The sequence below is a fragment of the Lycium ferocissimum genome, chromosome 6 (assembly GCF_029784015.1).
Source record: "Lycium ferocissimum isolate CSIRO_LF1 chromosome 6, AGI_CSIRO_Lferr_CH_V1, whole genome shotgun sequence".
NCBI lineage: Eukaryota > Viridiplantae > Streptophyta > Magnoliopsida > Solanales > Solanaceae > Lycium > Lycium ferocissimum.
This window is the reverse complement of record NC_081347.1, coordinates 37999467-38071555: the sequence shown is the minus strand read 5'-3', so window position 1 is coordinate 38071555 and position 72089 is coordinate 37999467. Positions and strand designations below refer to the sequence as shown.

Below are 72089 nucleotides of genomic sequence, written 5' to 3'. Positions count from 1 at the left end.
TCGAGTCATAGCCTAATAGTTCTACGACATGCCAAAGAAGAAAAAGTAACGCCTTACATACCTTGTCCGCTCGCAAGCTAATTCAAGCCTCAACTCTCGGATACGCCAAGATCTACATAACGCCAAATATATTAACATTAGCCATAAGCCTTTTGGAATTCAATTCCAAACGAACATTAAATTCTACCGAAATTTCGGCAGCATTTCCCCTGTAAATACACCAACCCCGAGATTTCAACTCGGCCAAATTCAACAACAACCAACCCAACAACCAAGCTACAACATCAAGAATCAATTCCAATACAATTCGGAAGCATTTCATATCATTCTATAAAATATTTACAAATTATACAAAGATTCCACCAAAATCATAATTCATCCGAAACTTCTAATTTTTGGCATAAATATTCATAACACATTTTCATCTTCCAATTTCATTATCAATAATCGTAATTCGCACCTTAACACTTTCATTTTTCATCATTTCATAAATCCACCATAAAATCACAAAACTTCCTATAACAACTTACCAACCAATCTTTCATGCTAATATGGATTAGCATCCTTCCAAATTCACCCACTAACATAACAATTCACATTTAGAACTCCATTTCCATAATTACATAAAAACTACATTAAAATCACATGATTCCCTATAATCATTTCCAACAATTTTTCCATGCCAACTTGAACCATTTCCTTCCATTTCCATCACAAGGCTTCAACAACACAATTAATCATACAAATAAGATTTTTAATCATCCCTATCCATGCATACCATTTTCGGCCATGCACATACATGTCTATAACACAAAATTTTCATACTCTATATTCCTTTCCACATTCTACAACACATATATATATATATATCTTCCAAGACAAAAGGAATGAAATCTTACCTTTTTCTCCTTAGCTTCTTCACTTGTCAAATATGCTAAATCAACGAAACAAGCGTCCTATCTTCCGAAACAATTACACCACGTTGTAGAGGACCCTTGAATTAGTAGGAATACCACAAGAAAATAATTTTGGGACAAGATTTCAAAGGGTCAAATTTTGAGGAGCATGGCCGAATGGCCCTTAATGTTTTTGCTCTTCTTCTTTTGTTTTCCTCCTTCTCTTATTTCTTGAATCTTCTAGGATCATAATCCCTTCTTATACAATTTATCACATGGAAAAATAAATAATTCCCATGGGTTGGGTCATGGCTTGGCCGGCCACTTCCCAAAATTTGGGCCCTTGCTTTCATTTTTTTTTTTGAGCCCAATTTGCTTTGGTTCATATTTCGCAATTTACGAAGCTAATTCCCTAAATTCCAATTTTTACCCTTAGCCTCCCTCAACACTTCCGCATCAACATTTTCATGAACAACATATTTATTGGCTAAAATCAAAATATTGTTCTACCTCATACAAGTCGCACTTATTTCAATTTATTCGAATGTTCAAAATTACGGAATATAACAGATATATAAATATGTGGGCAAAAGACGACCAAGTCAAGGAATTAGTCATCCTTTCCATTTAAAGAAAATTCAAGAAAAATTGGGAAAATTGGAGGAAAAAAAAAGGGGTGGCCGGTCATGAGCATGGCCATGTGCCCCATTATTATCATATATATGTGTGTGTGATGACCAAGAAGACCACACCTCATTAATTTAAGTCCTAGAAAATTCAAGAAAAAAAAAAAAAAAGGAACGGCTAGGAGGGGTTGGCGAACCAGCCCCATAAGGTGGATCATGAAGGTTGTTTTCTTCAAGCTCTCATACCAATTGGAAGGTTCTCTACGACATGGAGTGGTTGTTGGAGGGAGAAAACCATTCGTTGTTACAATTCATCAAGCCTAGCCGAGAGAGAAGTTGAATGGAAAAAGGTTAGGTTCAATCTTCTTTACATGTTTTATAGGAGTTTATGCATGTTGTAAGGTGTAGAAATGAATGAAATTCATGAAAGGTTGCATGTTGAGGCTTGGCCGTGTGTATTGCATTGTGGCCGTGTGTGTGTTGTTGTGTAGGAGTGAAGAATTAATGGTACTTAGCATGTTTGTGTGTTGTTGTAACGTGTAGAGATGAATGAAACTCATAAAGTATTGGAGTTGAGGTTGGGGCCGAATATGGGCTGAATTGGTATAGGCATGTTGAACTAATTTAATGTAGTATTTTGGTTGTTGTTTGTTGTGGATTATGTGATGAAAATGGAGGTTTGATCACTCAGATGGAAGTCGTAATTGTTGTGGGCTGATTTAGAACATAATGTGATTTCAATATAGTTTCTTGTATTAATGGGAATGATGTTGCTAACATATGGAATTGTTGATATAGTTTATGAATTTGAAAGAGAGAAGTGTGTTGTTATGGTTCTAGTTGAGTTGGAAGGTTTCGGGTAAGATTGGATGTTGGTTTGGACATCTTGAATTACCTATCGATTTTGTTATTATGATTGTTGGTTTGGTTGTTGTGATTTGGCCGAGTTAAATTCTCGGGGTTGTTGGATTTACAGGGGAGATCTTTGCGAAATTTACGTAGATAAAGTGACGGCTTGGAATTGGGTTCTTTAATGCTTATGGCTAATGTTGGGTGTCCGATGATATTATTGTAGATCGTGAGAAGCCGAGACGTAAGTTTGGATTAGTTCAAAGGGCGGCCAAGGTATGTAAAGCTCACCTTTCTTTCTATGGCATGTCTTAGTTAATGTAGCCTATGAGGTAATCTCCGAGGTAACTCTATTCCTACGGTCCGAGCATGTCCATAATACTTGTTTGCTTCTTAATATCCGTATTCGTAATGTAGTTAAATTGTGGTCCTTATGCCTTTGTATGATTAAAAATGAATATGCATGGAAAGATTTGTTCATAAAAGAGTTTGAAACTACGAACGTCCGTAACTTTCACATATGGGCTCGGATCGCTCCGAAACGCTCGTAGGAGGTTCCCTAATGTATAACATCCCCGACAATCATAGGCGGGCTCGGACCGGTTTGGTACTTGTCCGTGGGCCCGCAAGACGTTCCATTGTATAGTTCTAACAACTTGTTAATATAACTTAATATGGTTAATAATCTGACTTCCGAATATGATTACTCACTTATACGTTAAGTACGAAATGAGAAATCGTATGTATATGATTCCGATACGTAGCCATGATGGCTAAAGTTTTATTTGACAAGTCCCGAGCTACCTCCGAAAGAAATTGGATTTAACTATGACTATTGGCTTGATTTTTAAATGATAGTCCGGTTTGATCGTTCTATGGAACCTATGTATATGTATGAAACGAGAATCCGTATGTATATGATTTTGGTATGTAACTATGATTAGTAAAGTTTTAGTTGATATGTTTCCGAATAATATCCGGAAGAGATTTGATATGCCTAATGCTACGGCTTGTAAATGATAATTTGTTTGATTATTTTGTTAAGTCTGTACAAATGTTGTGAATGCATATAGATCCCACGATTCTGCTCGTGCATATTATTGCTACTTCCTTCGCCGAGTCCCGGGCCGGTTACTATCGTGCGCACAATCCGAAGTATGATGAGCTTCCGAAGTATGATGAGCGCCTAATATGATATGATACGAAGTATGATGAGTTCTGAAATATGATGTGATTCTGATTTATGATGTGTGACGGAGATACGGAGATCTGAAAACTTCTGAAGTATGATGAGTTGTGGCGCCCAAGGCGGGAGGGCGACCACGTTCCGTCCGCCGGGTCCATTATGGACCGCATAGGGTATGATATGATGATCTGATGACATGTTGACTTGATAATATGATGATCTGATAATATAATAAGTCCGTTCTGATGACATGATAATCTGATGATACGATAATACGACGATTCTGCTTAATGTGATAATCTGATAATCTGATGATTCTGTTTAATGTGATGATTTGACAATGTAAGGCTTCTGTTTACCGAGTCCCTCACTGGAGGGCCGGGACACGTTATAAGTTATGTATATATATATATATATATATATATTCTGGAATATGATCTGTTGGTTTCGGAGCCGGTGGTGGGGCAAACCCAATGGTGGGGCAAACCCAATGGTGGGGCAAACCCAGTGGCGAGGCACATTCCACACTGGTTTAGGCGAATCCCACATTGCTTTAGGCGAATCCCACATTGGTTTAGGCGAATCCCACATCGGTTAATGTCAGCTACTAAGATATGTTCTATTTTGTACACATATGAGACAGAAATATTTCTCAAGAGAAAGCTAAGTACTTTGAGCATTCTGATTAGTATATCTGTCCTTCCGTACCCTTATGCACTATTTGTATTACAGGTACATGTACTTCGGTATTCTGACTATTATGTACATTTTCTGTACTCCTCATTTCGGTTATGATCTCGTTCTCTGTATTCCATGCTTTACTTACTCAGTACATATTCCGTACTGACCCCCTTTCTTCGGGGGCTGCGTTTCATGCCGCGCAGGTACACCCAGGTGAGCTGATGATATTAGCAGAAGATGTTCCAGCGGAATTGGCGAGCTCCACCTTCTCCGGAGTGTAGCCGAGTCAAAGTAATATGTTATGGGTCTATGTTCTGTGTTAGAGACTTTGCAGACAGTGTCGTGGGTATAAGATGTCGATTATGTAAGCGGCTATGTAAGCCGATGTATTATTATGTGTTGTATTATAAGTTTCATACGTTACAAGTTTTATTTGATTTGAAAAAAAAAAGGTGAAAAGCATGTTTGATTTTTCCGAAAATTTTCATTACGTATTTGTGTTATGGCTAAAAGCCCAGTACGATTACGAGTACTACGAGAGTCAGCGGGTTCGCTCGGCCCTAGGTAAGGGTCGGGTGCCCATCACACCCTATCGGATTAAGGGTGTAACAAATTGGTATCAGAGCAGTTCGTCCTAGGGGTTGTCTGCAAAGTCGTGTCCGGTAGAGTCCTGTTTATGGTGTGAAGCCGGCCACACTTATAAACAGGAGGCTACGGGGCATCTAGGGTGGTTGCTCTTCTTTGACATCTTAGATCGTGCCATAGAGCCAAGTCATAGGAAATGAGATTTCTTTACGCTAACCTGTGATTGCAGTAAAGGAATGGCATTGACAGAAGAAGGTGACCGACGATATTGGAAGCTATAAAGCATGCAGGTAAGCCAAGATATGAAAGATATATGTCAAGTAAGGTATTGGCATACGATTGAAATGCAAAGTTGAAAAAAAAGCGAAAAGGAAGGTAAGCAAGGAAGTGTGACACGTGTAGCCGTGTTGAGCATATGAGGTAAATCTAATATTTTCGGACTTTTATGAATATTGAGAGCCCTGTGTGGCTATGATACGATACAATACGATATGATATGTATATATGATGATGGCCCTGTGAGGCACTGTTGGTATTTCCTGCGTACAGGTTTTGGGATAGCAAGAAATACAGAGGAAACTCTGCCGAAATTTTTCCAGAAATAATACGAAAATGAGATGTAAGTTTGGAATATGTTTGAAAAAAAAAAGGGGGTCGTGTCAGTAGTAATGATGAGATTTGGCTGAACTATAAGTATGGCTGCCCTCTAAGAATAAGCTAATCAAGGAGTTGGTGATAATAGTAAATAGGAGGCCGATGAGGATATGGTAATAAGGAATTTGGGACGGATTGGTGATGTTAAGAGATGACTTGTGACGTTAAGAGTTGACCTTGAAAGGACTAGTAGGTTTGGATAGAGTGACATGATTGAGATAAGGGTACGGAGGAAAAAGAATTGTGACGAATAGGAATGTATTAATAAGACAGCTACCGGGATGTGTCGTGAGGGCGTTTTGGGAATATGTTAAGATTCTGACTTACTCAATATTATGTATAGAAGGTCGTGCGGTGAGGTAGACGCAGTCAGGGAAGCGTTAAGGCGTCGTATTCCATCAAAGTTCCAAAGTTAAGCGTGCTGACGTGAGAGCAATTCCAGGATGGGTGACCCCCTGGGAAGTTTTTTTGAAAAGTCTCATAAATTCAGACGTAAGGGGCAAATGAGAAGTTAGACTAATTTAAGGAGAATAAGAATTTACGAAGCGGACAGAAACCTTAAGGAATCGCATAGGACGGGGCGGATCAGGTCTGTAAAGGAGAGGAGTTGACGGAAAGAAGGAATAAGAGAGAAACGAGACAATAGTGTAATAACAGGTTATGACGTGCGTAACGGAGGGTCCGAGTACCATAAGTGATGGGACGGTGAAAGGCTGAGTTATAGAAAGGCAAGGAACGAAGTAGAACGAATGTTAGAAAGTGATTGGGATGATACGGATGAATGTGAGTGAATAGAGTACGTTTTGAAAACGAGAGAAGGACTATGTAAAAGAAGTGTGTTCTGAGTGACACAAAGGTAGCATAAGATCCCTCGCGTGAAAAATAAGGGACAGGCATAAGTGGGAGAAATGATAAGGGAATACCAAGGAAAATACCCGAAATAAGTTGAGATAAAGATGGCATTTCAAGAGGACTTTGGGACGCTTACCGTCGGAATAAAAGTGTTGTCTAATTGAGATTGGAAATAAGGACATGAGGCGAGGTATAAACGGATAATGGTATAAGTACACCCCTAAAGGGGGGAAGCAGGTGAGAGAAATGTAAGGATGAGCTAGAAACAGTTGACATGGTAGTATGTTTGATGTGGACACCGGGGCTACAAATGAGACCCTTACTGAAGTAAGTTAGTAAGATCGGAAAAGACCGACAATAAGTGGGTAAAAGTCAAGATAATGTTTAAGGTAGTGTGAGAAATCTTGCACAGACCTTGAATGACACGACGCCAGAAAGTGGACTTGAATGAAGAAAAAGAGTATGACAAGAGGATGGTATTGGACAGATTAAGAGATAGTATGAAGGATGGCAGTAGCTATGAAAAGGGAGCTCCCCCGAGATGCTTATGAGAGCCCGTAGGACTAGTTGAACATTCGAGGACGAATGTTCTAAAGGGGGGAAGGATGTTATACCTCGCATTTTGTATGTTTGAATATTCCGAGTTAATGGCGGGAAGTTAAGGACAAGGTTATAATATTTTTTTAGAATGTATAAGTTGCGTATGCATCCTTTTTATTGGCATGGAATATTAAGGGCAAACTTGGAATTTGGAAATTTCTATTAATTCATGACTTCTTGGAGAAGCCATTGTGGCCGTGGCCCCACTTATGCCTTGGCCACTTGTTGCAAGCCATGTAATAAAACATGTGTTCATCTTATGGTGCAAGATATATAAATATGTGGGCAAAAGATGACCAAGTTAAGGAATTAGTCATCCTTTCCATTTAAAGAAAATTCTAGAAAAATTAGAAAAATTGGAGAAAAAAAAAGGGGTGGCCGGTCATGTGCATGGCCATGTGCCCCATTATTATCATATATATGTGTGTGTGATGACCAAGAAGACCACACCTCATTATTTTAAGTCCTAGAAGATTCAAGAAAAAAAAAAAGGAACGGCTAGGAGGGGCTGGCCGAACCAGCCCCATAAGGTGGATCATGAAGATTGTTTTCTTCAAGCTCTCATACCAATTGGAAGGTTCTCTACGACATGGAGTGGTTGTTGGAGGGAGAAAACCATTCGTTGTTGCAATTCATCAAGCCTAGCCGAGGGAGAAGTTGAATGGAAAAAGGTGAGGGTAAAGAAGACAATCTTCTTTACATGTTTTATAGGAGTTTATGCATGTTGTAAGGTGTAGAAATGAATGAAATTCATGAAAGGTTGCATGTTGAGGCTTGGCCGTGTGTGTGCATTGTGGCCGTGTGTGTGTGTGTTGTTGTGTAGGAGTGAAGAATTAATGGTACTTAGCATGTTTGTGTGTTGTTGTAACGTGTAGAGATGAATGAAACTCATAAAGTATTGGAGTTGAGGTTGGGGCCGAATATGGGCTGAATTGGTATATGCATGTTGAACTAATTTAATGTAGTATTTTGGTTGTTGGTTGTTGTGGATTATGTGATGAAAATGGAGGTTTGATCACTCGGATGGAAGTCGTAATTGTTGTGGGTGATTTAGAACATAATGTGATTTCAATATAGTTTCTTGTATTAATGGGAATGATGTTGCTAACATATGGAATTGTTGATATAGTTTATGAATTTGAAAGAGAGAAGTGTGTTGTTATGGTTCTAGTTGAGTTGGAAGGTTTCGGGTAAGATTGGATGTTGGTTTGGACATCTTGAATTACCTCGATATTGTTATTATGATTGTTGGTTTGGATTTACGTTGGATTTATAGGGAGATCTTTGAAATTTCTGTAGATAAAGTGACGGCTTGGAATTGGGTTCTTTAATGCTTATGGCTAATGTTGGGTGTCCGATGATATTATTGTAGATCGTGAGAAGCCGAGACGTAAGTTTGGATTAGTTCAAAGGGTGGCCAAGGTATGTAAAGCTCACCTTTCTTTCTATGGCATGCCTTAGTTAATGTAGGCTATGAGGTAATCCCCGAGGTAACTCTATTCCTACGATCCGAGCATGTCCATAATACTTGTTTGCTTCTTAATATCCGTATTCGTAATGTAGTCAAATTGTGGTCCTTATGCCTTTGTATGATTAAAAATGAATATGCATGGAAAGATTTGTTCATAAAAGAGTTTGAAACTACGAACGTCCGTAACTTTCACATATGGGCTCGGATCGCTCCGAAACGCTCGTAGGAGGTTCCCTAATGTATATCATCCCCGACAATCATAGGCGGGCTCGGACCGGTTTGGTACTTGTTCGTGGGCCCGCAAGACGTTCCATTGTATAGTTCTAACAACTTGTTAATATAACTTAATATGGTTAATAATCTGACTTCCGAATATGATTACTCACTTATCTGTTAAGTCTGAAATGAGAAATCGTATGTATATGATTCCGATACGTAGCCATGATGGCTAAAGTTTTATTTGACAAGTCCCGAGCGACCTCCGAAAGAAATTGGATTTAACTATGACTATTGGCTTGATTTTTAAATGATAGTCCGGTTTGATCGTTCTATGGAACATGTGTATATGTATGAAACGAGAATCCGTATGTATATGATTTTGGTATGTAACTATGATTAGTAAAGTTTTAGTTGATATGTTTCCGAATAATATCCGGAAGAGATTTGATATGCCTAATGCTACTGGCTTGTAAATGATAATTTGTTTGATTATTTTGTTAAGTCTGTACAAATGTTGTGAATGCATATAGATCCCACGATTCTGCTCGTGCATATTATTGCTACTTCCTTCGCCGAGTCCCGGGCCGGTTACTATCGTGCGCACAATCCGAAGTATGATGAGCTTCCGAAGTATGATGAACGTCTGATATATGTTATGATACGAAGTATGATGAGTTCTGAAATATGATGTGATTATATTATGATGTGTGACGGAGATACGGAGATCTGAAAACTTCTGAAGTATGATGAGTTGTGGCGCCCAAGGCAGGAGGGGCGACCACGTTCCGTCCGCCGGGTCCATTATGGACCGCATAGGGTATGATATGATGATCTGATGACATGTTGACTTGATAATGTGATGATTTGATAATATAATAAGTCCGTTCTGATGACATGATAATCTGATGATACGATAATACGACGATTCTGCTTAATGTGATAATCTGATAATCTGATGATTCTGTTTAATGTGATGATATGACAATGTAAGGATTCTGTTTACCGAGTCCCTCACTGGAGGGCCGGGACACGTTATAAGTTATGTATATATATATATATTCTGGAATATGATCTGTTGGTTTCGGAGTCGGTGGTGGGGCAAACCCAATGGTGGGGCAAACCCAGTGGCGAGGCACATTCCGCACTGGTTTAGGCGAATCCCACATTGCTTTAGGCGAATCCCACATCGGTTAATGTCAGCTACTAAGATATGTTCTATTTTGTACACATATGAGACAGAAATATTTCTCAAGAGAAAGCTAAGTACTTTGAGCATTCTGATTAGTATATCTGTCTTCTGTACCCCTTATGCACTATTTGTATTACAGGTACATGTACTTCGGTATTCTGACTATTATGCACATTTTCTGTACTCTTCATTTCGGTTATGATCTCGTTCTCTGTATTCCATGCTTTACTTACTCAGTACATATTCCATACTGACCCCCTTTCTTCGGGGTCTGCGTTTCATGCCGCGTGTACACCTGTGTGAGGAGCGATGATATTAGCAGAAGATGTTCCAGCGGAATTGGCGAGCTCCACCTTCTCCGGAGTGTAGCCGAGTCAAAGTAATATGTTATGGTTCTATGTTCTGTGTTAGAGACTTTGCAGACAGTGTCGTGGGTATAAGATGTCGATTATGTAAGCGGCTATGTAAGCCGATGTATTATTATGTGTTGTATTATAAGTTTCATATGTTACAAGTTTTATTTGATTTGAAAAAAAAAAGTGAAAAGCATGTTTGATTTTTCCGAAAATTTTCATTACGTATTTGTGTTATGGCTAAAAGCCCAGTACGATTACGAGTACTACGAGAGTCAGCTGGTTCGCTCGGCCCTAGGTAAGGGTTGGGTGCCCATCACACCCTATCGGATTAAGGGTGTGACATGTCTGTACCTATACTGAACCTTTTATTTGTTCGTGTGTATACAACGCTTATCCGAACCCTTGGTGCGGTTCCTAACCTCGACCAGTGGATTGGGAAAATCTGTTCCCAACTCACTTATGCCGAACGTACCTGGAGGCGTTTGTCCCGGTCCCGTTGGGAGGCCGGGACCCACGGTAAGTCTTTCCTTTGGAGCGTCGTCCTTTCTACTTTGTGCAATACGCCATGTTAGTTAGGTAATGACTATTCTTCTTTTTGCTTCACAGGTTCGTCAAAGGCTACCAGAATTCGGGGCCAGGAAACTACCGAGGCCTCAGCTGACGAGTAGGATATCGAAGCTCCCAATCAGGGAGACCTAGTTGAAAAGAGGAAAAGAAAATCCTCCGAATCATCTCGAGCTCCTTCCCAGGCTAGGAAAAGATCGAGGGTCGTTATTCAAGAGACCTTGTCGGAAGATATCTCGGCCCGTGCTTTGGACGCTGAGGTTGTTGGTCAATTATTGGACCATTCTAGCGATGATGATCAGGCGTTGGGTGGGCATCGTCTTATTGACGAGCTCCTCGAGCATGATTTGACTGGCGAAGGACAACCTGCAATTTTTCTTGATATCTCCGCATTCTATCATCTTTGATTTCGAAGGTTCCGTTCGTTTGGTTGACCACCAAGAGAGAATCGAACTTGGCCTCTATGATCTCGGCTCCCAAGCTTTTAGCCAGTTCTAAACCTACAATCATAGCCTCATACTCGTCTTCGTTGTTAGTTAAATCAGCAGATCTAATAGATTGTCTTATTATGTCACCTGAGGGAGGTTTGAGAATGATCCCTAACCCGGACCCTTTTACATTAGACGCACCATCCATGTAAAGGGTCCAAACTCCCGTGCTAGTTCCCGAGGCAAGAAGCATCTCCTTGTCGACCTCGGGGATCATGGCCGGTGCAAAATCAGCCACGAAATCTGCCAGTATTTGGGATTTGATTGCAGTTCGGGGTTTGTATTCAATATCATACCCACTAATCTCCACAGCCCACTTTGCTAGTCGGCCTGAGAGTTCGGGTTTATGCATGACTTTCCTTAGGGGGTATGATGTTACGACGCATATGGGATGACACTGAAAGTAAGGTTTTAATTTTCTAGATACACTTAATAAAGCCAAATCGAGTTTTTCCAGATATGGGTACCTGGTTTCATGTCATTGAGGGTTCTACTTACATAGTAAATCGGGTATTGCGTACCTTTCTCCTCTCGAACCAAGACACCGCTCACCGCTATCTCTACACCGCCAAGTATAGATACAACCGCTCGTTCGCTTTAGTCCGCGGGAGTAGAGGGCGGGCTTGATAAGTATCTTTTGAGTTCTGCCAAGGCCGTCTGACATTCGGGGGTCCATGCAAAGTCAATCTTTTTCTTGAGTAATGAGAAGAAACGGTGACTCTTGTCCGAGGATCTGGAGATGAATCCCGCCGTGCGCCTATCCGTCCCGTTAATCTTTTAATGTCGTTTATCACGGTGATATCTTCGATTGCCTTTATCTTATCCGGGTTGATTTCGATTCCCCGATTTGATACCACGAATCCGAGAAACTTGCCCGATCCGACTCCGAAGGCACATTTTTCAAGGTTCAGTTTCATGTTGTACTTTCTTAATATGCTGAAAGTTTCCTGCAAAAATTTCAAATGGTCCTCTACTCGCAGGGACTTAACAACCATGTCATCTATATAAACTTCCATGGATCTCCCTATTTGGTGTTCAAACATTCGGTTGACTAAACGCTGATAGGTGGCACCGGTATTTTTTTAAGCCGAAAGACATTACATTATAACAATATGTGTCAAACCTAGTTATAAAGGAGGTTTTTTCTCGATCCTCCAGGTCCATTTGTATTTGGTTGTACCCGGAATAGGCATCGAGTAAACTCGCCGTGTCGTGACCGCGGTAGCGTCGATCATGCGATCAATGTCGGTAAAGGAAATGAATCCTTCGCAAGTGTGCTTTGTTTAAATCTTTATAATCTACGCACATTCTAAACTTATTCCCCTTTTTAGGCACTACTACAACGTTAGCTAACCAATGTGAGTATTTTACCTCTCGAATGGATCCTATATTAAGGATCTTGGTTACCTTGTCCTTGACGAATGCATGTTTTACCTCGGGTTGTGGCCTTCACTTTTGTTTGACCGAGGGAAAACTCGGACCCAAGCTCAACTTGTGTGTCGTCACGTCCGGTGGAATACCTGTCATGTCTAAATGGGACCAAGAAAAGCAATCTGAGTTAATTTTAAGAAACTCAATAAATTCTTTCCCCCCCCGAGCTCGGGGGTTAACCCCGTGCCCAGGTATACCTTCTTTTTTGGTAGATGGACGAACAATGTGACTTGCTCGAGTTCTTCAACGGTGGACTTAGTAGCGTCCGAATCATCGGGCACCACAAAGGTTCTCGGTACTCCTAATTTAAACTCTTCGTTAAGTGTGTCTCCATTCCGATCTTCCGAAGATTCCGAGATTGGGATCTGTGATTGCTATTTGGCATTCTTCCCTTCGCTCCGATCTGGCGCCTTTATAGTCTTAATTGATTCTTCAACCGCGAACATTTCTTTTGCGGCCTGCTGTTCACCACGGAAGGTTTTGATACCTTCTGGAGTCGGGAATTTCAATACCTAATGCATAGTCGATGGAACTGCTCTTACGAGGTGAATCCATGGTCTGCCCAGCAATGCATTGTATCCCATGTCTCCCTCTATCACATAAAATTTTGTCTGCTGCGTAGTTCCTGCCATACTGATCGGTAAAGTGATCTCACCCTTCGTCGTTTCGCATGCTATGTTGAATCCATTGAGGACCCGTATTGCCGGCACGACCTGATCTAATAGTCCCAGCTGTTCAATGACTCTCCATCGGATGATATTAGCCGAGCTACCTGGATCAATCAGCACACGTTTAATTCTAAACTTATTGACAAGGACAGCTATTACCAGTGCGTCATTATGCGGCTGGACGATGCCTTCCATGTCCTTGTCATCAAACGTGATGGGGCCATCGGGTTCATCATTCCGGATACGCTTTTCCCTCGTTATGGAAATTTTCGTGCGCTTCATAACCGGCCCAATGGGAACGTCAGTTCCTCCCATGATCATGTGTATCACCTGCTGAGGCTCTTCCGGCCTATCCTGCTTGGTAGAATCCAGGTTTTTAAAATGGGTTTTTGCTCATTCACTTAGGAATTCTCGAAGATGGTCCAAATTGAAATCGTACGGGCGACCTCCTCTCTCGACCGTCGACAATCCTCGGCTCGATGGCCGTGAGTATGAGGATACTTACAAATAAGACTTTATCCCGCTTCTCCGGGTCAGATTGGATTGGCCTCGGATGCCTTGTTTTTTTGTTTCGGATAACGGCTGCCGCTATGGTTGCTACATCGACGCAAAAGTTGTACTCGGATAACCTTAGAGTTTCTTTGTTTCCCGGATCTCTATCGACAACATTTCTGTTCACCAAGCCACGACTATTTTGGCCTCGATTATTCCTTCGATCGTTTCTCCTATCATTCTTGCCCGATTCGTTGTTACGCCCGTTCCCCCTTCGATCAAGCGGGTAAGGCTGGTATCTGTCATATGACGATCTGGAATATCGATCTATCACTCTCCTCGAGCCATCACCTCCTTTACCGGAATGCCATGATACTGAAGCGGTCCTCAGAATCTTATCATCTTCGACTGATACCTGTTGTGTACATCAGCCCAGGCGATTGCCGGGTATTCTATCAAGTTTTGTTTTAGTACCATAGATGTGATCGAGCTCCTTGAGTTGAGCCCTTGGGTGAAAGTCTAAACGGCCCAATCGTCAGTAACTGGAGGTAAGTCCATGCGCTCCATTTGAAATCGAGCCACAAACTCGCGAAGGATCTCGTCATCTCGTTGCTTAACGTTGAATAAGTTCGAGTTTCGACCTTGATGGCCCCGGCATGGGCCTTAACGAAAGCATCAGCGAGCATGGCAAATGAATCAATCGAGTGCTCGGGCAAGTTATGATACCAAATCATAGCCCCCTTTGACAGAGTTTCTCCAAATTTCTTAAGTAGCACTGATTCCCTTTCGTCATCGGCGAGATCATTGCCCTTAATAGCGCATGTATACGCAGTCACATGCTCATTTGGGTCTGTTGTCCCATTGTACTTCGGGGATATCGGCATGCGAAATTTCGGGATTTTCACCCTGCGCGCGCGCGCCCGGCGGAAACGGCATTTGAACAAACTTTTCGAATCCGGTCCCTTCAATACCGGCGGAGCCCTCGAATCTGATCGACCCTCGAGTTGTAGTTCTTGTCGTTCGCCTCTATCTTCTTTTCACCGGACTCAACCCGTTTGGTCAATTCTTTGAGCATTCTTATCAATTCAGTACTTTGTCCGGGGTGGTTCTCGTTACCTGTGGGGTATGTCTTTCCACCGTATCCTCGGGGTCCTGTTTCGATGGGCAATATCGTGCCCGACCCCGATTTTGCAATTGTGCTATGATCTCTTGGCTCCGCAACCGAGCCATAGCCATGTCTAACTCGGTTTTGGAGTTATTGAAGATGACCCCCGTTATTCTCGGGGGGCACGTTGCCCACCGATAATCCGACTTGAATAGGATTAACACGGGGCGCGTTGTTGTTTGGTACGTCCCCGTCGTCATGCTCATGATGGCTTAGTTCCACTTGGAAGTTGACAGAATGGGAATCTGACATTTCCGGTATACCTGAAATCAAACCTTAAAAACAAGTGTAAAATATCGAGCGTGACCAGAATGTTGTATTGAACCGCCACTACTATCTAAGGCCCCACGGTGGGCACCAAACTGTTTAACCTTAAAACATAGAACAATTAAATTTATGCATGATGCCAAAGATATGTGGCTAAATTCAATTCAAGATTAAATAGCGAGATATGTCAATAAATGAACAGAGAAGTAGATCTGACCAACTGTTAAGTGCATCTGGCCTCGAGTATAGAAACCGAGGTCGATACCTTTTGTTACGAACTTACACGAGGTATAATAAAAATGAACTTAAGAATGTATTGAGAATGGATTTAATAAAAGATTCTTATGATTGTTGATGTAAACTATTTCTCTCCTTGCTATTGTCAACCCCCTTCATGAATGATAACCTCTTCTTTATATAGTAGAGGAGATTCAATCCTAATACAATTCTAAATAAAGCAAGTAAATCAAAGACAAATGTTTTGCCGAGATCGATGCCGAAATATCCAACGAGGACGGATATTTCGGTCTCCCGCTAATGACAGTCAATCGCCCTTCCTTTATCGCCTCATTCCCGGCCCGAACTCGAAGCCTTGTTCCCGGTGAGACGATCGTACCGTGACCGAGCATAACCATAACAACGGGAAACCGAGCGTGCCTGTATCTTGGTTTTACCCGTATACAAGTCTCTTTTGAATTTTTTTTAGCGTAATTTGGAGTGAAAATTGTGAAAATAGTTCTTTGAGTTCCGGAAAATTATAATAATTCTATGTCCAAATAATTTTACAGAATAAAATATTGGGAAAAAAATGAAAAGTATTCATGGCCAAACGGGCACCCGGTGGAGTCAAACTTCCCTCTCTACAGGGTCAACAATTCATCGTTTCTCCAACTTAACATGAGAATGCGCGTAGACACAGTAGTCCACACCTCTTCTGTAATGCGAAAAAAAAGAAGAAAAAAATGACTTGATTAATTTAATTAAACTTTCTTCCCTCTCTCTCTCTCTCTAGAAGTAAAAATCCACTGATCTTAGCTCGCTCTCTTTCTATCTGGAAAATCATTTACCCTGCCATTGAAACAAAAACCCTAAAAGACCAACATTCCAATGGATCATTGATCTGAGTTGATTTCTATTTTGTGTTGTTTGTCGAAATGTATAAGAACCAGCTACAAGAGCTGGCACAAAGGAGTTGTTTCAACTTGCCGTCATATGCATGTATAAGAGAAGGTCCTGATCATGCCCCGCGTTTCAAGGCTACAGTGAATTTCAATGGAGAGATATTTGAGAGTCCAAATTACTGCACAACACTACGTCAAGCTGAACATTCTGCTGCTGAGGTGGCACTTAATGCACTTGCTACCTCTAATTCCCTCGCTGCTAGAATTCTCGTGAGTCTTTTTCCCAATATCTTTAGTCTTTTTTCCTAAATGTATGGTCTCCCGTAAAACTAGATATTTCGTGTACATATTTTCTAGAATTGATATAATATTAACTGCTGGTACCTATGCTCCGAAAAGGTTGAATGGTGCACTTGCTGGAATGCTGAGTTATTTACCTAGAGAATTAGGGATTAATTCCCACTTGCTACTTTTTTCCCCTTGTTTTTTGAGTGGTGCACCTATGTTCTAGAAATTCTAGATTCGCCTCTGCTTCTGTCACGACCCAACTAGAGGGCCATGACGGGTACCCGGAGCTAGCCTACCGAGCACCACCTTTCCTTTTATTATCTGCCTCATCCTGAGTTAATACAATTCTCAAAGCAACACTTAACATGGGACAGTCCTCAATTACTCCTCGAAACATATATATAAATGTACAAGCCCATGAGGCTACGAAATGATATACAAAACATACGCTAAAGAGATCATAAGACAACTACTACCCACATATATGTATCTACGAGCTTCTAACTGGAGTACTGAAATCATAAGGACGGGACAGGACCCCGCCATGCCCCAAATATGTGTACAAAAGAATATAACAATAAGTGGCAACCCTCTAAAGAATGGGGTGTTCCCGAATATCCGCGATAAAGCTCCTAGGTGTCCGTGCGTCTCCCCGTCTACCCGCAGTGCATGAACGCAAAGATCCATAAAGAAAGGACGTCAGTACGAACAATGTACTGAGTATGTAAGGCATGTATAACAACATAATAAAGAAATAAGAGAGCATAAGATGAAAGAGTAACCTGTAACTGATTGCCTCTTAAGGTAGAGTCATGCATGCTAACTTTTATATTAAAACAACATCATATCATATATATACATACATAAACTGCCTGACCATATAGGTACGGTGTGATCATCATTAGCTCGCGTCGGGGGTAACCATCTCATGCCGCCCACTAGCGGTGTCTGGCCGGCCAACTAGGCACGGTGCTGCCCACTACGCCCATCGTAGTGGTGTCTGCCCGGCCAACTAGACACAGTGTAATCATCATCATATACATAACATAAAGCATGCATGAGAGCTCAAGTAAAAGCTATAACTCTATCGGAGTGACGTAAGGCTCGTAACCTCCGATAATATTATGGAACATTCATAATCGCCATGTCTCACCTAGAAGAACTAGTAGCAATGAAAGTAGATAGCCAACAATGAATAACATCAAGGAAATTATAAAACAAGGTCATTAAGCTCATACTAGCATCAATTCATAAGCTTTGGAATCTCTAGCAATAGAATCATCATCATCATCATAGAACATGTCGTATCTCTATCTCATAGGAAGTACTTAAGAATCTTGGACTCTCAACTTTTGGAATGTAAGAGGGTTATGAAAGTATGTAGGAAATCGTAATATAGGAGTCATGCCTTTGAAAGAAAGGGATTAGCCTTAACAAACCTTTACGTCTTCTTAACGACTAAACGTTCTCCTTCCAAGCTCACAACTCTACATTCAAAAGAATTCGTATTAAATTAGATCATTTAAAACATGCTTAAGTCTAAACTAAAGCGACTAAGAGCTAATGAAAATTGAGCAGCATTTCCTTTGTTTCAACAAGTTTCTCCATAAAATAAACATCTCCCAAACATCAATAGAAACACCAACAATACCATAATCAATAGACTTTTTCAAGTTAAACATTGTTCAATCCTCAAAACTCCTTTTCAAAGTCATTCATAACCATAACTACAACACAACACCATATTCGTTCACATATAATACTTCCTCAACGTCATTAGTATCATCCACAACAAAATTATACCCATAGCATACTAAGAATTATGACTCAAGTCAAGTTACTATTCAAGAATATCATTAAATCCATGTTTGAGCTTCATATTCCACTTTCTCCCCTCATCCAAGTCATTCAACAACCAAGTACTCTTAATAACATGAAATGAATGTAAAACTCACCTTTTATCATATAAGGATGAACTTTGGATGGATATACTTCACTTGAGAGAAACCCCAACTTCAATACCAAAGGGAATCTTGACTTCTACAAACCCTAATGAGCCTTTCTTCACTTAATTCTCTTGATTCTTGGTATTTGATCTTTAATTTTTCTTGGGTTTGTGTTGATATGGTGTGAGGAACTTTCTAGAGCTCTCAAGAGGTGTGGAGAATGTGGGAAATGAAAAATTAGGACTTGGGTCATCCATTTATAACAAGAAAATAAAGCTGCCCGACGTGATTAGACGGACACTTATACGGTCCGTATAAGTGACCGTATAATACCACCAGTGATGACCCTTCACTATAACTGTTATACGGACCCTTACACGGACAGTATAAAGTTATACGGACCGTATAAGTGGTCGTATAACTCACCTTTTCCAAAATTGTTTTCGTCGATTCGTTTGATCTCAAATCTTTATGGAGTCTTCTTGACGCTTGTATAACACTTCATTAACCATCTAAGGAGCCCTATAGCTTCTCCTCAAGACGTTACTAAATAATCATTAACCCGATAATTACTAAACCTTCCCAAACACAACTTATACTTCACTTCCTTCGACGAACTTGATTTCTCCGATTCATAATACCTCAAAAATCTTGTAGTATACACCTTTAAGCTATCAAATACCCTCCTTAAGGTCATATGGACTTCATGTTCACCTTAAGCTTGCGTTAGTCTATTCACAGCACAACAACACGAAATGTCCGAGGTGTAACAGCTTCTATATATGAAATGTTGATTATGAAGTTTGTGAATAAGTGATTTTGTCTAATAATGAGCAAGGAATATCCGTCTTTCTGTTAAATAGGATGGATTGAACTCATTTTTCATTAGATGCTTTTTATGAATGTCAACTAAGTATTGTAAGAATTTCTATGGTAAGAGGTTGGATAGAAGAGTTAATTCGTCTTTTTCAGGTGGTAAGCTAGCCGAATATCTTAAGGCATTTATGATTAAGAGTGTTTTTCTGTATAAGGAATGATGATCTTCTATGGTAAAAGGTTGGATAGAAGAGTTAATTTGTTTTTTGGCTTAATACATAGGCAGCTCCTTAAATTTGCCAGCAAATTTCATTTAGACACTCGAACTATGACTTGTTCCAGTTGAGCACCTGAACACATGATAAAGTGTTCCAATTAAACACTTTAAGTTCAAATTTTGAAAATAATTTTGTGCCTTCATATTTATGTGATTAACTTAACTATCTAATAGGCGAATGAAAACACGTGCAAGAAATTTTCCGAAATTTGAACCGAAAGTGTCTAATTGGAACACTTTATCATGTGTTCAAGTACCCAATTGGAACAAGTCGTTGTTCGAGTATCTAAATGAAATATTCTGGCAAGTTTAAAGGGCTGCCTATGTATTAGGCCTTCTCTTTTTGAGCCCAAATGTTAATAAGCTTCAAAGTCTTTGCCATTATTAGCAGCAAATTTTGTAGATGCAAACATATATGCACAATCAGGTCACTTGGCAATTCTTAAATACTCCTCCGTTTCAATTTGTTTGTATGGTTTTGAGTTGACACGGAGTTTAAGAAAGTAAAGAAGACTTTTGAATTTTGTGGCCTTAAACTAAAGATAGGTAGAATGTTTTAGTCTTGTGGTCTTAAACATGTCATTTGGAAAGTTAAAATTGAAGAGTTGCCAAATAAGGAAATAGGCATTCTTTTTTAAACGGACTAAAAAGGAAAGTAAGACAAACAAATTGAAACAGAGGGAGTAATAAGTTTCAAGGTCTTTGCCATTATTAGCCATGTATGGAGTTTTTCTAAGCAAATTTTGTAGATGCAAACATATGTGCACAATCAGGTCACTTGACAATTCTTAATAGTAATTATTAATTAGTAATCTGGAAAATAGTAAGTAACATGTGGTAACTGATTAAAGTTATATTGATGTAAAAATCTTTTATTGTCAGTGCATATAACTGAAATCCAAATTTATATCCTCTTTTTTGCTAGTTGAAGTTATAGGAGAGCTGTGTATGATAAACTTATATGTAGGTTATGTGCATTTTAGAGTTAATTGTGGATACAAGTAGAACTTCAGATGTATTATGCACATTTTAGAATTTGACACATACAATGGCTTATCAATGTGTATCATGTATGATTGTCTATTCTGTCTCCGCTTTGTCCTACCTATTTTAATTAATAGGTTTGGGATAAATCATTTATAAGCTGTAACATTTTGATAATTCTATGAATTGATGCTTCACTCGAGAGGGATTCCTAGTGAGTTCCTAATTGTTAGTTATCACATTCTTTTTGTCAAGATTAGTTTCAGTTGCTGTAAGTTTCTCTTGAATTTGTCAAACTTAAGCATATATTTTAGCTTTAGTTCTAAAAACGGTTCAAAGCATAATTAATTTTTATCTTTAAGTTGGACGTTTAAAAGATTATAATAGAACTACAATTATATCATAGTGTTATTTGATTAAGGCCTTTGAGACCGCAGTAACATGTGGACCTGGAGGGGGAATGGAGTCATATTTTGAAAATGGTGATATTTACACTCATATTAGGTGTCTTTTAATGTGGAATATGCTCAGCACATTACATATGACAGTGTAGGCCTCTGCATTATTGTATTAAATAGAAAATGGGGAGTCAGAAAAAGAGAAGTGGAACTCTTCAAGTGGAAGTGGTGCGATAATAATGATTAGAGTATAGGACCACTTTGGTTGTGTAGTTAATATCATTCATGATGTTTAATATAGTTGATTTTCTTTATAAGTGAAGGGGTCCTAACTAAGTTGGGTACTGTAGAAAAACTGGTATTTTCTTCTTCTTCTTCTTTTTTTTTCTCTCTCTTTTTTTTTTTTTTTTTTTTTTTTGTGATTTTAGATAAGAGAAACAGATAAAGATGGCGATGTTTTAGTCCTTTAGTAGGTATAGCACTTGGTAGCATAGGAAGAGTTATTGTTAAAAGAAAATACTTAATGCATTATCTTTCTCTTCTTTACAATCGGCAAAACTCTTATATTTTGTGCCCGCCGAGCTTTGGTTTAGTGGTAAGAGAGCAGCATGTGATGTGATTTATGGGTTAGGCGCATGTCACAGGTTCGAACTTTGCTATAGACAAAAGCCTGGTATTTTAGTGGAGAAAGGTGGAGCGGTGGGCCCATTATTACCTAGTGTGTTTCGAACTTCGCGTCCAAAAAGATATTGCTTTTTATTGTAAATCATCTTTGTTGAGAAATTTGTGGTTTGGTGAAAGATGTTTAGGGTTTAGTTCCTTATGTTTTTATCTCCTTATCAAAAAAGAATTTTTTTTTTTTTTTTCATCTTAGAGCTGACAGGTCTAAGTTTCCCAAACTCTTTTTTTTTGTCAGGTCTAAGTTTCCCAAACTCTTTTTTTTGTTTGTTGTAATGGTGCAACTTTTTGAGGTATAGACTTGTGATACCATAGAGGAGATTAAAAACCCATTTTATGTATGTATAATCTGTGATATCTTCGCAGCAGATACACCTATGTATTCGTGTTGGTATTCTATTTGGATATGTAAACTTTGTCTTGTTATCGGAGATGTAGCTGCCAATCTTTCTGCAGGCTCATACTTACGTTGGCTGTTTGCTTCATTAAAACAATACTACTGATTGGTTGTTTGCTTTCTTCATGCTTGTTTCCTAACTCTGTAATCTACAATTTGCAGGATGAGACGGGGGTATATAAGAATCTATTACAGGAAGTTTCACAAAGAGTAGGAGCATCATTGCCAGCATATACAACCTTTAGGTCCGGTGTAGGACACCTTCCCGTCTTTACCTGCACAGTAGAGTTGGCAGGTGTTACATTTACTGGAGAGCCAGCTAAGAATAAGAAGCAAGCTGAAAAGAATGCAGCAATGGCAGCCTGGTCGTCTCTGAAGCTACGTAAGTGATTTGTATACCTACTGAGCTAATCGATATTTGCTAGATAAATTAAAATTTTGAAACCTTATTTCTTTTTTAAGAGAGACTCTAAAGGTGCATCTCAGTGCATGTACTTTTTCCCCCTTTTAAATTTGTCTCTTTGGCCATATCATGTTTTGTGGAGGGGTAACCTTCCTTTCTCTGAAGTTCAACTCTCAGAATTAGAAAATTTGTCCATCTTTTGTCTTAACATATGGGAAGCAATGTGCCAAATTTTGCTTGCAAATGATACTAGCCAAAAAATTCACAGCCTCCACTAGTATGAAACTTGCTATCTGTGCTTTAAATGTTACTGTTGTACAGTTGGTTTTCATGAAGGGGTCTGTAATGAAATTATTTAGTTGATTGAAATTAAAAGGCTTGGTGTTTTCGACAGAGATCTTATTATATAGGTTTAGGGGCTTCCGCTCAATGATATTTGAGCGAAGAACTGCAAGGAGAAGCTGAAGAAGTAGATAGGGTGAGAATTGTTGCAAAAGTAGGAGAAAAGGAGCAAGAATAAGAGAGCACTAAAGAGTGTAGTTAGTAACTAGAGCTAGCAAACAGATAAATTCTGTTAATTTTGATGGATGTTGAAGATATTTAGGAGCCGTTTGGACATTTAATTTTTTTCCATTTTGTTCGACCAAAAAAAAAAAAAAAAATCAAAACAGTGTTTGGTTATACATTGGACTGATTTTTTTTTTTTTTTTGTGTGTTTGTTTTGGTTATACATTGGACTGATTTTTTTTTCGTTTGTTTGTTTGTTTGTTTTTTTTTTTTTTTTTTTTTTGAAACTGGTAACTTCAAACTTCAACTTTTTTTCAAGTGAAATGTAGGTCCAAACACAATTTCAACTTCCGAATACCATTTTTCAACTTCAACTTTAAAAACTTTTTTTTCATGTTTCAACCAAATCTGTATCCAAACGCCTACTTAGTAGATGATGTTGACTGCCAATTATGTCTACCCTTTGGAAACGTTAGCCATGGGACAGCATTCCTAACGCATGTATATAGATATAGTTAGCTAGAGAAATAAAAAGAAAGATGGAAAGATTGATAGAGACAGTCTGGTCAATAAGACCTGTTTGGAATCAAGCGAAGTTTTATCTGTGACTCTAACGGCTGTATCAATCTTTTTTCCCTTGAAAAGAAGAAGCTCTATCAAGCTTGGAGCACGAGGTTTTACTTGAAGCTCATCTTGACACTTAGAACTTGATCAGTTCCAAATATAACCCCTTCACGCCCCTTCCCACTAGGAAAGGATAACCCAAAGAGAAAGAAATTACCTTCGTTGACCAGCATAAAACGGAACCTGCTGATTTGTCACTTTTCTTGGCATGTACAATAACAAACTTATTTGAAGCACTTTTCCTCCGCAGAATAGTAACATCTTTCAGATGAAGACTATTGAATAGCCTTACCCTGTACTTGGATATGCTGCATTCTGTGTATAGTAGCAATTTGAAACCAGCTGGTGAGCTGATAAACCATCAAAACAGTCACAAGCACATAGCCCCTGCCATCTGTTTACTTTCATTACTTGTCACATACTCCCTCCGTCCCAATTTATATGATACTCTTTCTTTTTTAGTCAGTTCGAAGAATGACACTTTTCTATATTTAGCAACAATTTAACTCTAAAATTCCCATTATACCCTTAATGATGATTTCTAACCACAAAAATTTCTTTGGCTTGTTTTAGACCACAAGATTCAAAAGTCTTCCTTTCTTTCTTGAACTTCGTGCCCAGTCAAACACCCTCATATAAATTGGGACGGAGGGAGTAGCAGGTCCATATGTGTTCCACATGATCCTTGGAGTTGCCTTTTATGAAAATGTGATCTCAAGTGCATATGCACACATGAATCTTGGTCGATATTTGTTCCACAAGCTCTTTCGACTGGCTCTTTATGAAAATGTATGTCGAGGTGCATATGCACACGTGCCTTGGTTTTGTCAACGCCATACGTGAAGGTTAATATTGCAAGGCAAGACTGCCTGCATCCTTTTCTAAGCACTCCCTCCGTCCCATAATAAGTGTCACCTTAGCCAAAAACACGCATATTAAGAAACCAATGATGAAGTGTGAAGTTTACCAAATTACCCTTATGTAAAAAAAATTACTTTTTCCTCTTGATGATTAGAGCATGCACAAGTAGTCCATCTTTTGACATTGGGAATCCAACCATCATCATTTAGAGTACTACTACATCTTTTGTCCAAGGGCAAAATTGGAAAAAACTAGTCAATACATGCATTGGTTTCCTAAGGTGACACTGATTATGTGACAAAAAAATTTGGCTAAGGTGACACTTATTGTGGGACGGAGGGAGTAATTGATAGGGTGAAAATGGTACATGATACGAGACTTATTTTTTAGCTGATTGACTCTCTCGTATTGTCGATTCCTACAAGCAATAAGCTAGGAGTATTAACTTTTTCAACAGTATGATGATGTCAACAGTGATACCAGTTTCAGTGTGACAATCTGATGTTGCCTCAATGTGCTTACAAATGATTATTTGGTCAATTATGCATGATTTGTTAACTGTTGATCGTTTAGGGTTTACACAGAAGGTTTCACTGCTGCAACTGGATATTTGTCTGAACATTTGTGTTTTCAGAGATATTCCATGAGTTTTCAGTTCTGATTTCTTATTTTTGTTCTTTTTGGTTTTGCTCAGTAGCACAATTAATAATTATTTTGAATTGTGATAAAAGACTTCAGGTTATTAGTGCACCTCTTTTGTTTGACATAATTTTACCATTTTGTTCATCCAGTGGCACAGCAGTCTGAAAGTTCAATACCTGATAGAGGGAAAAATGATGAGCAAGAGCATGTAACGGTGGCACGTTCTCTAAAAAGGTACATTTTGAAGGCAAAGCTAGCTAAAGTACCATTTCCAATTAAATTTCCAATGCCTAAGCCCAGACCATCAAGTATACAGCAGTTTCCACCTTCAACATCAAAAATCCTTCCCCTAATATGCCCAAGAACAGCTACACGCCCTAGACCAATCAGTCCATTATGTGTCAAAACTGCTTCTCAAAGTCGACCTATTAGTGCTCAAGGGAGTAATACATCCTTGAGTCCTAGAACAGCTCAAGCAATCAGTAGTATTCTAAATGAAAGCTTCTCTGTGGAGAGCCACAGTGTTCGAGCAGATAAGTTCCCTGCTGTTGATGCAGCGCCATATATTCCTGTCAGGCATTTAGGCCCAAACCATAGAATGGCGCCTCCAGTGACAATAAGGAATGCAATTCCTGTTTTCTCGGCACCACCACTTCCTCCAGCATCTCAATCTCCTAGCACTTTAAGGCCACCGGGATTCGGAGTGGCACCACCTGTCTGCGTAAGACAGACGGTGCCAGTTTATGCTGATCCCTCTACTCGGCCAGACAAACTACCGGTATTAGATCCAGAACTTCAAGTAAGGACACCGCCATTTTCTAGAGCTCCACCTGTTCGAGTTGAGGAACCAATGACATCAAAGGAACCTGAAATTCTGGTGCAGGACTTGCCAGCTAAAGTACTAGCATTACCAAAGTACCTCCTGGAGGGCCAAATTGCGGAGAGACCAGGCTCTCAAGTCCAACCAGCCCAGCTGGTAAGGCCAATTGATTTTGAAAATTTACCAACTCAAGTCGATCCCGTGGTTTCAAAGAACTCAACAGTGCCAGCAGAAGGGACTGGGATTGCAGTTAATAAGAAGCTGCAAGAGTCTGAAGAAATAGAGAAAATGAAACAGCTAAATATCTGATGTGATCTCGGGCATGGGATGTTCTAAAATGCAGGAATCTATTGTAGGCGGTTGTACTGATATCTATCTTGTACGTCCTTATGGGCTTAAAATTTTCAGTTACTTACATTCTATTTGGAATGGGTATAGCTGCCTTACCCATGTTCTCTCGAGTTCACATTGCAGTTCAGCGCCAGCAATATGCGAAAACTGCCTCTGGTTATCTGGAAAATGGATGTGTAGTATATTATAATAGCAGTCAATATATGTAAGTTGCTTATTAGTATGAGCAAGTAGATGTGTAGTTCGATCAGATCTTTCCTAGAATATATGGGTGCACTGATTAGGTCTAGCTTGTTGCTTCTGTGAAATAGTCTGCCGTTATTAATGCAATATGCTTTTATTTATCTTATTTTTCCCCTTCTTTGGTTGACTTAGTTCTTCAGTTTTCTGTCTTTGCTCTTCCGCTCTTTATTTTCATTTTTTGGTACAAAAATAGGATGACAAGATCTGTCAAATGTGTCATATTTTAGGCCCCCGCACTAGGCCAACGCAGGCTCAACTGTGGCTTCAAAAAGGTAGATATTCCTCCCGTTCTTTTTAGTTATCCTGCATTGGAGAATTATTAGGTGAGAAGGGGTCGATATCCTAAGAATATACCGTTACGATTAGCTACCCATGGAACACACACCAAAAGGTTCAAAACAAGATTAGGTTGTTAAAGCTCGTGTTCTGACTGTAAGATTAATAATTAAATATTGTATGAACACGTTTTCTCTATTAACATGTCACCAAATTGTTTCAACTGTGTGCACTCGCCCATAGATAGATGCAACCGGGTACAGAGTATACCTTTCTGGGGGTCTGGTTAATTTTTTTTTTTTTCTGAATTTTTTTCACTTTTTGAGAAAAGCAAACATTTTTTCACACTATTCAATCCAAACGCCGTGGATACTTGTAAGACCCTTCCATGAGGTACTATTAAAGTCCTTTTCTTCTCCAACGAGGCAGTAGCCTGATTTCGATCCGATCAGCGATGAATTGTCCAACCAATTCAATACGAATGAGATTAAGTTCTTCTACTTCTACCCAAAAAATACTGATAAACAAAAAGAGATTCACCAAAAGAAAATATCCATTACTTGCTAACTATGCTTCAGTCTCAAATCATTAATGTTCAACTATGTGAATTCTCTATATTCAATTTCATTTCATTCCAACATTAAACAATCTGTGTTTTGATGCAAATTAAGTTAGACATTTATAATCACATCCACATTTCACTCCAAGTAGTCTGGTTTACGAATCAAATGACCTCGTTGTTTCTCGTAACTCCAGCAATAAACGTATTGGGCAAATAAAGGATTCGACACGTAGATTTTCTCATCTCGTAGGTTTTCAGGTTGTCCATGAGTTCCTCCATTGTCATTGTCTTCAGATCTCTTGCTTCCGTAACGCATTGACTTTGCTTTCCAGTAGTCGGGTAGAATGTCCAGGAGTTTTCCAATCCTTCTTTATTGAGAGATAGTTACTCCAAGAGAAATTAGGTCATTGGTTATGTCTGTGAACCTGTTGAAAATCTTTTGAGGTGATTCTCTTTATTCACTATGAAGAGTTCATACTGCCTATTTAGCAGGGCAATTTTGGATTTCTTGACCTGACTTGTTCCTTCATGTGTGGTTTGCAAAGTATTCCATACTTCTTTTGCAGTTTTACATGATGAGATTCTATTGTATTCTTCAAGCCCAATGCTACAAATAAGAATCCTTTTTACCTTGATATTATTTTGGATGGCCTTGATGTCTTTGTCAGTGTATTCTTCTCTCTTTTTGGGTACATCCTTCTTACCTTTTTCATTTGTGGTCATAGGAATTGTAGGACCATTCATGATGATATCTCATAATTCAAGACCTTCACTAATTATGAAGTTTTGCATCCTTGTCTTTCACCGGCCGTAATATTTGCCGTTGAAGCGTGGTGATCTTGTTGTTTATTGGCCTTCTTGGACTCCAAGAGGTGCAACCATCTTTCAAAGTGCTAGTCTCTAGTGAAAGATCTCGCTCTGATACCAATTGACAAATCAAGCTATGACCTAAGTACTCAAAGAATCAGGTTCTTTGAGTAACTACGCAAGAAGGTGTTATACCCCGTATTTTTCGCGTTCGGATAATTTGAGATAATTATGACAAATTAAGGACAAGATTATAATTCGACCTTGTTTGGTACATAAGTTGGTTATGAAAATTTTGGATGTGGAAATACGAGGAAAGGCTATGGGTAAAAAGGGAAAATTCATAAAGTGGCTCAAGGAAATATTGTGAAAGGCCAAGGGCAAAAATTGGAATTGGCAAATTATTTGTTCATGAAAAAAAAAAAAAAGAGAAAAAAATATAAGAGGCATGTGCCATGCACATGGGTGTGTGCCATGCACATGACCCTTTATTATATGGCACATGGATGAAAAGAATTCATCATATTGCCATTTGGAAAATTCAAGAACATGAGAGAAAGAACAAAGAAAATATGAAGGAGAAAAAAAAAATGGCCATTTCGGCCATAGGAGGAGAAAGAGGAACCCTTTGAAATCTTGTCCCAAAAATTATTTTCTTGTTGTATTCCCAATAATTCAAGGGTCCTCTACAACGTGGTATAATTGTTTCGGAAGATAAGTCGTTCGTTTCGTCGTTTCCGTACTTGGGTCAAGTGAAGAAGTTAGGAAGAAAAGGTAAGCTTTAATCTCTTTTTATATGTTATGGAGGGTTTATGTATGTTATAGTATGTAGAGAAGAATAAAAATCATAGAAACAATGTGTTTTGTGCATGGTAGGGCCGTGTGTGTGCATGTGTTGTGTGGACTTTATGTAGGAAATGAAAGTTTGATGAATTTAGTTGAAGTTGTGGAAGATTGAGTTCATTTGATGTAATGTGTCGCTTGTTGTGGTAATGTATAGAAAACGTGGGAAATCCATGAAAATGTGCAAGTGTGTGTGTGGCCGAATGAAATAGGGTAGGTGTGTAGAAAAATGGATTGAATTTATTTAATGGTTTGGAGAATTGAAAGTTGGGTTGTGATTGAATTTGAAAGAAGAAAATGTGTTGTTGTTGTTTCATCGAAGTTAGAAGGTTTTGGGGTAAAGTAGCATATTGATTGAGTTGTTGGAATATCATGTGAATTGAATTGATTGAATTGAATGTGAATAAAATGTCATGGAATTGTATGACAAAGGTTACTAACGATAGAATGTGTCTTGGATTAATTGTTGAAGTTATTAGTATGATTGTTGATGTTGTTGTGGATAGTTTGGCCGGGTTGAATTCCCGGATTGTTGTTGATTAAAATTGGCTAAGATAGATTCTTGGGGACGGTATATTTGCAGGGGAGATGCTGCCGAAATTTCTGTAGACAAGTACTAACTCAAGATTGAACGCCAAAAGTCTTATAATTAATATGTGGTAAACGTGACCATTTATAGGTTTTGGACGAAACTGGATTTGAGTTTTGGCGAGCGTAAAAGGCAAGAAAGGTATGTAAAGCCCCCCTTTCCTTCTCTTGGCATGTCCTAGATGTAATAGGTTTGAATTCGGACCTCGAGGAAGACTCTACTCTTTGGAATCTACGTCCAAATTTACCCTTTTCGTTCGGTAAAATTGGATTAAATATTTTGCGAATAGTCGGAAAAATTGTTTAAACATCTAGATTTTGAGCAAATTGAATCCGACTATCTTAAAACTTTTATAAATGATATTATGAAAACTAAAGTACGTATTATGTGTACGCCACCTCATTTGACCCGAGGTGGGCCCACTATTCCCGAGTTTTTTGGTATTATTCCGATTGACTTATTTTTGGGTAAAAACTCAAAGGAAATTCTTGGCTACTTTCTCTAACTACTATATGACAGTCGTTTTAATTATTTAATTGAATGTCGTAACATGTTTGAAATATGAAAACGATTTCAGAAAGATTATTTGACACAAACCGTTCCGACATCCGAAAGACATACACTATGATTGCCGCTCAATTTCTTTTATACGATTCGTCATCTGAATTATGCCATCGAATTTCTGTAAATGTCTTATATTTTCATATGCACAAATAATCCCGAAGTTTTAATTTGATACAATTCCCCGCGGCGTCCGAAAGGTACGTGCTATGATTATCGTCTGATTTCTTTCCTAAATGACCTGCCGCTCGGATTACTCTGTCGAGTCTTTGTAAATATTTTATGATGCATAAGTTTCTCACTACTCCACTCGTGGATGCCTCAATGCTTCCTTCACTGAGCCCGGGCCAGGATATGTTATCAAGCGTTTTCCACTGCATTGTTCGCCGTGCCTCGATGTGAGGGGGCAGGTATATATGTACATGGGTTGTGGAGTATGCTGTGCCATGTACACACTCTGATATGATATGGCCATCTGATATGCTATGATATGTGCACATTCTGATTTGATACGATATGCTGTGGCGCCAGTGTCGGGGGAGGCGACCACTTTCTGTTTTGCCGAGTCCTATGATGGGGACCGGCTATGGCATGTTTTCTGCTATGCATTTGCTTATGTTTTATGAGTAAGCATTTCTGATACTCCGGTTATTACATTTATGTTCCGTATCCTCTGTTGAGTTATAATTCTGTTTGTTGGTCTCTATGCTTTACATACTCAGTACATATTCCGTACTGACCCCCTGTTCTTCGGGGGCTGCGTTTCATGCCGCGCAGGTACACCCAGATGAGTACAGGCTTTGTAGGAGATGTTCCAGCGGCGTTGGCAAGCTCCATTTGCTCTGGGAGTGCCGCCGTGTCGGGACATGCATGTTATGTGTTACGATTATTTGTTAGAGACTTTGCGGACGTAGTCGTGGGTTCAAGACATCGGTTTTGTATCCGGCTCCATCGGCGATATGTCGTTCTGTATTATGTAATAAATTCCATGTATTTTAGATTCTGTTTGATTTGAAAATTACAAAAAAAAAGTATGTCCCGAAAACCATTTCCGAAGTTGTCATTTGTGTTTGATTAAGAGTCTCAGGAGTTATGTCTGTAATAAGAGTCCGCGGGTTCGCTCGGCTCCGAGCATGGGGTCGGGTGCCCATCACACCCTAGTAAAATCAGGGTGTGACAAAGTGGTATCGGAAGCGTCCGTCCTAGGGGTTGTCTGCAAAGTCGTGTCCGGTAGAGTCCATTTATGGTGTGAAACGCGCCACATCTATAAACGAGGAGGCTACGGGCATCTAGGGATTGTTGACCTTCTTTTGTCTTAGATCGTGCGATAGAGCCAAGTCATAGGAGGATGAAATTCCTATATGTGGGCCTTACATACGATGGAAGAAAGTAAGGAATGACATGAAAGTTACGAAAATGAATATTGATATATTTGTTCCGCTACCCTAATTGGAAGCTTTGAATGGCGGGAATGCGTCATATAACCGTATGTTACGAGGTATCATCGGTATTCGCTACGTACGTTTTGAATTGTAAAAATGGAAAAAGAGATTCTGCTGAAATTGTTAAATAGAATATTTAGTTAGATACGTCAAAAAGGGGGAAAGAAAATATTGTAAGTAGACAATAAATGAGATGCGAGGTTCAGAAGAGTTATGGATTTGGGTATGCCGTGAAAAATGATTATAGGAAAGACAACAACGATGCGAAAGATCGAGACGAATGGCATTCGATGCCCAGTAGAAATAAGGTCTATCGGAGGATTTAAAAAAAGTAGTTATGTGTGATAACTGCAAAAAGGGAACTCCCCCAAAATATACCTATGAGTCCCTATAAGGCTAGTTTAACATTCGAGGACGAATGTTCTAAAGGGGGGAAGGATGTTATACCCCGTATTTTTCGCGTTCGGATAATTTGAGATAATTATGACAAATTAAGGACAAGATTATAATTCGACCTTGTTTGGTACATAAGTTGGTTATGAAAATTTTGGATGTGGAAATATGAGGAAAGGCTAGGGTAAAAAGGGGAAATTCACAAAGTGGCTCAAGGAAATATTGTGAAAGGCCAAGGGCAAAAATTGGAATTGGCAAATTATTTGTTCATGAAAAAAAAAAAAAAAAAGAAGAAAAAAAATATAAGAGGCATGTGCCATGCACATGGGTGTGTGCCATGCACATGACCCTTTATTATATGGCACATGGATGAAAAGAATTCATCATATTGCCATTTGGAAAATTCAAGAACATGAGAGAAAGAACAAAGAAAATATGAAGGAGAAAAAAAAAATGGCCATTTCGGCCATAGGAGGAGAAAGAGGAACCCTTTGAAATCTTGTCCCAAAAATTATTTTCTTGTTGTATTCCCACTAATTCAAGGGTCCTCTACAACGTGGTATAATTGTTTCGGAAGATAAGTCGTTCGTTTCGTCGTTTCCGTACTTGGGTCAAGTGAAGAAGTTAGGAAGAAAAGGTAAGCTTTAATCTCTTTTTATATGTTATGGAGGGTTTATGTATGTTATAGTACGTAGAGAAGAATAAAAATCATAGAAACAATGTGTTTTGTGCATGGTAGAGCCGTGTGTGTGCATGTGTTGTGTGGACTTTATGTAGGAAACGAAAGTTTGATGAATTTAGTTGAAGTTGTGGAAGATTGAGTTCATTTGATGTAATGTGTCGCTTGTTGTGGTAATGTATAGAAAACGTGGGAAATCCATGAAAATGAGCAAGTGTGTGTATGGCCGAATGAAATAGGGTAGGTGTGTAGAAAAATGGATTGAATTTATTTAATGGTTTGGAGAATTGAAAGTTGGGTTGTGATTGAATTTGAAAGAAGGAAATGTGTTGTTGTTGTTTCATCGAAGTTAGAAGGTTTTGGGGTAAAGTAGCATATTGATTGAGTTGTTGGAATATCATGTGAATTGAATTGATTGAATTGAATGTGAATAAAATGTCATGGAATTGTATGACAAAGGTTACTAACGATAGAATGTGTCTTGGATTAATTGTTGAAGTTATTAGTATGATTGTTGATGTTGTTGTGGATAGTTTGGCCGGGTTGAATTCTCGGATTGTTGTTGATTAAAATTGGCTAAGATAGATTCTTGGGGACGGTATATTTGCGGGGAGATGTTTTTGTAGAAATTTCTGTAGACAAGTACTAACTCAAGATTGAACGCCAAAAGTCTTATAATTAATATGTGGTAAACGTGACCATTTATAGGTTTTGGACGAAACGGGATTTGAGTTTTGGCGAGCGTAAAAGGCAAGAAAGGTATGTAAAGCCCCCTTTCCTTCTCTTGGCATGTCCTAGATGTAATAGGTTTGAATTCGGACCTCGAGGACGACTCTACTCTTTGGAATCTACGTCCAAATTTACCCCTTTTTCGTTCAGTAAAATTGGATTAAATACTTTGCGAATAGTCGGAAAAATTGTTTAAACATCTAGATTTTGAGCAAATTGAATCCGACTATCTTAAAAATTTTATAAATGATATTATGAAAACTAAAGTACGTATTATGTGTACGCCACCTCATTTGACCCAAGGTGGGCCCACTATTCCCGAGTTTTTTGGTATTATTCCGATTGACTTGTTTTTGGGTAAAAACTCAAAGGAAATTCTTGGCTACTTTCTCTAACTACTATATGACAATCGTTTTAATTATTTAATTGAATGTCGTAACATGTTTGAAATATGAAAACGATTTCAGAAAGATTATTTGACACAAACCGTTCCGACATCCGAAAGACATACACTATGATTGCCGCTCAATTTCTTTTATACGATTCGTCATCTGAATTATGCCATCGAATTTCTGTAAATGTCTTATATTTTCATATGCACAAATAATCCCGTGTTTTAATTTGATACAATTCCCCCGCGGCGTCCGAAAGGTACGTGCTATGATTATCGTCTGATTTCTTTCCTAAATGACCTGCCGCTCGGATTACTTTGTCGAGTCTTTGTAAATATTTTATGATGCATAAGTTTCTCACTACTCCATTCGTGGATGTCTCAATGCTTCCTTCACTGAGCCCGGGCCAGGATATGTTATCAAGCGTTTTCCACTGCATTGTTCGCCGTGCCTCGATGTGAGGGGGCAGGTATATATGTACATGGGTTGTGGAGTATGCTGTGCCATGTACACACTCTGATATGATATGATATGATATGATATGGCCATCTGATATGCTATGATATGTGCACATTCTGATTTGATACGATATGCTGTGGCGCCAGTGTCGGGGGGGGCGACCACTTTCTGTTTTGCCGAGTCCTATGATGGGGACCGGCTATGGCATGTTTTCTGCTATGCATTTGCTTATGTTTTATGAGTAAGCATTTCTGATACTCCGGTTATTACATTTATGTTCCGTATCCTCTGTTGAGTTATAATTCGTTTGTTGGTCTCTATGCTTTACATACTCGGTACATATTCCGTACGACCCCCGTTCTTCGGGGGCTGCGTTTACGCCGCGCGGTACCCCCGGATGAGTACGGCTTTGTAGGAGATGTTCCGGCGGCGTTGGCAAGCTTCATTTGCTCCCGGAGTGCTTTGCCGTGTCAGATTATGCATGTTATGTGTTCGATTATTTGTTAGAGACTTTGCGTACGAGTCGTGGGTTCAGCACATCAGTTTTGTATCCGGCTCCATCAGCCGATATGTCGTTCTGTATTATGTAATAAATTCCATGTATTTTAGATTCTGTTTGATTTGAAAATTACAAAAAAAGTATGTCCCGAAAACCATTTCCGAAGTTGTCATTTGTGTTTGATTAAGAGTCTCAGGAGTTATGTCTGTAATAAGAGTCCGCAGGTTCGCTCGGCTCCGAGCATGGGGTCGGGTGCCCATCACACCCTAGTAAAATCAGGGTGTGACAGAAGGTAAAGTAACGAATTATAAATCAATACAATTATTTATCGTGAAAAAACTCTTTACTCAAGGGAGGAAAAACCACGACCTACCTCTGTAGGATTGCCCAACTTTCCACTAAACACGAGCAACTTGTTAAGTTTGCAACGACTTGTACAACTAAGGAATTGTTCCAAACATTCCCTTCCCCAACTCTCTCTTCCTTAACAGTTCCAAACGGTTGACTCTCTCTCTCTATACTCTTTTCAATGACTCTACCGGTCAGTGAAGTCCCTTATAACTTGATAAACTATAATTACTAGGAAACGTAGATAGATAGAACCACACTCAAGAGCTTAGTTATTACAACTCAAGAACAAAATGATAAATTTTGATAGGAGTAGGTAGGTTCTTTGTTGCTGCTCTAGTTGGCTCTCTTGAGACATTGGTGTTGACTCTCAAATCACTCTAGATGTCTCTCTCATGAGTTATGGTCAAGCTCTAAAGCTTTTGATGTGCTGTATATATAGAAGTAGTTGCCGCTTTCAATTCTCCAAATTCATCCAAATCTTGATTTCATAAGTTGTTCGAAAACCAGTCCTTATTTGATATGGATTTCCTTCTTTCCTTGTTTACGAACACACAGTTTCCTTCTCCTATTTTCAAGCTAATACGATGTGTTCAACTTATGGTAATATTTCCATAACTTGAACTCCAGTTCCTCATCGAATAGGAATGATTCAAAACTTCTAATTCTCCAAGTCGCATGGAACAACTTCATCTCGACAGTCTCCAGTTCTTCCTTCTAAGGATTAGTTCCTCTCCTGTTGTGGGATGCTTCACTAGTTCCTTTGAAGATCTGTTTGGTCATTGGTTCTTATCCATCTTTCTTCAATCTTCCTTGTACTTGATTGTCTTTTTGATACATAATTTGTCAATCATTAAATTTTCATTTTAAGCTCTGAATTATTATTGATACAACAATATCTCAATAGTAACCAAACTCTTAAACCACCCTAATGAAACTTACAAAATTTTGTTGAATGAATGCAAGTTGCTACTGCGGACACTAAGGGTGAGCCTAGTTATGCACAACTACATGGAGCAGAATCGGGTGACAGACTTGCTGGCAAAAAAAGGTGCTAGAAGGAAGCTGCATGACAACATCATTTTGGATGAAGTTCCTCATGTGTTTGTTCTAGCCTTGGTCTGGACAGACAAATTAGAAACTACTTTTGCTAGGAAAATTTCAAACAATGTCCGTAATAGTAATCTAGATACTCTATACTCACCTTATGCTCATCAGACCACCAATGTCCCAAACATTGATTCTTTCTGTTTTTGATTGACATATAAATATTAACGCCCTTTCAACAAAAAAAAAAAAAAAAAAAGAAAAAAAAGAAAAGAAAAGACTATAGCTAATTTAGTGAAACCAAATTATTTACCTTTTATAGAATCTCAACTGTTATTTCTCTTTTTGTTTTCTCTTTCTTTTCTCATTTAAACTTGATCAGAATTTTAGCCTGTTTGACTAAACTTTTAAAATCAATTTATTTTGAAAAGTACTTTTTTGAAAAATGCTTTTTTAAAAAGTGCTTTTTGTGAGAAGCCGTTTGTGTTTGGCCAATTAATTTAAAAAACACTTTTGAGCAGCAATTAGCGTTTGGTCAAGCTTTTAAAAAGTGCTTTTAAGTATATTTTTCTCAAAAGTGTTTTTCAAAAAAGTGCTTCTGGGGAAAAACTACTTTTTTTAGCTTATGAAAAACTGCTTCTGCTACTCCCCAAAAGTACTTATTTTCTCCAAAAAACTTGGCCAAACACCTCACTTTTTTTTTTTGTTGTAAAAATAAGCATTTTTTAGAAAAAATAAGTACTTTTGGAGAAATATAAGCTTGTCCAAACAGGCTAGTTTGCTAAAAAATCATAACCATACGATTAGTATCATTTTTAATTCGTAAGCACATGTATCCTGTTTATTATATATTAACATATTAATATAATCATGTAAATTTATTAATCACTATGCCCTACAATTTCAATTATCTGGATTTTTTTTTTCTGCCTTTTTTGATTAAACTGAATATTTTTTAATGACACTTATATTATGCTAAATTTCTTAAATCCAAATAGGTCCTCTACGACGAATGATTAATTTAACAAAGTCTTTGCTAAACTAAAAAAATGGAATAAACAATAATTAGCAAAAAATATATTTTATTATTAAAGAAAAATAATGAATGAAAGATCAAGTTATTAATTGGCCTAATATAACTTAATAATTATATCTAAATAACGTTATAGATTTTTTTGCTTTACTTATTAGTGCAGCAAATTCATTGCTATCCTGGTTAGTGAGGATTGAGGAATTACTATCGTTAACTAAAATTCTCGATTTTGAGCCATGGGTATAATTTTTTTTTTTTTTTTTATAGGGATCGCTTTCCTCTTTGATGGATCTTACTAGGCGCGAATTCAAATTAATTAGGATCCCAATGCAAATAAAAACACCGAATGAAAATTAAAAAAAATCAGTTAGAAATTAGCATTGAAGTAATAACTTGTGGCACTGCAATCTAATCTCGTGCATTACATCAAATAGCACAATTTAAATTATGCCTATCTTATACTATTTTATTTTGACAAAATTATATATATCTTTCTTCATAAATGTATGTGTAATTTCAACATGTTAGAGGAAAACGTGTATAAATTAATTATATTTTTTTATGTGTATGCTGGTGAAAGATAAATTTGATTGGACAATGAAGTGAGCAATATTAGAATTGTTTATACATCTGTTTGTATTTCAAGTATTTTAAAATCTCTTGAAAAAGAATCAAAAGATAAAGAAGACTAGAATTGGTTTTTCTATAGAGAAGTTTGGTTTTATTTCATCACCTCTACTTATTTTATAGCTGTAGGATTAAAAGAAACATAATAACAATGAAATTTAAGTTTGTAATAATCTTGCATTACAAAAGTTCATCGCAAACCAGAGGAAATAAAACTTCAAAGCTCAAAACTACAGTAATTAGAAGTGGGCAATTTGCACGATGGCCCTTCGTTGGGGTGGTCTTTAATTTTTGTCCCTCAAATTGCTGGTCTTTAACTTTTGTCCTTCGCTTAAAATATCTGATATTCTAGGTTCGAACTTTGGCTTAGTCATAAAAATAAAAATAAATTCACAAGGTAAGACTTTGCAAAAAGTCCGCCTTATGCGGCAGACTTTGCCTTAAGGCATAACTAAAAGTCTGTCGGAGACGGCCGACTTTGCCTTATAAGACAGACTTTTAGTTATACCTTATGCGGCAGATATTTTGCAAAGCCTTGCCTTGTGAAGTTTATTTTTTTGATTGAACGGGAATTCGAACACAGAACTCAGGGTATTTTCGATTACCTTTTTAAGTGAAAGGCAAAAATTAAAGATCAGCAATTTGAGGGGAAAAAATAAAAGACCATCCCAAAATAAGGACAATCTGCGCAAAAAAATGAGGCAATTAGCAGGAATGCCCTTATTACGGGGTGGTCTTTAAGTTTTATCCTTCAAAATGGTGGTCTTTAAAATTTACCTTTCGCTGGGACCGCTTGGTCACGGGTACAATCCCCACTGAGGCGAAAATTAAAAAGAAAAATTCGCAAGGCTTGAGGGGCATAAATCATGTTTTATGTTTTTTTAGGTTATGGAAAGGGGTCTGAAATTGTGATAAAACCCTTGTCTGTCTGTCTTTGCCCTTAAACCTTTCAAACTCCTTCCCCCATTTATACTACAAAAACAAAATACAAAAAAGCAAGTGGGAAAGAGGCTTCAAGCTGAACACCAACGCAACCAGACTTTCTCCCAATCTTTGGCCGTCTCTATGTATGTGTATGCGCGTGTGTCAGTTAGATGGGTGTGAACAGTTCCTCAAATGCTTTCTTAATTTTTTTTTTTTTACAGAGGAGTAATTATTAGATGGGGAAGCTAGGGAAGAAAGCGAGGAAATTTGCCAAGAAGAATCTTCAGTCAGTTCTGAGAGACCGTCGCAAAAAGAAAGCTTTACTCAAAAAAAGATATTCTTCCAGTAAGCAAACACTTTGGATTCCTGCATTTTATTACACCTTTTTATTTGAAAGAAGCTAAAATATGTGTAACCCATTTGTTTTATACGCCTAAATTGGCCACACTTCCTATGTTATGTATTTTTATTTGATAGACAGATGAGAATGTTTGGGAGAGAAGAAGAAAAGTGATGGGGTTGTTCCTATTCTTTGGTTACTCAATTAGAAACTGGAACTGGAGCTTCAAAGAAGACAACATAGTCTAATGGAATATCAATTTAATACTTTTTCTATTTAACCCCAAAGTTGCTAGACGAGTATCAGTTTTGTCAAAATGCCTTAAAGTATTTCATTAGGGAAAATTAGTTGCAATATTTTAATTTCCCAATTTACTTAGGGATTTTTTAGAGCTTGTTTTGACGCTACATTTTTTTTTTTTTTTTTTTTTTTGATAAAGGTAGGTTCAATTTTATTAATGAAGTACCAAGCTGGTACAGAAATTACAACACAAAGAGGAATAAGACCAATCAACCATTACATGCTTCTCCCTGACAACTCTAGGAAATCAAGATATTGATCCATATCCTCTAAAAAGCCCTCCTTACACCAATAGTACAGATACAATTTTGAGAGCCTTTGACTGTTTTCTTTTTAGCTTCACTTGGACAAAGCCAAGCATGGAAAGATTAGGCACGATGTCCCTTTTTTTTTTTTTTTTGACAAAGTAAGATTTTATTAAAAAACAGTATCAAGACTATACCGTCAAAGTACAAGGAAAAAGCAGGCTAGATTAGATTAGAAACCTAAGCAGTCTAGCATGTCCACCATGCTATCTAAATTCATAACAACATTTCCATCTTTTCAGTAATACAAATGGTGCAAAAACTTCATTTCACAGACTGCAACTGCTCCTTTTTGCCTTCAAAACACCTCAAATTTCTTTCTTTCCATATAGTCCAAGTTATGCTAAGAGGAATAGCTCGCCAGATCTTCTTTAGGGATGCATCAGGACATGCAGTTTCCCAAAACACGTTGAACGTGATAGGACTTGTCCAATGAACGCCAAAGTTAGCTATGAACATGGTTCACACCTGCCAAGTAAATTCACCATGCACAAAAATATGGACCATCCTGGATAAATAAATCAACTTCTTGCATTTCTCTGTCAAAGAGATTCCTTCTGAACTGGACCATCCTGGATTAGGCATGATGTCCCTAATTGTGTATTTAGAAGAAATTCTTTGAATATATTGAATTAAATGAAGTGTCTAACAGTAATTACCAAGAAATAGTATGATGCTAGGAAATTAAAAAGATAAAGCTGTTGACTTCAACTGTTACCTTCTAAAAAAAAAAAAGCTGTTGACTTCATCAGGACATTTAAACAGAATTGTCCCAGAAAGAATTAATCCGTTAGTAGCAGGGGAGTGGAATATAGCCATCTAGAGTAGAGTAGTCACTTGTTGAGATATGACAGCCCTTGGAAGGCTCTGAAGAACACTTATTTTCCACTCTGTGCTTTGATGTGATCTTGAGATACATGTAGTTAAGTGCATAGGCACATTCTGGATTCTACTGTAAAGTTTGATAGCATAAAAGGTGTAAAGAATGAGAAAAGCAGAGCTGTTAGTAATGAATTGCTTGAATATTCCCTCAAGTATGTTGAGGATTGAATAAAATTTACAAGTAAAGAAAAGTAATCCTTAGGTCTAATTAGATAGACGTTTCTCATATTTACAAAGACAAGGCTCTTTTCATATTACCAATTTCTAATTCTTAACACTCTCCTTCAAGTTGGAGTATACATATTGTATACTCTTAACGTATACTATACTCAATTCTGGAGCCATGAAGTGATTTGTAAGACTATCTGCTAACTGATCATTCAAGCTGATGAAACCTTGTCTAAGAGCAAGAGAAAGATCAACTTCATCTAATGAGTGCTAGGATGTGAGGTGCTACTGAAGTAGGCAATAAGTCACTAGGTGGACTTATGTACCATTTGTTTGTGGCTGTAACTTATTGGTTTTCTTTTATGTACTTATGTCAAAAGCTTGGCCAAATGGTTCAAGTTTGCTTCTCTGTTTTGACTTCCCTGGAAATCTTGCCACAATTTTTTTATTGTGCAAGTAATTCTATTGAGATTGGACAGTCATGTGAATATCTTTATGACCTTGGGTTCTGTACTTCTTGTAGAAAATGGGCAGAGTAACGTTGAAGACCAAAAAAAGCCAGTACACCACTCTAATGAAAGGTAAATAAAAAGGTGAATTTAGTTCATATTTTAAAGTTGGATACAAGCTGTTTACTTTTAAGGCTGGATATTTTGTCCTCTTACGCTGTTTCATTTTCAACTTGTGGCTTTATTTACTCTAAATTGAAAATTTAGGTGATTGTTTTACTGCAATGACAGGTGATTGTTTTACTGCAATGACATACATTAAAAGAGCTGAGATGTGTGAAAAATCTGAAGCTTGGGAAGGTCCTAGGCCACAAATAAAGTAGAACCAAATGCTGTAAATCTATCTTTTCAGCTAGATGGGTCATCAATTATAGAGATTAAAATCTTACGGTGATATAGTCTAATGTCAGAAAACTGAAAATTCTTACATAGATTGATTTCATTGTGACCTCTCTCTTTGCAGTTGCATTCCTCATGTTTATATAGACCGATCATTTGGACTAGTAACAACACACAACTAGTAAATCCAGTTAGATATTGACAATTTTCTCAACCTAAGAGATTGTAATTCTCTTGGACGATGTGTCTAGGCAATATTACATAAAATTTCTGACTATGCTGAGGTTGCCCCTTTCTCCGAGTTTTCTTACTCGATCCCCAGTGCCTATCATTTGCTCAATAAGATAAATGTCTTTTGCAACATTACATGAATCCTGAAACTATGCTCGCGTTTCTTTCAGGAAGAACTCTTTATTTTCTCTTTCCTTACTTTCCTTATCAGCATTTTGATTCAAATGATGTTCTGTCACTTCTTTGTTATTGGTGCCCTCTGTTTTTTCTGGTTCCTCTCTCTCTCTAAGGAGAAACTATTAGCCAAGACTTGCAAGGAAAATATGTTTTTTGGATAGGTAAAGGAACATATGTCATTCTGGAAACACATAGGCAATGTTTTGCAATGTTTCTTATATCAAACTAGCTATCTCTAATAATATGGAATTGTAAAGGCTAAATTTCTCGGATTGTGTTTCAACTTGTGGCTTTGCCTTTGTTCAGTACTATAATTTTCAGCATTTGACCCCTTGATATCATCAAAAAAGGTCTGTTCAACTCAGTGTTGTCAAAGGCAAAAGCTTTAAAAGTGCTCCAGGTCTACTGGGGCTTTAAGCACAAGTGCAGTTAAAGTGTAGGTGTTAGTAAAGAAGGCACAATGAAGAAACAACAACATACCCAGTGTAATCCCACAAGTGAGGTCTGGTTAGGGTAGGATGTGTGCAGACCTTATCCCTAAATTTACCTATATCTATCGTGCAAGAAATAAGTAACAAATTCATTCATAATGTTCTACTTAACAATTAATACATCTTTTTGCCGATTAAATTTGTTGTTTAGTACTGCTCAGTTCAAGATAGAACTCATGGGCAATGAGGTGCACGTCTTAGTGCCTTGCCTACACTGAAGCACAACTTAAGCTAGGCAAAGCACCATCCCCTGAGCTTTTCTGAGCTTCAGGGCTTAAAGCACACTTTAAATGAGCCTTTGACAACACTGGTTCATCCCTTATAAAAGAAAAGGTCCGTTCATCCATTGTGTGCTGAAATTTTTGTTCCTGGTGTCTATCTTGTATCGTAAATCATGCAAGACTTGCACGTATAAGACATTATTTATTGACTAGTCACAAGTTTTCCCAGAAACACTGAAGTTGAGGCTTTTGAAGACTTGCCACTTGATGCACCATTCATGGAAAATGACAGCGATGTTGCCGATTTTTCAGACAGTGATGGATACCTTTCAGAGGTCTCAATCTTCAATTTAGCAATTATCTTTACTTCATGTCAACTTTTGCTTTATGAAAACCTTTTATGATCATGTTTCAGGATATAAGCTATGAAAATGGAACAGATAGTGAGCCTGGGAAACTTTTAGAAGGTTATGGGATTATCTTGGTGTTCTGTTCCTTATTTTTACATCCCCTTCCATTCATTTACTTATTTATTACTTTCCTCCTTTCAACAGCACAAATCCTCTGATTCATTAATAGATGTGCAGGTGACAAATGTACTAGTGAATTGATGACGCAGAATATGAAAATTCAGGAAGATCTTGCTTTACAAAAGAGAAAGCTGGACAGGCTGAAGAGGAAGGTAGGTTGCTTCTGCTAATCAAATCTACTTTCTTTCAAGAGTCCAAAAGATGAAACTTGTGGATTTATTGAAAAGTTTATGATATTGTAGTAAGAGAAGTGCTTAAAAGAATTTTCTGGGATGTGAAAGAGTAATAGTATAAGTTTAAAATGTGTTACATCAATACTGAAATGATTTTGTCGATATTAATTTATGTTTGCTTGAGCCGTCGAAGAAGAAAAGTTCCATTTAATGGAACCAATCAAATTTTTTTGGATGATGAAAAAGCACAGTAGATCAACGCCTTTGGGTTGGAGGAATAGAAGACACTTTTCTCTTCTGCTCATGCTTGGAATTTGACTGTGATGGAAACTATTCAAGGTGACTAACCACAGAAGGAAACTAGTTAACTCATCTTTTCTTTGATGGGCAGCTCATGTTTGCGATTTAATTGCGATGGCACTATTCAAAGTAACTAAAGAAAATATTGCTTGCCTTTTTCGCAGTAAAAAAAGGAGTAGCTTCAGTTTTTTCATTTTTTTCGAGAAATGTGCTTTGGAGGAGGGCATTGTACTTGTAGTATGAGTTCCTTCTACTTGATTGCTGGTTATAGGATAGGTTGTACAATACTTATTTTGTTGATATAAAGGGTTAAAAGATCTTACAACACATATAAGTTGTTCATTGTTCTTCAAAAATTTTCAGGATCCAAGTTTCTCTAAGTTCTTAGAAAAGCACAAGAAGGACATTGAAGCAATGCAAAATGGAGAAGTGGTAAGTAATTCCGAGATGTTTACTTGTTAACTGTTATCTGCAAGTTTTATTGCTTGGTAGTGATTGTTGTCTTCCAATAGTGAAGTGCTCACGAGATCTAGCTCATATTTCTGCACAACAATTTGTTCATATCGTCCTCAGGGAGAAGCTTATGATCTAGTCAATGATTTACTAAAAAAGAATGCAAAGACATATATGTTAAAGTATTTATTGTATATAACTTAATTGCATCTAGTTTGTCTGTAATTGAACCATAACTGCTACATCAGTCACTTAGTATCGGGGTCGAGAGAACGCTTAACCGTCTTTTTACTTGTTAAGAATAGAAGATCTTATTTAGAAATAATCACCTTGTTTGGGAAGGCAAATTATAGAATACAGTTGTCTTATAGGGTTAAAGCTTGATTTGTACTTAAATTACATGGATGATAAATATGTATGCTCCTCATATTGAGGACCTAAGCCTATGAATGTTACATATAGAGCCAATTTTGTTTGGTGAGAGGGCTCCACTAGGAGGTAGTAGATTAAAAGACAACCTTGACTAGGACTAAACCCGCTTGAGCTGGATCCAGAAAAAACTTGTAATTAGATTTGTTACGTGTGTTTTATCCCACAGAGATGTTTTTAAAACCTCAATTGTGGCAATGGGCGGAATTTAAGATATGTGGGTTTTTAGATGGTTTAGACAGGAGATGCTTTACCTCTTTTTTTCCCACTAGTCTTGTAGTTGAAGCGGAGCCTCAGCGTAGCGGTAAAAGTCTGTGCGACCAGGAGCTCGCGAGTTCAAGCTGCAGAAACAACCTCTTGCAGAAATGCAAGTAAGACTGCATACGTAAGACTCAATGTGGTCTGGCATTTTCCTGTATAACGCGCATAATAGGAGCTTAGTGCACCAGGCTGCCCTTTTAATCTTATGGTTGGTGTTTTCATTTTAGATGGCCTCTACAAGAGAGGAGGCTTTATTTGCTTGAGGAATTTGGTGTATGATTTCCAGTTTCATCAATGAATAATTTTTAAAATGTTACTACTTCCGTCCTATGTTATATGATGATGTTTGACTGGACTTGCAGTTTAAGATGTTAGATTGACTTCCTATTATATTAATGATGGAAGAATATATTTAAAATAATAGTTGAAAAGTTTGTTTGGTAGTTACACATCACATCAAAAGTATAGTGCCTATCTTCTGAAATTTCCTTAAACTTGGAGAGTGGAGAGAGATTGGTATTACATGCAAGTGCGATTATGATTCTCCAATAGCGATGGGATTCTGATTGCATTATGAAGAATATCTTGAAACTTAGACTGGAGGCAAGTTTTAATTGTTTTGACGGTAAAGCACAACCATTATTTGAAATGATAAAGTAAAATTCGCTGCTTCCAAATGTCCTAGCGGCTCAAGATATAAGGTCTCCTGAAAATTTAAGAAATTAGAACTTAATGTAGATTATAGTGATATAGATGATAAGAGGAAATGTAGACTTCTTGTCTATACTATACTGAAGATTGTGAGTTGGAATGTTCAGGGGTTGAGTGGTAGGCAAAAACACAGGATTATAAAGTTACTGACACGGAGATGGAGAGCCAACATCTATTGTTTGCAGGAGACCTAAACAGATTATTTGGGTCTTCATTTTGAGTGTAGTATTTAGAGAAATAGGGGACTGACTTTGCTTTTTGGCAGTAAGAAGGGAATAATGGAGGAATTGTAATGTTTTGGTACAAAAGGGATTAGGCCTCTAAGGAGACTATTCGGGGCACATTTCACTGCTATCCAGCAACACTCATGGGAGTATATGGCCCAACTAGAGGTATCCGAGGGAGGACTTGCGTCTACAGCTTGCAGTTATGAAATGCGATTGGGATTAGCCTTGAGTAATAGGAGGTGATCTTAATGTAAGAAGATATGAAGAAGAAAGAAATGTACATGATAGACAATCCATGGTTATCAGAGACTTCTCAAGTCTTATTGAAGATTTTGACTAGACTGATTATTACTTTCAAATGGGTGGGATGATATGTTCAAGTTTATTAGTTCCTTAGAATTTCTTCATACCATTGCCCCATTTGTGGACAAAATGAGAGGAAATCTTGTACTTTAATTTGAAATTAATGGTGATATGGTCAACCATGATGACTTTTTTTGGGAGAGGGAGGATAGTTAGGGAAAACCAAATTACATCCTAGCCCATAAGTTTAAGGTTATTTGATAGACCTGAAGGAATGGAATTTGAACACATTTGGTAGGTTGTACGAGAGAAAAATGAGATCCTAGAGAAGGAGGTGACATATTTTATGGGGTTTATTTATCTATGTAATAGGACCTTTGAGAACACACAAATTTTTGTCAAAATTTGAGCTAGAAGTGTTTAATAGGAACACTTTAGCATACACTCAATTGGAATAGGCCATATTTCGCGTGTCTAAATGAAATTTACTGGCATGTTTAAGGAACTGTCGATGTATCCCGCCAAACTTAACTAGTAGAAAGGCCAAATTGTGTGTTGGGCATGCGCTGGATCGTGGACGTATATGTTGGACAGCCAAGCCTTATATCTCTTTCTGCTTATGTGTTTTAACTTTCTGCTAATGGGACTTCAGCTGAATTTGACATCAAAATTTATGAAATAATATAGAATTGCAAAATGGAAGTCTCTGATTTCCCTTTAGAGCTAGTTTATATAATTGTACCTTGATTACTCTGAGATATCAAGAATTTTGCTTCTGATTAGCTTCGTGGCAGTTCTCAGATGAGGATGAGACAAGTAATCCTGGAAGAGACTCAGTAACTAAAGACAACCAGGGTAAAATAAAGGGAAGAGTGCTGACAGTATCTACCATTAGTTCTTGGTGTCGACTGATCAAAGAAGAGAACAAGGAGGCAGCATTTGTTTGTGTATTAAATGCTTATCGAGCAGCATGTTACTATGGTGCTGAGTCCATTGGCTTAAAGTTTCAGAATGCTGAGACATTCTGCAGCTTAGTAATGTCTGTTCTTTCCGAGGCAGATAATATACTTCGGGGGCTTTTGGGGCTATCATCCTCCAGTTACAAGAAAGAAGCAATATTAGAGCTGAAGGATACCCCACAATGGGTTAATGTGAAACCTCAAATGAAGTCTTACTTAAGGAGTACATTATCTTTGTTGGATCAGGTTACTGATTCAGAAATTCTGGCTTTCGCTTTGACTCGATTCAGGGCTTCTTTACCATTCTTTGCTGCTTTCCCCTATCTTTTACAGAGGCTCATTAAGGTACATTTTCTTTAGCACTTTGATTTGTATGAAGAATCTTCTACATGCGATTTGATGATATCTTATGCATATGCTATCCAGGTTGACTATTAATATTGTAGCAGCACTTTTTTTAATTAAAAATTGATCTCATATAGGTATGCACTACTTGAGTCCATGCTGGTAAGCTGCTAATGTACCACTAGTGGAACTGCTACTTTTGCTGTATTATTTTATTATTATTCTTTTTGCTTCTGCTTATCCCATATATGATGTATGCTTTTGTGAATCAGATAAACAATATGTCTAGCTGTAAATTTTCATGCATATGCTGTTTACCGAATTCCTAGCAAATATATTCTTAATTGGTACTCTTTCATGAACCTCTCCACATTCTAAAATCCTATGATTTGCAATTTGACGCTATGTTAACATTATGGATTTTCCACTGGCTTGTAATGCTAATACGACTTCTAAATAGTTGAATATATGCTGATTCCTTTATTCGTGGCCTTTACATTGAAACAGACGACCGTACATTTGTGGGCTACAGGTGGTGGGATGCTATCATCAGCATCTTTTTCTATCATACGGGATGTCGCCTCTCTATTTACAACTGATTGTTTTGACACTTGCTTAGCCAAAGCTTTTGTGGGTTATCTTGCTCAGTCAAGAGCTACAGAAATTGTCAACAACAAACATTTGCAGTTCCTAAGAAATTCCTTAGTTGACTTGTGCTCCCTAGATGTTCAAAAATCATTATCTAAAGCCACCGTGTCTGTCCGTCAGCTTGCCAAAATATTGCAGTGGGGCTTGCGTACTAAGAAAAAGGTAATTAAAATTGCCCCGTGGCTTTTAATGACTAAGTAGGAAAAATGTAGCTAGGGTTTGGTAAAAGTAGCTACTTGACTATTTTTATCATCTTATGGTGCAGGAAGCTCTTCAAAGGATCTGCAGTTGGGAGTACATCAATTGTATTAATCTCTGGGTTGGTTTTATAGCAGTCAATATACGGGATTATGATCTTCAGCCCTTTTCCGTCACCATGGTTCAACTTATAAATGGAGTGGTGGGCCTTTTTCCTGGACCTAGATATTTCCCTTTGAGACTCAATTGCATTCGATGGCTTAATGATTTGTCTAATTCTACGGGAGTTTTCATCCCTATTGCTTCATTTGTGTTGGATGTTTTGGAATACAAAATAGTCAGAGGGGGTGGAAAACCTGGACCTGCTCTCTTCTTTCAGTCCGTTCTAAAGGTTGGTTGATCGACATGTCAATTTTGCAACTGAGTTTTCTGACTTTTCTCCATGTATTTGTGTCACCATTTGAAATTGCAAATGAACATACTGCAGTTGCCAAAGAATTGCTTAAAGTCTCAAACATTCCAAGACGAATGCATTACATCTGCAATTGAACAACTATCATCACACTTTTTACAATGGAGCTACCACATTTCTTTCCCTGACTTAGCAACTATTCCACTCATCCATCTGAAAAAGTTTTATGAGTCAAAGACAAAGGAAAGTCTACGGCGTGCGGTAAAACATTTGATTGAGCAGGTACTCAACCACCTTTGATGTTTTTGATGGTTAGTTACCTAGTTACCCATTTCCGTTCAGAAACATGCATGGTGGATGCCGTTCTTGTTAAATTAAGAATATGCAGCTTAAACAGGATTTGAATCCAAGTGCCCAACAAATAAATTAAAGCTCAAAGGCATCTCACGCAACCATCTCACTCTCATAGTCTCATTTGACTTATGCACTTGCTTCAGCCCGCACATGTTCAGCATTTGTCTGACAGGGTTCCTTGGGTATAATAGTATATTAAAATAATGGGTGTTGAACAATCTGTACGAGTATAGAGGAGGATAACATCGTTGTCTTTTACATAAGTATGAAATCGAATATATTTGTCGGTTTGTCCTGTTTAGATAAAGTAGTTAGTGTGGACAGTCATTCTCTGAGATGATAGTTTGGAAATTTGTTTGATAAGTTAGCTTGGCAAGTACATAGTTAAATGTTTCTTTGCATATTCTGGGATCATTTGTTATTCCTTGTAAATTATTGGGCACTAAAGCAAAAGCTTGCTGGATAACAATAAGTTGGTTTGGGGTATTAAACTAGCAGCCAGCAAAAAGGACAAAGTTGTGCTCGTGCCTTGTGGCTAGGAAGGAAAAGTTAGCTTAGAAAGATTTGCCAAGTCAGTTTACTTTGTGGATCCCTTTTGTTCCTGTTTAGTCTCCTTCATATAGGAAGCAGTTTCTAAATACTAGACACTTGTAAATAAGAGAATACTAAGGATCCAAGCTATCGAATTTCTCAATAACAATCTCTTCTTACCATCAGTTGCTTTTCTTGTCTCGTTCTGAACGCTTTCTTTTGCCTCTGCAGGTGGAGAAAAATATCGATTTTGTGCAGAAGAAAAGAGATGAGGTTGCGTTTTCACCATATGATCATCAATCTGTTGAAGCATTTCTTCAGGTGGGCCCATTTCTTATCAACTTGTAACAGCTATCTTTCAGACTGGAGAAAAATATAATTTATTTAATTCAAATAATTGTTCAACTCGCAGTTTGAGAAGTCCAGTCTCAGTTCTCCATTCACTCAGTACTACAGAAGTGTACTTGAAAAAGCTGCTCTAAGGGGCTCGCATAAGAATGACAAGATCAGGTACTGTTACGCTGCTGCAGTTTGGTTTAATTTCTTTTAGTAGTGTAATGTCTTGGTGGTTTTTGTCATTTGTCTATTGTGAGGGCTGATAATAATGTTATTGAACAACCGATGGCTACAGGGCATGGTTCATATGATTGCCATATTTTCTTTGTAGTCAGAGGCGATTCTAGGATTTCTATAACATGTAGTAAGTGCGAATTGATCTCTAGTCCTTTAGATAAATAACACAACCTTCAACCAAATACACCATTTATCCCTTTTGTAGCATGGCTGCCAGCAGATAGTATTATACCAATTTAAAAAAATATATACATAAATACCTAGTTTTACGGAGAGACCGTGGGTTCATGTGGAACTTTTCTATGGAGTCCGGAAACATATTTTGTTATTAACTATCTTTGGATAAAGCAATTTGCAATTTGAACAGTATTAGTTGGGATTTTTTTTTTTTTTTTTTTGGCGTGGGGGATGGGGGGACGGGGTCTTGTAGATAACTCTATTAGTGAACTAGGGCTTGTTGTCGGTCATCCTCGGAACATTTTGCTCAAGCACATTGCCAGACATTCAAGTTGCAGTTATTTTAAGGGCTGTGATTATGATAGATTGTGCTCATGGTCACTTTTTGTTTTAACTCCAAACATCAGTGTTTTGCAATGCTACTTGTATCGCACTGATTCTGTAAATAATACTGCAGTTTGCCAAGACAAGAGAAATCAAAGCGTAAAAGAGAGCAGCCCCTAAACAATGCAGCGGATGAAAGTTTGATTAATGGTTCAGGCCACAAGGATCTGGATACTGTTAATGGAACAAAGAAGCGGGTCAAAAGACGAGCTCTCAAGGCATAATCGTTGTACCAGTTTTTTGTTTGCTATAGGTTTTGATAATTTTCTAATTGGCCCTAGCAGGTTGAAATTTTGAGCGTCGATCTTTTCTCCCAACGTACATGTTAAGATATTCTTCAGCTGGGTAAAGATCAATTTTCGTGTTACTTATTGTTCAAAAAGGAAAATAGAGAAGACTTTGCTCCTTTCGAGGCGCTTGAATCGTTGATTCCGGTATTTATTTTTCTCATTTTTGTAATTCCAAGTTCAATCAAATTAGATGTTTTCAATGTGACTGTTTTTCAAGGATTCTAATGTGAGGAATGTTTTGCTTCTCTTGTATTAATTATTTTTTCGAAGAAAAATATTTTGAACGAATTGAGAGGTGACTTATGTTATCTGATGGCTCAATTTGTTTTCTTGTCCAATGATATGAACCATTATTTCACATAGCTCTTAATATTCAAAACCAAAACAAAAGCATTACTTTTACCAGCACAAGAATATTTTTATGCTGCATCCTTTAAGAAAATCCGGAAAAAGATTTATTATCCTGTGTGGATGAACTTTTTTCTTAAAGCCATTTACCGCAGGTTATGCCCGATTGTGGTTCTGGGGAGTTTGGCTTCTTTCACTCCTACTTTGCATATATTAACATTCAACAAGTAAATGCATAAAGGAGAGGAATATGGGACCTTACATCCTCATCGATCCTAGATGTTAGGTGAACATTAGCACCTTTTACTGTTGAAGGATCCAAAAAGAGCCTATGTGCTTGTGAGACTATAGTGATTCCATCTTATAGGAGGGCTTCTCCTTTGTGCATGTCCACAAAATACTTTTTTTTTTGCGCCGATTGCCCTTCATTTGGGGTGGTCTTTAATTTTTGCCCTTCAAATTGATGGTCTTTAAGCTTTGCCCCTCGCCTAACACCCTGAGGTTGTGGGTTCGAACCCCATCTCAGTAAAAAAAATAAATCGCAAGGCAGAATTTTCGCGAGGCAGAAGTTGCAAAATTTTGCCTATTTGGACCTTAAGGCGTAAATTTGCATGGGCACAGGCATAATTTAAAGACCACCATTTTAAGGGGTAAAAATTAAAGACCACCTCCAGCGAAAGGCAATCATGCAAATTGCCCCACAGAATACAAGGGAAAAGGGCAGAATTGGCCTGGGCCCAAACTAATCCCACCCGGATGGCCCAAGTTGTTTCAAACCCAAACTGTAGCCACTAAAACTAATCCCATCCATTAGCCAAAAATTAAATAAGGCAGTTTTTAAATGAAACCCAAACCACGAAAAACTCTGAGAGAGAATATCTTCACCCACGTGATTTTCTCCTGCAATCACTCTTTAAGATGGAAACTTCAACTTATATAACACCTAAACAACAGCCGTAAAAACCAATTTGCTAAAAAATCTAGGGTTCCATTATGAAATGAGGAGTAAAATTAGTTACCAACTCCACAAAACTCAATTGATTGAGTTGATTGCGGCCACAAATCAAGTTGATTGAGTTTTGAAATTACGAAATTCATACATAATAATGTCTTCTGTTGCAAATTCGACTCAAATATTGGTTCCAATTTTGATACAGCATGGAGGTAATTGGTTGAACAACAATGAATTTGTTAATTACAATATTAATTGAATTCTTATCAATTCGGACTGTAGTTGTGAGTATTTTGTTGATGAAATATACAAACAATTAGGTAAGGATTCAACTACAACTTTAATGGAGAATAAGGACGTAGTGAGGGCTGGATCAATGCCAATATACAATGATATGAGTGTCCAATTGTATATGGAGATGAAGAAACAAAACTTAGATATCAATGAATATCCACTATGCATAACATTGAAAGATGCTGTTGAATGTTCGAATCGAAACTTTCTGGGAACAACTTCAGTTGCTATACAAAATCAGTGGATAGAAGGAGTACATATTCCTCCAATGGCTATAGAAGGAGTAGACATGGATGATCCTATTATGGTTGATTATGGAAGTGAAGATGATTTTCAGGACATAGCGATGGAGGAAAAGATAATAAAGGATCCACTTCATAAGGAAATTGCAGAAGGTCAACTGTACTGGGACAAAGATACAATATCTAGCGTAATGAAGCACTATGCAATATGAGAGAGATTTCAGTTTAAAGTCGACAGTTCATCGAAAACAAGGTATGATTCTCTATATGTGATGTATAGAAACTACATAAAATATGTATCATTGTTGTATATAATACGTATCACTACAGTGCCCTGTATAGAAACTGTATCATTGTTGTATATAATATGTATCACTACAGTTCCCTGTATAGAAACTGTATCATTATGGTATATAATATGTATCACTATAGTGCCGTGTATAGAAACTGTATCACTAATGTATATAATATGTATCACTACAGTGCCCTGTATAGAAACTGTATCACTATTGTATAAAATATGTATCACTACACTGCCCTGTATAGAAACTGTATCATTATTGTATAAAATATGTATCACTACAGTTCCCTGTATAGAAACTGTATCATTATTGTAACACCTCGTATCTTTAACCTAAGCTTTGACCATGATCCTAGACTTAGAGAAGTAGATAAAGGACGTGAGAATTGAAATTTCCCTGTTCAGTTGTAAGATGGGGGTTTACGCTCATGAACAGTGATCGTATTTCGCATTACGGTCGTAAATCAAGTCGTAAACCGTTACCAAGGATTTCTGAACATTCTGGAATTTGGCATTTAGACGTTACATTGTTAAATACAGACCGTATTTCAGTATACGACCCGTATTTCAAAACGTAAACTAATACCAAGGATTTTTGAGCATTCTGGAATTTGACAGTTGATTGTTACATTGTTAAATACGGATCGTATTTCAAAATACGGCCCGTATTTCAAAACGTATTTGTAATTTGGGAAAACTTCCTTCATGAAAGTTGTAGAGCTTTGAAATACCTTTCCAAAGGTATATTATGGGGGTCAAACGGATGTATGTACAAAGAGTTATGGCCATTTTACTGAAGAGACGCAGTGCAGTCCTTTCGGAATACGGGCCGTATTTCAAAATACGGCCAAGATTTCAAAATACGGCCGGGACATAAACGCAATTTCCCGAACAGTATATATTCGTCCCTATCAGTTCAAATCATTATTTTTCATTCCTTCAAGCCCTAGAACGACCTCCTACTCTCTCCCATCATCAAGAACACCAAGGTAAGCCTACTCTAATTATTTCAACTCAATTCTAACGTATACTCTAATGATCTAAACAAGAAATCATCATTCCAAAACTAGGGTTTTCAAGAAAAACCCATCTCAAGGTTCAAGAATTCAAGATTTTGGAAATCTTCTTCAAAGCTCAAGTCTTTAATTCAAGTTTTGGAGCGACTAAGGTATGTAGAGTTACTATCTACGTGTGGGAACATCATTGTTCTTCCCCACGCCTCATAATCCATAAATTATGATTCTCTACTAAAACTAGGGTTTCTATATGATGCTCATGATAACCCTAGGTCCATGTTCATGATTATATTATGTATGAATTGTTATAATTTCATCATTGAGTTCTTAATATTTCTTTATGATTATTGAGAATCCGTCCGTAATCCATGAAAACCCATATCTTGTATTTCATGGGTTCTTGCATGCATGTTTTTAAATAAAAATGCTTATTTCATGAATATCCTACATGTCTACAAGTTTTCACGAAAATATCCTACATGTTTACAAGTTTTTAAATAAAAATGCTTATTTCATGCAATTGTATTTTATAACTATGTTCATACCATGACTCAAGATACGTACATGCTAAATACAAGTTATTTCATGAAACCATGTTTACAAGTTATTTCATGAAACCATGTTTACAAGTTATTTTCGTGAAATCATGATTACAAGACAAGTACAAGTTAATTCACGAAAATCATGGGCTTCTTAGCCAACTATATTATGTTCATGTTTTGGGAGTTGCACGAATTACCGAGAAGGCTCAGATAGCCTGAAACTACGTAGCCACCGTAGGACAAGGATCGCTCCGCCCAGTTAAGACGATACCTTAATTTTACATTGAATGGATCCATCAGGCACGATACCATCTTATACCCTGGAAAGGTATGAGGGCTCTGCTGGTCGCGGCGAGTACCAGACTCCACGTACCCACGTGGTGATATCACATGTCGGTTTATGAAATGCTCTCCCTACTTATCATGTTTTACTTATGTTATATATATATATATATATATATATACATGTACTCATGCTCATGCTCATGTCCAGGTTTTCAGTTTCAGTTCTTATCATGTTATTCCATGTCCCATGTTATTTCTTTCAGTTGCTTTACATACCAATACATTCAATGTGCTAACGTCCCCTTTTATTTCCCGGGGGCCTGCATTTCACGATGCAGGTACGGATTTACAGGACGACGCCTCTGCTCAGTAGGATCTGCACGTACCAGCCTATTGCGAGCCCCATCTTATTCGGGGTTTAGACATTGTCATTCTTTAATTAGTCTGCATCTAAAGGTATGCTGGGGGCCTTGTCCCAGCAAGTATGTTTTTCAGTTAGGATTCACGATTAGAGGTTTCATAGACTAGTCGCTTAGTTATGTTAGACATGCAAGGTGTTTAGCCATCTTTGGCTCAACTTATGTTATTTCCGCAAAATATGATTTAAACAAGTATTCCATTAAATTATTATGACATCTCATGTTTTATAAAAGCTCATCACGTTCATGCTATATTTCCGCTCATGTATGCCTCATGATGATCTCAAAGCCACGTGGTTCGCTTCGGTCACATGCAAGATGGCACCGAGTGCCGTTTCGCCCGCCATGGTTCGGGCGTGACAAAACTTGGTATCGTAGCCTAGGTTCAAGTGTCTTTAGGGAGTCTATGAAATCGTGTCCAAAGGTCACTTTTATATGTGTGAGGGCCCCATACATATAAATAATTGACCACCAAGACATTCAGATTGTCTCACTTCTTTCGTATTCTAGATCGTGCGCTAGAGCAAGATTTTGTAGGATGTCTTTCTAATTCGTGCGTGTACGTATTTTTAGAAAATGCCTGCGAAAAGGAAATACACCAGAAAGGCTACAACCACTAGCCAAGGGGCTACCGCGGAAGCGACTCGCGAAGAGACCGTTCCGACTCGGCATCCGGCCTCCAACCGCTCCTGCAGCTTACACCTCCGAGTGATTCGGATGTTAGGAATGCTATCAATATGCTCACACAACCGGTAGCAAACTGTGCCCAACGTCGTAACTGGGTCAAGTTCGTGAAATAATGGAGAGTCTTCTAAGACTAAGGATTTCCTCGTAACGAATCCCCTAGTCTTCACGGGGGACAAAGAATGACGAAGACCCTCAGACTACATTGATGCTTTTCGAAAATCTTCGGATTATGACAAGCATGTTAACCGAAGCAAATACTTTTGGAGCTCATCACCGCAGAGCATTGCTAACACATGGTATGAATCTTGGGAATTGTCCCGAGGTGAGGATGCACCCGACGCCATACGGGACGAGTTTGCGTGTGCATTCCTAGACCACTTCATGCTAGTAGAGGCCGTGGAAGCTAAGGCCGAGTAATTCCCGAAGCTTAAAATGCAATGACGTCGGCTCGTGACTACTATTTGGAGTTTGTCAATCCGGCAAGCATGCTTCAAATATGGTACCGCATGAGGGCGAGAGTGAGGAGGTTTGTTGAGGACTCGATTCCCATTTGTACGACGGGGCCAACATTGTCGCACAGATGGGGGGAATGACCATCTCCAAGATGGTTGCTTTCAGAAGGCAATGAGACAAGGCTAAAGGAGGAGGAAGCCTTGCGTAAAGAGAAAGACAAGGAGTTCAACAAGAGGGTCAAGTCTATCGATAGTTCGGCGGGAACGGAAAAAAGAAATTCTTTAAGAATGAGTCGCCAGACCTCGCTCCGTCCACAAGCCAAGTGCCCCACTCCCCAAGTTTCGTAATGATAAGAAGCATAATTTCAGCCATCAAGTTCTTACTCTCGTGCTAGTGTGGGTCGGGCCGACTTATACTCATCCGATATGCGAAACAACAGAGACACTCGGAGCAGTGTCGTCTGGGTACTGATGCCTGCTTTAGATATGGTCAGAAGGGCCATTTTCAGAAAGACTGTCCATCGCCCAGACAAGGTATTGGAGGTAATGTGACGGCACCACAAATTGCCAGCCTCGTCACAATCAAAGCCCAAAGCATGGCGTGGCACGGCAAGGTCCGGAATACAAAGCGGTGGTCGAACCGTTTGTATGCATCGACAGTCGACGGATACGCAGGCTAGAGCGATGTTGTCACAGGTACACTCACAATTTTCACTTTTGAAGTATATGCCCTTATTGACCCAAGATCCACCTTATCTTATGTAACCCCTTTTGTTGCTAAGAAATTTGGGTTTGAATCGAAAAAGTTGCATGAACCCTTTGAAGTGTCCACCCCAATGGAGAGTCAGTCATAGCTAGACGTATTTATAGGGGTTGCCCGATTTTAGTCTATCACCGCAGTAACCATAGCCGATTTAGCGGAATTAGAAATGGTAGACTTTCATGTGATCATGGGTATGGACTGCTAGCTTGCATGTTATGCCATAGTATGTCGTAGAACTAAAGTTGTAAGATTCGAGTTTTCTAACGAGCCGGTCATAGACGGGAGGGTAATTCGCAGTACCCGTGGGTAGATTTGTTTCTTATCTAAAAGCCGAAAAATGATTTTCAAGGGTTATATCTATCACCTAGTTCGAATCAAGGATTCGATGCCCGTACTCCAACTCTCCGGTCCGTACCAGCTTGTAAATGAATTTTCGCAGGTCTTTCCCGAAGATCTTCCGAGTCCCTCCCGACAGGAGATTGAATTTGAATTGATCTACTTCCCGATACTCGCCCGATATCTATTCCGCCATACGTAACGGCTCCAAGAAAGAAAAGTTAAAAGCCCACTGAAAGATCTTCGACAAGGGATTTATTAGGCCCGAGTGTTTCGCCTTGGGTGCGCCGCTTTATTTTTCCGAAAGAAGGATGGTTCCTTACGTATGTGTATAGACTACCGTCGCTGAACAAGGTCACCATTAAGAACAAAAATTCTCTTCCTAGAATAGATGACTTATTTGACCAACTTCAGGGCGCCCAATGTTATTCCAAGATTGACCTCAGATCAGGCTATCATCAACTAAAGGTTAAGGAAGTTGATATTCCGAAGACCGCTTTCAGAACCCGTTATGGCCATTTTGAATTTCTTGTTATGTCATTTGGGTTGACAAATGCGCCAACTGCTTTTATGGATCTTATGAACAGGGTCTTCAAGCCTTATCTCGACTTATTCGTCATTGTCTTCATTGATGACATTTTGGTGTATTCCCGTAATGAGGCTGATCATGCAGAACATCTCAAAATAGTGTTGCAGACTCTTAAAGATCGCGAACTTTTTGCAAAATTCTCAAAGTGTGAGTTTTGGCTTAAGTCAGTGGCATTCTTAGGCCATGTGATCTCAGGAGAAGGTGTTAAAGTTGACTCTCAGAAGATTGATGCGGTAAGGAGTTGGCCCAGACCCACTTCAGTTTCCGATATAAGGAGTTTCTTGGGTCCGGGCAAGGACGTTTCGTTAAGGGATTTTCCTCTATTTCGCTCCGTTGACTAAGTTGACCCGTGAAGAGGTTAAGTTCCAATGGTCAGATGCTTGTGAGCGAAGCTTTGAAGTGTTGAAGAAGACATTGACTTCTGCTCCATTTTTGACGCTACCAGAAGGAACCGAAGGGTGCGTGGTTTATTGTGATGCTTCGGGAGTTGGTCTCGGATGTGTCTTAATGCGATGGTAAGGTTATAGCTTATGATCTCGTGACTAAGGTTCACGAAAAGAATTATCCGACTCATGACCTAGAGTTGACTGATACCGTAGTTTTTGCACTTAAGATATGGCGTCATTATTTGTATGGAGTGCATGTTGACATTTTCGCATCATAAAAGCTGCGATATCTTCAAGCAAAAAGGAGCGAATCTTAGGCAAAGGAGATGACTCGAATTGCTTAAGGATTACGACGTGGATATTCTTTACCATCCGGGGAAAAGCGAATGTTGTAGCGGATGCTCTTAGTCGGCGTTCCATGGGAAGTTTAGCCCACGTGGATGTAGATAAGAGAGTCATGACAAAGGAAGTTCACCGTTTAGCCAATTCGAGTTTGACTTTTGGACTCCGAGGATGGTGGTGTGTGTTGTTCGAGAATAGAGCTCTTTCCTCTCTAGTCGTTGAAGTCAAGGAGAAAGCAGTTTAATGATCCCTACTTGTCAGAAATATGAAGAGGATTCACAAGCATAAGACGACGACTTTTGAACAAGGGGGAGATGATGGTACCTTGAGGTATTGAGGTAGATTATGTGTTCCAGATGTAGATGGGCTCAAAGAGAGAATCATGTCAGAAGCTCACAATTCCAGGTATTCCATTCACCCAGGTTCCACTAAGATGTATCATGTTCTTAAGGACATTTACTGGTGGAATGATATGAAGAAGAATATGGCAGATTTTGTAGCTAAGTGTCCGAATTGTCAGCAAGTGAAAGCCGAACACCAGAGGCCTGGTGGCTTGGCTCAGAATATTGATATTCCTGTCTGGAAATGGGAAATGATCAATATGGACTTTATATCGTGTCTACCTCGTTCACTAGAGACATGATTCTATTTGGGTGATCGTTGACAAGGCTTACTAAGTCGGCGCACTTTTGCCGATCAAGACCACGGATTCGCGGCTAGAAGATTATGCCAAGTCATGTTAACGAAATTGTCGGATTGCATGGGACCCCAAGATTCATTATTTCGTATCGTGGTGCTCGGTTCACGGCGAACTTTTAAATCCTTTCAGAAAGGATTGGGTACCAAGGTGAACCTCAGCACAACTTTTCATCCGCAGACAGACGGCCAGGCAGAGCGTACTATTCAGACCCTGGAGGATATGTTGAGAGCATGCGTCTTGGATTTCAAAGGTAATTGGGATGATCACTTGGCTCTCATCGAGTTTTCCTATAATAACAGTTATCATGCTAGCATTGGGATGACACCATTTGAAGCTCTATATGGGCGAAGATGTAGATCACCAATTGGTTGGTTCGAAGTTGGCGAGGCAGAGTTGTTAGGGCCAGATTTGGTTTATCAGGCTATGGAGAAAGTCAAGTTAATACAGAAGCGTTTGAAGACGGCTCAGAGTCGCCAGAAGTCCTACACAGATGTGAGGCGAAGGGACTTAAAATTTTCAGTCGATGATTGGGTGTTCCTTAAAGTCTCACCCATGAAGGGTGTTATGAGATTTGGCAAGAAAGGAAGCTCGAGTCCTAGATATATTGGACCTTACGAGTCCGGAAGGTCGGTTTAGTAGCCTATGAACTTGAGTTGCCACAAGATTTGGTCACACTGTACATCCCGTATTTCATGTGTTCATGTTGAGGAAGTGTGTAGGAGATCCGACATTGGTTGTTCCCGCTGATACTATAACAATTAAGGATGGTTTAACCTATGAGGAGATCCTCATAGCCATTCTTGATCGTCGTGTTCGCAAGTTGAGAACTAAGGAAGTAGCCTCAGTGAAAGTCCCGTGGAGGAGTCGAAGGTTGAGGAAGTTACATGGGAAGCCGAGGAGGATATGAAGTCCAAGTACCCATTTTTGTTTGAACGTGCCAGCGCAGAACTCTCAAGGTAACTTTCCATAACCCATGTCATGTTATGTCTCATGTTTCACGCTCATGTCATGTATCCAGCGCCCATGTTTCATGTCTCATGCCAGAGTATCCATGTTTTCATGTAATCACATCATTTCATATGTCTTCAAGAAGTATTCTTTGGTGTAATAAGCAGCGCAATAGTTTTGCACCTCCATATGTGTGTAGCTCAATACCGCCATAGCATGCGGACAAGAGATCCAGTCGATTTGAAATCGTTGGCAACTGCACTTCTTTTCACGCATACACACTATGTTGCGCTTTTCAGCATCCATCACTGAATATACATAATCAGTTGAAGTCATTACCTAAATTTTTACCAAATGTCATTAGTAAACCGGGAGAAGAGAGTTATTCAAGTGTATGAAACAGAAATAGAAACTGAATGTTTTACTGTCATTTTATCTGACAAAATGATATTCTCCTTCATTATTATGTTATATTTGTTCCCTAATTCAGTAAATGTTGCTATTGCATCCTTTCTGTTGTCATTGTTCCATCTCATAACCAAATTCATCATGAATTCTAGCAAATTCTTGATTGGCGGGTCTCTAACGTGTCTAGTTGCTGAATTTAGGGACTTCGCTATATTTGAAGTCATCACCATAGATCTACTTACTGCGGAATGAGCTATGGACCATTTTTCATAGCCAATATCGAACAGGTAACCCCTCACCTTATCATCGATGTTGTCCGTATCTTCCATGAGGCGATTAAAATCTGCCCTCATGTATGCATTTGCCATTGCAAAGAATATGAGTCTTAATCGCTCGTGGTGCTTCTTGAATCTACGTTTGATGTTGTTCCATAGGTGGTAGATGCAATTGTAGTGAGGCACATCTAGATTTACATTCGAAGTTGCCTTCAAAATGCTATCATGCCGATCAGATACTATGTACATGTTTTCCCTTTCACCGTAAGCCTGTTTCAACTTTCGAAAAAACCAATCCCATGAAGCATCGTTTTCATAATCAACATTAGCATATGCTAGTGGCAAGATTTTACCTGAATTAAGCAAATGAGAAAGTATCAATACTGAAATGACAGCGAGAAACATATTGAAAAAGTTCTTTGAACTGAACATAGTAGTAATATTCAAACATGTCAAGAAATGAAATTTCACTTAACTCACCTACTGCATCGAGTACAGTAGCACACAATATGGTCCCCGCGTACGATGATTTAAGGAAAGTCCCATCAACCGCGACAGCAGGCATACAATATTCCCATCCTCTGATTAATGTGTTCAGTGCGACAAAAGCATACAAGAAGTGCCAGTCTGCTGTTTTGGGCAACATTGTGAAAGATCCTAGATTTGTCTTATTTACCATATATAGGAAAGCTGGCAGTTTACGATAAAATTCGGCCCGGGAACCGCTTAACGTTTCAAGCGCCTTTTCTCTTTATCTATATGCTTTCAAGTGCCTTTTCTCTTGATCTATAAGCTTTCTTGTAATTCATCCTAATCCCGTATTGGTTTCTCATGTCTTCTATGATTTGTACTGGAGTGTATGTTGATTTAAGATTGACATACTTGTTCTTCACCATTTTTGCAATGGTTATTGAAGTAGCATGACGTTGTGACAACATTCTCTCCACGACTAGGCAAGTGTGAACATGAATGAACTTTGTCACCTTGAAGATTTTTTAATCTTGTAGACTTGAAGATCTAAAAGCCCAAGTGCATCTTGTATCGACACATTTAAGAGAATACCTCTTTAAAAAATATAAATTATAATGTGCAAGTTCAGTTGAAATATGCATTTAATATACAAAAATGATACAGGTTCTATACAGGGGGTGGGGCAAAGATAGTGATACATATTATATACAATAATGATATAGTTTATCTACAGGGCAGTGTAGTGATGCATATTATATACAATAATGATACAATTTCTATACTGGGCAGTGTAGTGATACATATTATATACAACGATGATACAGTTTCTATACAGGGCAGTGTAGTGATACATATTATATACAACGATGATACAGTTTCTATACAGGGCAGTGTAGTGATACCTATTATATACAATGATAATACAATTTATATACAGGGCAGTGTAGTGATACATATTATATACAATAATGATACAGTTTCTATACAGGGCATTGTAGTGATACATATTATATATAATAATGATACAGTTTCTATATATGGCAGTGTAGTGATACCTATTATATACAAGAATGATACAATTTATATACAGGGCAGTGTAGTGATACATATTATATACAATAATGATACGGTTTCTATACAAGGCAGTGTAGTGATACAGTTTCTATACAAGGCACTGTAGTGATACATATTATATACAATAGTGATATAGTTGCTATACAAGGCACTGTAGTGATACATATTATATACCATAATTGTCACGCCCCGAACCATGGCCTGGGCGAAACACGGCACTCGGTGCATATCGTATGTGACCGAGCGAACCACATGGCTTGTCGAATCATCAGCGAGGCATACATGAGCGGAAATATAGCATGAACGTGATGATCTTTTATAAAACATGAGATGTCATAATAATTTAATGAAATACTTGTTTAAATCATGACAGCGAAAATAACATAAGTTGAGCCAAAGATGGCTAAACACTTTGCATGTCTAACATAACTAAACTGACTAGTCTATAAAACCTCTAATCGTGAATCCTGATTGAAAAACATACTTGCTGGGACAAGGCCCCCAGCATACCTTTAGATGCAGACTAATTAAAGAATGACAATGTCTAAACCCCGATAAGACGGGGCTCACCAATAAGCCGGTACGTGCAGTATCCTACCGAGCAGTAGGCATCGTCCTCAGGGAATTCTTACCGCATCGTGAAATGCAGGCCCCCGGCACAAAAAGGGACGCGACATTGAATGTACCGGTATGTAAAGCAACCGAAAGAAATAACATGGGACATGGAATAACATGATAAGAACCGAAATTGAAAACCCGGATACGAGCATGAGCATGAGTACATGTATATATAACATAAGTAAAACATGATAAGTAGGGAGAGCATTTCATAAACCGACATGTGATATCACCACGTGGGTACGTGGAGTCTGGTCCTCGCCGCGACCAACAAAGTCTTCATACCTTGCCAGGGTATAAGATGGTATCGTGCCTGATGGATCCATTCAGTGTAAAATTAAGGTATCGTCCTAACTGGGCGGAGCGATCCTTGTCCTACGGTGGCTAATTAGTTTCAGGCTATCTGAGCCTTCTCGGTAATTCGTGCAATTCCCAAAACATGAACATAATATAGTTGGCTAAGAAGCCCATGATTTTCGTGAATTAACTTGTACTTGTCTTGTAATCATGATTTCACGAAAATAACTTATAAACATGGTTTCATGAAATAACTTGTAAAATGGTTTCATGAAATAACTTGTATTTAGCATGTACGTATCTTGAGTCATGATATGAACATAGTTATAAAATACAATTGCATGAAAACTTGTAGACATGTAGGATATTCATGAAATAAGCATTTTTATTTAAAAACATGCATGCAAGAACCCATGGAATACAAGATATGGGTTTTCATGGATTACGGACGGATTCTCAATAATCATAAAGAAATATTAAGAACTCAATGATGGAATTATAACAATTCATACATAATATAATCATGAACATGGACCTAGGGTTATCATGAGTATGGTATAGAAACCCTAGTTTTAGTAGAGAATCATAATTTATGGATTATGAGGCGTGGGAAAGAACAATGATGTTCCCACACGTAGATAGTAACTCTACATACCTTAGTCGCTCCAAAACTTGAATTAAAGACTTGAGCTTTGAAGAAGATTTCCAAAATCTTGAATTCTTGAACCTTGAGATGGGTTTTCTTGAAAACCCTAGTTTTGGAATGATGATTTCTTGTTTAGATCATTAGAGTATACGTTAGAATTGAGTTGGAATAATTAGAGTAGGCTTACCTTGGTGTTCTTGATGATGGGAGAGGGTAGGAGGTCGTTCTAGGGCTTGAAGGAATGAAAAATAATGATTTGAACTGATAGGGACGAATATATACTGTTCTGGGAAATTGCAGTTTACGTCCAGCACAGTGCTGGCCGTATTTTGAAATACTGGCCGTATTTTGAAATACGGCCCGTATTCCGAAAGGACTGCACTGCGTCTCATTAGTAAAATAGCCATAACTCTTTGCACAGACGTCCGTTTGACCCCCATAATATACCGTTGGAAAGGTATTTCAAAGTTCTACAACTTTCATGAAGGAAGTTTTCCCAAATTCCAAACACGTTTTGAAATACGGGCCAAATTTTGAAATACAGTCCGTATTTAACAATGTAACAATCAACTGTCAAATTCCAGAATGCTCAGAAATCCTTGGTATCAGTTTACGTTTTGAAATACGGGTCTATATTGAAATACGGTCCGTATTTAACAATGTAACGTCTAAATGCCAAATTCCAGAATGTTCAGAAATCCTTGGTAACGGTTTACGACTTGATTTACGACCCGTAAACTGAAATACGATCACTGTTCATGGGCGTAAACCCCCATCTTACAACTGAACAGGGAAATTCCAATTCTCACATCCTTTATCTACTTCTCTAAGTCTAGGATCATGGTCAAAGCTTAGGTTAAAGATACGAGGTGTTACAATATCTCCCCCTTAGGATCATTCGTCCTCGAATGATGGGTCATGGTTAAGAATATGGCTGGGCATGGCTTGAATACACGAATGTGAAGAGAACATGACATGAATTCAATTCCTGATGAGAGTGCATGGGACATTCCAACAGAGGTGTTAGATCAAATAGTCAAACCACCGATATGGAAACCCAGACCAGGTAGACCAAGGATTAAACGATACAAAGGAATTTTCGAGTATTTGTCTACCACGAATCCAAGCTCATGTGGTCGGTGTGGAACAATAGGGAAAAACAGAAGGACATGCAAAAATGCTCCAACAAGAATCTAATAGATGCTGTCCCAAGAATGTTTGACTGTTTCCTATTCTTTTTTCATTTGAATGAAGCAACTGTTTACGTTACAAAAAATGTTGGCGAATAATGCATTTACACTAGTATTCTAATTTTTTAGAATAAAACATATACTCTTTCATTCCGACTAATCTTTGCTGGAAGATTGTGTTAAACCTTTTGTATAAGTGCATTTGTGTTGCTATTTTGTATAAAAAATAGTCTTTGCTGCTCAACAGGTACAACAATCTGTTGCTATTTTATCCTTCAAGGCTGAAACTTGCACTAGGAACATGAAGAAGTCTAAAAAATCAGGTTATGTACACAGGTTCAAAATATGCACTATTTATACAAAATTTTGTATATATATACACAAAATATACAACTTATATACACATCTTGTATGTGTATCAGAAAAGGAATAGCCTCCAGTTGCTCCAGAACCAGGGGTGTGCCTTCTATTTTTGGTATGCAATGTTAGTCCAGGTGCTTCCAAAATATACAACATAAATTCAAAATGTGTGTATATACACACAATATACAAACGGTGTGTGTATATATACACAAATTATACAAAAAGTGTGTATATATATGTCACGACCCAAATTACCGATCATGCGGGCACCTACGTTATTATCACTAGTAGGCGAACCCTTATCTGTTAACCCTTTAATCACTAGCCAACTTTAATTTCTTTAATCAATTATACTTAAAGAATCAATGAATATGTGAACGAATAAATAGTCTACCAAGTCATAAATAATAAACGATACAAGTGCGGAAGTCTAACTATTACATCCCCAAGATCTGAAAGTCATCGTACAAGGACTCTAACTAACAATATCTAAAGAATGAAGTATATCTCAAATATAATAACAAAGAATGTCTGGAATAAAAATAGACATCTGGAAAGAGAGATCTTCAGGTGGCATGGCATGGATAAAAGCTCACCCTCGGATCTGATTGAGCAAACTAGCTTCAAGCTGGAGATGTAATCTGGATGAAATCTCTAGAACACAATTTGCACTTAAAAAAGGTGCATCAAGGTAGTATCAATACAAACACTATGTACCAGTAAGCATCATAGGCCGACTAATATTAGTTCACGCATATAAGTATAAAATCAATAAGATAAATAAATAGGCACTTAATACTCAAATCCAAGTCACAAAACCTCTCATAACAGAGTCACGGCCTAATATGAAGCCTCTAAACCACAAGTCTATCAAGTTTCAATAATCTCACCTGATAATCACAAGTCCAAGTTTCGTCCCTAGGTAAAGTCAATAATCCACAATTTAACTCAGTCAATTGTCATATTTATATCATAATAGGCATTCACCATCCATACCAAAATCATAACCAAATGAGCATATCATAATTCAGAATAATATGTAATGATGCACAATGCAAAATATGATGATGTGCAATGCAATGCAATGCCAAGCACTCAGGGGCGGATCCACATATGTCACTGTGGGTGCTCGAGCACCCATTACTCTCGACGCGGAACTCATATATCTGCACTAAAAACTTGTTAAAACTGATAAAATCAATGCTTGAGCACCTAGTAAACAAAAGTCCAACTAGGTGCGGTGGTTGCTTGGGCAAATATGCTTATTGTCAATGAAGTCACTTACCTAGGATCGATTCCCGCATTAAGCATTTTGTAAGTGTTTGTTCCTTTTTTTCCATTTTTACTTTATATTTTAATTTATTTATTCCTTCCAGTGTTGCTCCCAATATCAGGCTTCTTTTTGTTTATTTGCTTTCTTTTATTACGTTCCATTTTTACTCTGGTTTTCGTTCCCAACACTAACTGAGAAGGCTTTTCTGTGTCCCTTTACCCTTTTAGTTCTCTTGTTCCACTTAAAGAAACTCATTTTTTCTGTGTTAGTTCTTTCTTCTCCATTATATTATTGACTAAAAAGTTCTACAACAAATTTTGTGTAATTAAACATTGTCAAAATATGAAAATGCCAATACTAATTGTGAATATTTTTTTTTCTTATATTAAAATGATAATATCAATAATAGTTTATAGGTTAGACATTTTTATTATCATTCTCAAATAGTTGTGCACTTATATGACATTCTTAGCGATTGTACATTAGTAGATGGTATTTAGGAATAAAATTTGATTTTTCCAATTTTTAGATCTTTAGTATTGAATTCATTATTACACTTTTGAAATTATAAGTTCAAAAATTTATACATGTTGAATCTTGGTGATCTTATGCATATATCCTTACTCTATGTGGAAAACATTGGGTTTAGTTGAATCCATTGATTATCTGCTCGATGCTCCTGCTTGCGCTAAATATAGTGGAGAACCCATTGCTTCAAAATCCTGGATCCGCCACTGCATGCACTGGTCAATCACTCGAACTGTACACACATGCTAATTGATGTCATTGCGCAGTAGTCATGACCTGCAGGGGACCCATGGTGTCCATGTACCACTCGTTCCAGCTTCACTCCTCGGACACGAACATAAACCTCCGCTCCGGAAAGAACCTTGGATGCGGGCCATATCAATATATCCCTCGTTTTTGGAACGAACCTCGAACCACGAGCCATAATCTAGGTCACATATGTGTCTTTCCATATATCTGTACGTAACGGTATTTCCTGCCCTCTTATTATCCATGCTCAAATCATCAAGTACCATGTATCAAATAGTATCACAAGTTCAACAAAAAGATTATATTACCTTCTTCACTAATTTCACATCACAATGTATGTCTCAACGTATTCCAGTTCATTAGTATGTATGGACTATGAACAATTAGCAATATCAATGTCAAACACAAGGCATCATGCCACAAGTCTTTCATGAATCGTTTCTAAACCATTTCCACCATGTATGAGTATATGAATGAATAAATGAGTGTAAACATAGTAAATCAATGCAACCCAATAAAGCAACAGTGAAGGTATAAGTCACAAGACACAAGTCATATCAAGACTTGGATCAACTCAACCATGAAATGAATCATACAAACCGTCTCAACCAACATAAGAGTCTATGTCCCTCTTTACTTCCTCATATAGCAAGTACGCCTCACAACTAGGTCTTGTATCACCAAGAAGCTCCACTTTTTTTTTATATATTATCATCAACAGTAAATCATACATCAAGTTTTACTCTACGTATTGTCATAAGTTTATATCACAATTTGAGCCTAAACTCATTATCCTTCCTTTCTCCGATAATATGTGTCACAATAAGAGAGAATTGAGTACAACACGACAATTTAGGTAAGAAGTCTAATTACAATAGCAGGGCAACGAGCCACCATCAACAACAATCAACCTAATAGAAATCCATCCCGAATCGCCACAATATGAATACAACTACACCTCATATTTCAGTACATAAAGTAATGGCGACGAGCCCACAAAATCAGAAGTCATACCAACCTAGCTAATATCCAAACAAAACACCATGTCCGATGACCTAATCATGCTTTCTCCCGTCAATTCTACACAATACATACGTTTCGCTAATCAAAGTCTAACTAAAGTAAGCCATAACCTGCCTTGAATGCAGAACAGGAGCCACGAACTACTCCACATGAGTCTTCTATTTCCGAAGCTCCTCATAACGGCCAAAGTCTAACAATATGATGCTAAATAAGCAATAAACCATGTATTTAAACAAGAACAACAATTTGGGGAAGAAGACCCACTTACTTCTACCCTTTTCGATTGGTCAAACCATCCTTTAATGGTGAATTTATCATAACTTCTATCTCTACAATGATTAACCTTCAATTCACGGGTTTCTAATCAATTTACCCTTTCAAACAGATTTTAGGATAAAATTTTCATTTTTATTAGAACCCTAAGTCTCAACATGCAATTTCAACCATAAGAAATAAAATTCGCTTCCTAAAAAGTGATAATCTATACTCCTAGATGATTAATTAACAACAAAATCAACAACTCACCAATTATTTAAGGGTGTACTAATTCTAGGGTTCTAGGATTTTCACCCACCATTGATAGACCTCTTAAAATAAACATGGAACTTGAAGAAGAAAGTAAAAGGAACAATTAAAGATGGGGACTTACCCTCCAAGATGCTTTCACCAAAGAATGGAATGAATTTTGCCTCTTTCTCTCTTGAAAACTGACTTTGAGGTCTTGTGGGTAATGGTTCGGAGTTATAATATAAAAATAGGATGTTCTGCCCCCTTCGGTCGCTAGCAGCGGTCACCAAAACACTACAGCCGTACCGCTATAGCGGCCTCTTGGTCGGTACAACGGACCTGCTGGAACAGTCCGCACTAAAATTGTCATAATTCCCTCATACGGAGGCGAAACACGACGATTCTTTTTGTTATGGCTTCGTAATTACTATACGGATCTAATGGTTCAAACCTCACTAAAAAAAAGGTCATTGAGCAATCTGGAGCCATTTCTATCCACAGACCTACGGTGAAAATATCGAATACAAGCGCGACAAAACCCAAACCTATCTGAAACTCTTCGGAACCTCACCGTAACTTGTGGACAAGTTCAAAATCATCATACTAACATGTTAGAACTTCCAAAACATTGACACAGGGTCATCCTAACCCAATGTTGACCGTGGTCAACTCTAACACGCTAACTTTACTAGCTTCTCCATTAATGACTTAATTTACACTCGAACCTTGCCGAAACCAACCCAATGACTTCATTAAGTCACAGATCATACTAACGGGACTTGGGGAAGGGTCAACAAGGTTAAATGGGCCAAAACACTATAATAACTAAACAGGTCGTTACAATATATACATAAAATATATACTAGTTGGGTTTTGAGTGGTTGGGGGTTGAGAATCTCAAAGATCAGAACATACAAACCAAAAATATATTCAAGAAAATGGCATAAAACCAGAAAGTGAACCAAAATAATGACATACACAAAAACAGGCACATCAAGCTAGTTCAGATTATAAATACAGGTTTTATACATAACAAGTTCACTATACAAAAAATATACAAAACAATGTGTATATATACAAAATAGATACAAATTATATACATAATCTTTTACATTGACATAAGATTTGTATAAGGTGACATATATATCACAAAAAGGAAGGAACAACCCCCCACTCAAAATCTCAGCCTCAGAACATATAAACCAATAAAATATATTGAAGAAAATGACATAGAACAAGAAAGTGAACTAATGATATTCGGACACTGAGTTTTACGCATTGACATAATATTCAACATAGGTAAATGTCACGAACTAAACCGATGATCCGCGACGAGTGCCTAATCTCTGGTGACCAAACACCCCTATACTCATACCTGGACAAAACTACATAATAAGGGCCCACAAGCAACTCAATCTGGATTAAACTGACTCATGAAAGAATAATATCAGGAACTGTGCATCATGCATATATAGATATACTGAAGATAACAATGCAAGCCAACTAGGCTGCTACATGACTGTACACAAAAGAATAGGAGCCGACAAGGCTACATCACAAGTCATCTACACATAACTGTCTACAGACCTCTAATGGAATAAAAGCTGTAGAAAGTACGGCACAGGGCCCCGTCATACCTATATGCATATACATCTCAAAAGAATGGCATACCAAAATAAATCGCAGCTCCGGATCAAGTGGAGCGCACCGACAACAACTAAGGGAGAGTCTATTGAGCTGGATCACCTCTCTGTCTACCTGAACCTGCGGGCATGAACGCAACCCCCGAGCAATAGGGGAGTCAGTACGGGCAATGTACTGAGTATGTAAGGCATAAGAGTAACATATATATGTATAAAAATCATGAAACAAATCTAAAACTCATAAACAACTGATTGTCTAAATGCATTTATATGACTGAAGACACCTCTGCGGTGTATGATATGCATAGATCATAATATAATTGGTAGTGCTGTGGAACGTACAACCCGATCTATATATCATATAATAATGCCGAGGAACGTACGGCCCGATCCATATCTCATATAATCCTGCATCCGGGCATCCCGCGTCCGGAATGGTAATCATCTCACGCCGTTCACTAGTGGTGCTGCCCGGCCATATAGGTACGGTGTAATCATACATCATCATCCATATGCCGCCCACCGTAGTGGTGCTGCCCAGCCATGTAGGCACGGTGTAAGAAAATAGCTGTATATATATATATATATATATATATGCATGAAAGACTCATGAAAGATATACTCCAGATTACTCTAGCTAACAAGAGATCTCAAGAAGTCATGAGCATGATCATAAGGGATCAAGGATACGATGAATCCTATACCATCTAAGAGTAGAGTCTTTGAAACTCACTCGCTTACTTGTTCGTTCAGATAATAAGGATCATGCCAAAAGAACAAAAGGAGCAGCCTTAACATACCTTGAAGCGTATCTAATTGCCCAACGTCTACCTCTTGAACTCGTAAGTATACAATCAAGACAACATAGACCACAATTATTCCCTTCATAACACTTA

General features: G+C 38.2%; 4 protein-coding genes across 6 annotated transcripts; 2 read left to right on the top strand and 2 right to left on the bottom strand.

Moving 5' to 3' along the window:
* Positions 1-13159: 13159 nt before the first annotated feature.
* On the bottom strand, positions 13160-13630 carry LOC132061295 (uncharacterized). The gene has a single exon (XM_059454137.1). The coding sequence runs from the start codon at positions 13628-13630 to the stop codon at positions 13160-13162; it is 471 nt and encodes a 156-aa protein (XP_059310120.1).
* A 2531-nt stretch (positions 13631-16161) lies between these two features.
* On the top strand, positions 16162-26701 carry LOC132059650 (double-stranded RNA-binding protein 2-like). 2 transcript variants are annotated; one of them, XM_059452334.1, is made up of 3 exons: positions 16162-16630; positions 22307-22526; positions 25331-26701. In XM_059452334.1, exons 1-3 carry the CDS (start codon positions 16394-16396, stop codon positions 26308-26310), a joined length of 1437 nt encoding a protein of 478 aa, XP_059308317.1. In that variant the 5' UTR covers positions 16162-16393; the 3' UTR covers positions 26311-26701. The 2 variants fall into 2 exon arrangements, with proteins under 2 accessions (XP_059308317.1, XP_059308318.1); XM_059452335.1 differs by lacking the exon at positions 16162-16630 and adding an exon at positions 21525-21713.
* Positions 26702-38780: 12079 nt separating this feature from the next.
* LOC132059649 (protein REBELOTE) lies at positions 38781-51282 on the top strand. Of its 2 annotated transcripts, XM_059452331.1 has the most exons (14): positions 38781-38948; positions 39027-39150; positions 41324-41381; positions 42998-43103; positions 43184-43235; positions 43356-43450; positions 44135-44203; positions 46950-47459; positions 47967-48269; positions 48373-48696; positions 48793-48999; positions 49834-49923; positions 50015-50112; positions 50810-51282. In XM_059452331.1, the coding sequence occupies exons 2-14, from the start codon at positions 39042-39044 to the stop codon at positions 50958-50960; spliced, it is 2172 nt and encodes a 723-aa protein (XP_059308314.1). In that variant the 5' UTR covers positions 38781-38948; positions 39027-39041; the 3' UTR covers positions 50961-51282. The 2 variants fall into 2 exon arrangements, with proteins under 2 accessions (XP_059308314.1, XP_059308315.1); XM_059452332.1 differs by lacking the exon at positions 44135-44203.
* A 9463-nt stretch (positions 51283-60745) lies between these two features.
* Positions 60746-61990, bottom strand: LOC132061294 (uncharacterized). Its single transcript, XM_059454136.1, has 3 exons — positions 61792-61990; positions 61054-61664; positions 60746-60967 (listed from the first exon to the last, which is right to left on the bottom strand). Exons 1-3 carry the CDS (start codon positions 61988-61990, stop codon positions 60746-60748), a joined length of 1032 nt encoding a protein of 343 aa, XP_059310119.1.
* Positions 61991-72089: the final 10099 nt, after the last annotated feature.

What these genes read in the sequence shown, in the direction of transcription:
- LOC132061295 (XM_059454137.1), bottom strand. Translation starts at nt 13,630, where the DNA reads ATGGGAGGAACTGACGTTCCCATTGGGCCGGTTATGAAGCGCACGAAA.
- LOC132059650 (XM_059452334.1), top strand. Translation starts at nt 16,394, where the DNA reads ATGTATAAGAACCAGCTACAAGAGCTGGCACAAAGGAGTTGTTTCAAC. An exon ending in CCCTCGCTGCTAGAATTCTC is followed by an intron (nt 16,631 to 22,306) that starts GTGAGTCTTTTT and finishes TACAATTTGCAG; the next exon opens with GATGAGACGGGGGTATATAA. An exon ending in CTGGTCGTCTCTGAAGCTAC is followed by an intron (nt 22,527 to 25,330) that starts GTAAGTGATTTG and finishes TTGTTCATCCAG; the next exon opens with TGGCACAGCAGTCTGAAAGT.
- LOC132059649 (XM_059452331.1), top strand. Translation starts at nt 39,042, where the DNA reads ATGGGGAAGCTAGGGAAGAAAGCGAGGAAATTTGCCAAGAAGAATCTT. An exon ending in GTACACCACTCTAATGAAAG is followed by an intron (nt 41,382 to 42,997) that starts GTAAATAAAAAG and finishes AAGTTTTCCCAG; the next exon opens with AAACACTGAAGTTGAGGCTT. An exon ending in CATAAGAATGACAAGATCAG is followed by an intron (nt 50,113 to 50,809) that starts GTACTGTTACGC and finishes ATAATACTGCAG; the next exon opens with TTTGCCAAGACAAGAGAAAT.
- LOC132061294 (XM_059454136.1), bottom strand. Translation starts at nt 61,990, where the DNA reads ATGGTAAATAAGACAAATCTAGGATCTTTCACAATGTTGCCCAAAACA. An exon ending in TACTGTACTCGATGCAGTAG is followed by an intron (nt 61,665 to 61,791) that starts GTGAGTTAAGTG and finishes TGCTTAATTCAG; the next exon opens with GTAAAATCTTGCCACTAGCA. An exon ending in TTTTGTCAGATAAAATGACA is followed by an intron (nt 60,968 to 61,053) that starts GTAAAACATTCA and finishes GTAAAAATTTAG; the next exon opens with GTAATGACTTCAACTGATTA.